At 35.7% G+C, this 72,089-nt stretch overlaps 1 protein-coding gene and 1 long non-coding RNA gene across 2 annotated transcripts; both read left to right on the plus strand.

Moving 5' to 3' along the window:
- Positions 1 to 11,529: 11,529 nt before the first annotated feature.
- LOC145627173 (uncharacterized) lies at positions 11,530 to 34,957 on the plus strand. Its single transcript, XM_081679569.1, has 17 exons — positions 11,530 to 11,691; positions 11,776 to 11,839; positions 12,934 to 13,042; positions 14,208 to 14,270; positions 14,577 to 14,680; positions 19,416 to 19,482; positions 19,599 to 19,670; positions 24,240 to 24,401; positions 25,860 to 25,933; positions 26,037 to 26,134; positions 26,427 to 26,534; positions 27,182 to 27,279; positions 27,774 to 27,911; positions 28,080 to 28,127; positions 28,819 to 28,933; positions 30,138 to 30,235; positions 34,673 to 34,957. Exons 1-17 carry the CDS (start codon positions 11,622 to 11,624, stop codon positions 34,757 to 34,759), a joined length of 1,575 nt encoding a protein of 524 aa, XP_081535695.1. The 5' UTR covers positions 11,530 to 11,621; the 3' UTR covers positions 34,760 to 34,957.
- Positions 34,958 to 40,170: 5,213 nt separating this feature from the next.
- On the plus strand, positions 40,171 to 40,614 carry LOC145627174 (uncharacterized). Its single transcript, XR_014111339.1, has 3 exons — positions 40,171 to 40,227; positions 40,298 to 40,377; positions 40,469 to 40,614. It is a non-coding gene; the product is annotated as an uncharacterized LOC145627174 (long non-coding RNA).
- Positions 40,615 to 72,089: the final 31,475 nt, after the last annotated feature.

A 72,089-nucleotide genomic window follows, 5' to 3' on the forward strand; every position in this document is an offset into this window, starting at 1 on the left:
TAGGCCCTCAAACTCAACAAGAACACGCCGTAAGTTGATGAAAATGCACAAAGTGACCGCACAACACAAGGTGCTTTCCTCATACTTCACATCAGTTCTCTAATTTCAAAGGGAGACAAACTCATTTATCAAAGACGTACACAAACAACACAATTCCAAAAACAGGTAGCAAACTCCCAACCCCTACAATCTAAAATAAGTATTTCTTCAATAAATTATAGGAATGATCACAAAAGTAACCCAAAAAAAACATCAATCAATACATATAATGATAAAATAAGAGCAAATATATCATAAACCGCTCTGATAAATAGAGAAACACATACGAATTTGTAAAATGGTGAAAGTCGAGGAATTCTGCAAAATAAGAGACAGAACAAAATTAATTACTTTAGTAATACTCAGAAGCAATATATAATGATCTATTTAAGTAATAATAAACAAAAAGAACAATATTTCTGCACCTGAGGGACTGTCTTCCTTTGCTTTCAGTCCTGCAGCAATAACATTCTCGACAGGTAGAGGGGCAAAGGATGACCAATATTCGAGTTTAGCTTCTGTGATGTCTGGATAGATACCTTAGAAATGTATAGAGCCATATATCAACTTTCATTATTTGCATTATAAGGGAAAAAAAATTAAAAACAATAATTAGATGTCAGCAGGGTCTTGCTAAATTATTCAATTACCACATCGTACACATAAACTCCAATATTAAGCAAGCCAACACCTCTTAAGAACCACCTCTTCTTATTCCAACGTTATGAACCATGTAAATACAATTGGAAACAATTATAATAAGAAATGAAAGAAGAGTAGAGCTCAAACTAACCATCTCTTCCCACGTCAACATTAATCTATGAACCGTAGACCGAAAAGATCTTAATTCGGACTCGAACTCCTGCAGCTAATCAAGTGCACAAATTGCCTCATCCCTAGCAGACTATTCAAAATAAAGTGTCATTTTATCTATTAAGAAGCATGAAAAGAAAATCTAGCATCTGAAAGATCGGTAGCCAGAGAAGTAAAATTGGACACCTCTGCCTCTATCCTAAGTGACAACTATCATAGTTAACTAATTGAAAAATAATTGATCACCCACCCTCTAATACGGATGATAAATAGGAGCTTTGGCTCTGGCTCGACGTAGAATCCACCCTTCAATTTAGTCTCCCTTGTGAGACAGATCAATTCCCTCTTCCGATTAACAATAAACAAGTTTAACCAGAAACTTAATTAAATAACCATACACCAAGAATAGACGCCACAAATAACAAACTCAGACCTGGTTTGTGTATTCCTTAGCGTACTGCTCATCCCTCTTAAAGATCAGCTTCCTGATTTCAACTCTTCTTCTTCTTCTGAACATCCTGATCCTCCTTGGCCAAAGCCCATTCTTCCTCCCTCTTCTGCTTTTTCAAAACCGACTCCAGTACTACAACTTAAACATTCAAACTATCATTTTCTTCATCTAACATCTAAGAAAATTGAGTTGGTCCATGGTTTAAGGCACCAAGGTAGGTCAAACATGAAACTTGTTATTTTGTCCCTGCATACTCTTATAAAGTATTAAGGTGATTTTTTTTATACCTAAAACCTTCTTAAGATAATTTTCACTATAAAACATCACGTCTTAATCTAGAAAGCTTTATAGGGTATCATAACCTTTATTCTTTTATTAGATTGTTGAAGTATCAACTCCAAGAGGCCAAGATCAAAGGCCTCGACTAATCTTACAATTTCCATTCCAAGATAAAAGAAAATCAGTTAAAATCCAAACAAATATTGAAGAGAAAGAGGAGAATTTCGGTAGAAAAATGATAGGCATAACAAAAAAAAAAGCACCAATACCAGCAAAGTTCAATCCCCATGCCCCACCCCACTCCGACACTCAGACTGATCTAGTTACCTATGAAAGAAACAAAATACAACCATCATATATGACACACCACTCCATGTACATATGCAATTACCTCAGCATTTGAACCATAACCCCTCATAACAAGCCAGCCTTCGAATGAGCTTCTTTATCACTTATATTGACCTTTAGAACCTCTATCTGCTTTTTGGCACAAATTAACAAAAGAAGTAAAATGAAAACAAATTTTAAATGTCAAAGAACTCAATATCAATACTAATTTCTCCGTACCTATTTAAAGAACTTGATAAATTTTGTAGTTCAAATGATCAACTATGCAAAAAAGGCACAATAACGATTTTTCACAATTGATACCTGAATTAAAATACATGGAATTAATACAAACTTTTGAGATAAATAATAATTTGGTACAACTCAACTTTATTTTGGGGAGAGGGGGGAGCTAATTGAAAATATTCATTAAAAACAAAAAAACCAAGTTATGTACCATTTCATTTACCACTCAAACAAAAAAATCAATGTGTAAAATTACCACTCAAAACTCTCACCAATTCATTTACCAATTTACTAAAAACACTTCAAATTCCATAAAAAATTTCCTAACTTCAACTGAGCTTGTTTCTCAATCAATCAATCAAATTAAAATTCCATCAATTTCACAAAACACAAACATCAACCAAAACACACAAATCACAACCACATCATAAATTAATCATTACATTCTAGAAATTATATTTTTTTTTTACAAAAAGACACAGATCAACCATGTAATATTACCTGAGTTTCTTCACCTTAAACTCGAATCCACCAAATCTTGCTTAGTCTTCCTCCTTCCGCCTATTTTAGAAAGAAGCCAGAGAAATTGGAGGACGAGGAAAAAAAAAAGGAAAACATAGGAGAAATAAACAAAAAAAACACAGTCAACATTCATATAAAAGGTTAAATGACTTAAATCAAATCGAAGAGATGAAAATTGAACCAATTAGAACAAGAAAGAGAAAGGGGAGAGAGAATTGTACCTGGAGATCAACAATTCAGACAATAACGCTACTAACAACAGAAAAAATCAACCCAAAAAACCACTAAAAAATCGAACAAGGCATTAAAATTCAACCCAGATAAATTCAACCCAAAAAGTGAAAATAAATAGAACAAATAAACCCCACAAAAATCGAAAACCAATCGAACAAATAAACCCAAAAAGTCGAAAACAAATCGATCAAATAAACCGATTAAAAACAAAACGATTCGCACAAATACACCACAAAGATTCAACGTAAAAAATTCAAAAACAACAGGAACATATATGCAAAAATCAACGACAATCAAACATTAAAACCCCAAAAATTTGAAATTAAATCGAGAGAGAGAAAAGAGATCGAACCTGATAAATGTGACGATCGTAAAAACCCACGACAATCAAACAACTGCGGCGCCGAAACCAGAGCAATGGAAATGATGAGAAGAATCGAAGGCCCATCGTCGATCAAGGCGTGGAAGGAAGACATCTTTTCTCTCTCTAAGTTTCTCTATCCTTATTTCCCCTGACCCCTTTATAAAAGTGTTAAATTCTAGAAATTTACTCATCAAGATTAAATTTTGATGAACACCCATTTCAATTGGGTGTGAGATTTGATGGCGCAAAAACAGAGATGGTTTTACAAAGAGATACAATTAGGATAATGAGTTGAAAAAAGGGCTTAGATTATTATTTAAAACTATATTAGAAGAAGATCACATTAATAATCTTAGTTCTAATGATAGAAATGATGATGATTATTGTGATTCCAATTCAAGTAATTCATATTCTTCCTTTGTTGTTGAGCTACAAATTGCATTTGGTGGTTGAATTGGTGTAATGGAGTTGCGTAGGGTGTGGGTGTTGTGCAGGGCGTAGTGGTGTGATGGTCAATGGTCGTGGATGGGAGCCGATGGCACGATGGGCGATGGTCGTGGTTGGGAGCTGAGGGTGGTGGTGGAGCGTGAGGTGTGGGTCTTCCTACGATGGGCGGTGGTGTGGCTCGCTGTTGTTCGACGGGGAAGGGGTGGGGCAGTCTTGTTGGGGAAGGAGGGGAAATGATATTAATTTCGTTTTTATTATTTTTGTTTTTTTAATTATTTTAAAAAATACAATGAGTCAGAAGGTGACATATGGCAAGTCACCTTCTAAAACTGGTCACCAAGTTAACAAATCGGTCATGGGACTATTTTGAGCAGATGGGGGAAAAAGTGGGATTATTTCCAGATTATTCGAAGCTGGGATTGTTTTGAGCAGAAGTGATAAAGGTGAGATTAATCTTTTCAATTTTTTCTTCTTATTAGTTTTATATTTTTTTATAATGTTAGATACAAAAAGAGAGTAGAAACACGTACTACCTATTATTCTTTTTTTCACGTTTGTTATAATTTTCTGATTTTGTAAGTTGTACTATATTCACTTGATATACCACGACCAATGTTTGTGAATTATACATAAAAAAATATACTACGTATATAATTAATATATTACTTCCTCTGTTCTTTTATACTTGACCTGTTTCTTTTATCACGCTTGCCAATGCAAAACTTTAACAATCAATAACTTAAATTCTCCATAATTAAAAATTATAAAAGTTATATATTATGATAGCACGTATTGAGACGAATCCAAAAAGATCATAAATGAATATATTTTTTCGTACATATTATTCACAAAAGACGGTCAAAAGAGGGGTGGTGAATAGTGTAAAAGTCAAAGCGGGTCAAGTAATAAAGAACGGAGGAAGTATGAAAAGAAGGGTGCGTCGGTCTTAATATAATAATGTAAATAAAAAGTTAAAAGTAATTATTATTTTTAACACGTAAAATCAACAAAATATTATATTATTGGCCTAATTGGACCATTTGTTATATATGGCTGGTAAATGGGCTATGGAGGCTTTGTAAACCCCGTAAAATTCTAAGTACTAATATTGATCTAATTCCCTTCAAGATTTCATTGTATTATACAGTTTCTATTGTGTCCTAATTTTAATTGTTTTTTACTTCTTTAATTTCATTAACAAAATCACAAATATAAACAAAAATATTACAACTGAATATGAAGAATACTTGATTCAAAAGCTATAATGGTAAATCAATGTTAGACTAAAAAAATAATTAATGATACATGACCATATTTATAATTATAATTAATTACATGGTTATTCGTATAAGAGTAAAATTTTATTATTAATTAGATATTTTTATTAAGGGAAAATTGGCCACAATGACACCACCTATTGACAAGGTGCATAGAATAGCACCACATATTCCTTAAATACTTTATAGCACAACCTATTGTCTTGGGTGCATAAAATAACTTAATTGGCATCGAAGGCCGAAGATTCCACCGTAAAACTAAAAATTGTTTATTATTATTATTATTATTATTATTATTATTATTATTATTTATTTATTTAATTATTTATGTATTTATTTATTTATTTCTCTCTTTATATTAAATATTTTTACAAGGTCTTGTCACTTACTTTCTTCATTTTAATATACCCACCTATGAACCTAGCTCAAAAATGATTTTTTTTTTAAAATGAAAATTAATGGATTAGATGATGAAAGTATGCCAAGTAGGGTGTTTTACGCAATTTTTTTTTCTTTGCTATATGTACTGAATTATATTTTGTTAGTACTTGTATTGAAAAAAAATGTCAAAGCACATCCAACTAACTACATTCCAAATTTCCAATCAATTAAGATTATCTTAACACACACAAGAAACAACACAAGAAGGTTGATGTTAAAAATAAAAAAAAATTAAAAAAAAAAAAAAACAAGAAGGTAATTTTTTTTTATTTTTTATTATTATTATTTTTTTACAGGAACAAGAAGGTAATTTAACTCAATAGTAATCAAACGTTAAAAAAAGGCCCTAAATTTAACAATTTAAATCATCAATAATTATACCAAAATAGTACTCTAATCTAATGTGAAAGACCAATTACCAAAGTTAATATATAGAAGAAACTTACAAAATTTTGCAACAAAGCTGTATAATTGAAAATGTTGGTGAAATTTGTGCTTTTGTGTTCATTAACAATGGTGATTCATGGTTGAAAGAATGTGGAAGGTGGAAAAGTTCAAGTGGAGTATAGTGAAACAAAGACAAAATACCAAAGTCAAGTGGAGTATATTTATTTTATGTACTTCGTATAAAAGAATTAATTTTCAGAAATAAAAAAGCAAATTTTTATTTTTTTCCGGTGGATTCACTAGCCTCCGGTGTCAATAATGTTTTTTTATGCAACCAAGACAATAGGTTGTGTTGTAGAGTATTTAAGGAATAGGTGGTGCTATTCTACGGCTCTACGCACCTTATCAATAAGTGATGTCATTGTAGCCAATTTTCCCTTATATTAATTATAAATAATATGTGGTGTGTTGCTATAAGTAATTCTATTGTCAATAAAAAGATAATTGTTTTATCCTAAACAAATCTATCTAATTTAATCTAATATGACATCTAATAATCTAATCACAGTGTATCTATTGAATGCCTACGTGGCGCGATGATGTGTCCAATTTATATAGTGTTTTACCCCCATCCCTTGGTCATAATTAGTAGTGTTTTTGGCTCTTTAGAGCCACTTTTATTACTAATTGGTGTTTTCTAGTGTTTTTGTAGTTTTGCTTGAGTTTTGTAGGAAATTGCACATTTGGAGCGTTTACCGGGTTTTTCATGAAGCACCTACGAACATTAAGAGGACACGACCATCTTTGAAGCCTAGGACCGGTTAGAGCCGGTGATTAAGGGCTCGGTATGTGATACTGAGGCATTTGGACCAAGTATTCAAGACCCGAAGAGGAAATACGAATTTAGCCGAAGAATCAAGCCCAATCGAAGTCCAAGCCTCGAGGAAGAGACCGGGCCCGATCGGGCAAGCTTGCGCCCGATCGGGCAGGCGCGCAGAAGAGGGCACCAGCAAAAGGCGCGCCTGATCGGGTGAGCATTAGCTCGATCGGGCGCGGCTGCCCAGGAAGACTTTGAAGAAAAAGGCAGGCTCTTCGCCCGATCGGGCACGTGTTTTTGGAGGCATCTGATTGCCGAGATTTTAGTTTCCAATTAGGATTTGTTTTAGGGATGTTTAAGTACAATTTTTGTACGTAATTTAGATTACCTTCTCTTTTAGACTTTCTCTCTCTACTTAGAATATTTTCTCTCTCTTAAATTCTCTCAACTTTGTTCTTAATTTCATTCCTTAATCCAGATTACTTTTGGTAACAATTTCTTCTCTTTTAATTTCAGTTATTTTCTTTAATTCTTTCATCATGTCTTATTTTATTGTTTTGATTAGTTTAGATTTAATTATGTGTGAGTAGTTTAATTTCTAGGGGTTATGGGGATCTAATAAATAATATGAAGGGGTAATTTGTGATTGTTGATTATCAATGCTTGATTATTTTCCTATTGATTGATTTAATGCTATGCAATTGGGTTTGGCCAGATTTAATTGTATGAGTTTAGCAATATTGATTCGAGAGATGGGAATTGATGTTTAGGCTTAGTTTCAATAGGCGGACTAATTTATAAATGGTTAAGTCGAGATTCGAGAGATGAGATTTAATACTGGTAAATTAACTCTGTGATTGTAATACGTAGCGAAAGCCCTTTATAATCTGATTAATTGATGCATTGATGGTTGCTTATTATGATTTACCCTGGAATATTGTTTATCGGTGAACCTATGCCCTAGGTTTTTTTTTCATTGATTTACCTCCTATTTTATTCCCTTCCTACTCTTACCTTTTAGTAGTTTAATTACCTTTTTACAATAATTTGGATACTTGATAATTTAGATTGCTCTTAATTAATTAGGAATAAATTGACTTGTTTCCTTATGGTTCGACCCTTCATCCCTATCTACATAGTTAGTGGGTTTAGGTTTTATTTTTGATTAGCTGAATACGACTTGAGCCTGTCACGCGACACTTAGCGAAAACTAGAATGCCAAGTGTCGTTGTCTCGTGGTTTGGCTACGAGACCGGCTTTATATATTAGTGATATATGATATATAAAATATTAGAAGTATATCGATAATAAAACATTATACACCATTTTTTTCTTACAAAAATCTATCTAATATTTGCTTACTTAGCATTATACGTGTCATAATAATACCTATTTGTTGCTTATGAGACTTGACAGACGAAAAACTAGAGTGACCTTATATAGAGCTGTCAAAAACTGACCCGACCCGAGAACCCGACCTGAATCGGCAATGATCTGAACCTAATATGTACCCGAACAATGAGGTGAAACTAGTGACCTGTAATCCGATCTGAATCGACCTAACCGACAACCGATTTGATCTAATACTTTATGGCTTAAACCCGAACATGCACCTGATGTGATAGTAACCGTCAACCGATTAAATCTGACCCGACTACAATCTGAACCCGAATTAGTACCCGACCCAATTAGAACTTGAAAATGATTTCAACCCAACACAACCTGTTATTGACCCGAGTCATGAAAGGTTTAATAAAATTTTACACACCTTTCGTTGAGCTGGTATAGTTCTGTAAACCCTCAATCCTTAACAAAATATTGGTACAATTTGTTCAGCTTATTATATACCTTTTGTTCTCTATTACTTCGCATATAGGCTTAATAAAATCTTGATAATGTTTGATCAAATTATAAAAGACTTTATTATATAGGTTCAGCTTCACCACATCGATATTTATTCGAATTGAACTTGAACCAAAACAAAAAATGATCTAACTTTAAGATTATCCGACCAAATAACTACCTAATCCGAACCCAAACTTACCATCTATTAACTCGCCCAAACCCGACGTAACACAACCCGGACCTGAAATTGAACCCGATCTAAGTTTGACTCGAATCGAACCCGACCTATATCCGAAAAAGCAAACGACCCGGAATAATCTAAACCGAAATTGACCCGACCTGAACTTGAACCTGATGTGAGACTAAATTGACTCGACATAACCTGATCCTAATTCAACCTGAAACCTGATTTGTCCCGACTCGACTTGAATACCCAAATTGACAGCTCTAACCTTATCTATATATGTATACTTAGTGTTTAAAAACTCTTACCAAGAAAGACACATGTCTCAATCTTATTATACTTCTCTATCTTTCTCTCCAACCTAATTGCCATGTCTTTTTACATAATTAATTTTTTATTACACTATTTTTCCTTTAATTCTTTTATTAAACTTATACTTCGTCTTCCATGTACACTTAATCTTCATCTTCCCTCTTTAATTTAACCTTTTCCTTTTTACTCTTTAATTTCAATCTCTCCACCTTCATTATTTTTTTCTTATATTCAATTAAAGATTAAAAAAAAAAAAACGTTATTTAGTCACGTTTTTTTATTACACATTATTACCATAATAACTTACTAGGTTATATCCCGTGTCATGCACGGTGATCGTTATACATTATTAATAGATACATATTATAATCATAAATTAGTCGAGGAATAATAAAAGTATGTGATATGTTAAATTTTAATTGTAGCTTCTAATACACAATTAAAAATAAAAGTAGGCAAAAAAATCCGACCAATATTTTTTGTTGTTGTAAAACAGATCACAAAATATTTTTTAGAATAAAATTGGTTTATAGTTGTCCAATTATCTGTTTTAGAAAAATTATTTGTGAAATCTTTTTATTTTAAATATACTACATTAATATGGAATATGTACAACAAATAATATTATTTTTGAAATTGATTTGTTTCCTTAATTAGGAAAATTACACTTTAATAATCCCAACTATTGGCGATTTACCTAGAATAATCCCAACTAGGGATTATTTTCTAACAGTACCAACTTTGCCTCTTATTTTCTTCTAGTAGACCCAACCGGTGAACTATGGGTCAACAACCTGTTATAACAAGTCATATGCCACGTGTCAACACACGATTGGTCCAAAATAAAAAAAAACAAAAAAAATAGAACATTAAAAACAAAAATAAGTATTAAAAAAATTAGAAAAAAAACAAAAAATAAAAAAAAAATCAGAAATTAAAAATTTGAAATTAAAAAAAAACAAAAATAACCAAAAAAAAAAAAAAACCAGACACTTAGAAAAATTTCAAAAAATTAATAAAAAATAAAAAAATTAATAAAAAAAATCAGAAAATTAGAAAAAAAAAATCAAAAAATTTAAAGAAACAAAACAAAACCCAAAACCCACCAGCCACCCTCCCACCACCCCGTAACCCTAGCCAGCCACCCTCCCTCCCCTTTCCCCGTCGGCGGCTAACCCCCTAAACATCCCAAAATGGTCGGCCGGCCGACACCCACCCAGCTCGGAAACTATCCGGTCGACCCAAAATCACCCCCGAAATCACCCCCTCACTATTTCCCGACCCCCATAACCACCATCTCCTCTTCCCCGACCCTCAAAACAACCCCACCTCCTTTCCCCCACCGTCAAAATTGACCATTTTCGGCGGTAGGGGAAAGGAGGAGGGGCTGTTTTGATGGCCGGGGAAGTTGGAGGGGGTGGTTTTGGGGGTCGGGGAATAGCGAGGGGTAGTTTCGAAGGGTGATTTTGGGCCGACCGAGTGTTATTCGAGATAGATGGGTGTCGGCCGGCCATTTTGGCATGTTTTGGGGGTTGGCCGCTGGCGGGGAAATGGGAGGGAGGGTGGCTGGCTAGGGTTACGAGGTGGTGGGAAGGTGGCTGGGAGGGTTTTGGGATTTTTCTTTATTTTCATTAATTTTTTTTTCTAATTTTCTGATTTTTTAAAAAATGAATTTTCTAATTGCATTTTTATTTTCTGATTTTTTTTTGTTTTTTAAAATTTTTTTTCCCAATTTTCTATATTTTTTTTTTCCATTTTCTAATTTTTTTATTAATTTTTTTTTTCAATTTTCTAATTTTATTTTTTATTTTCAGATTTTTAAATTTTCTGATTTAATTTTCTAATTTTTTAAATTCTAAAATAATCACGTGTTGACACGTGGCATTTATAGAAAAAATTAAAAAAAAATTACCTTTTCAATAGGTTATCGGTCATTGGGACCGCTGGAAGAAAATAAGAGGCAGAGTTGGTACTGTTAGAAAATAATCTTTTGTTGGGATTATTCAAGGTAAATCGCCAATAGTTGAGATTATTAAAGTGTATTTTTCCCCTTAATTAATAGATTTTTTTTATATAAAAAAATAATAATAATTAAGGACACACAAGGAGATGACACATGTCATTGCTGGTGTGTTTTTTAGTATATATTATTGATTGATTATTGATGATTATTGATTGATATTTCCTTATTCATTTTTCAATGCAATTTTCTATTAACACACATGTGCATTACATAGGCCAGAAGGCTAGTTAACTTTAACTTAAACCGAACCGATTAAGGGCATGTTCTCATTGACTGAACTCAGCTGAATTGAACTGAACTGAGCTGAGCTGAGCTGAGCTGAACTGAACTGAATATTTTATAAGAGAAGGACATTAGGGGCTGAACTGAACTGAGCTAAACTGAAGTGAGCTGAACTAAACTGAACTGAACTGAATTTGAACGTATGAGAACGGGCCCTAACTCTCAAACCATATAAAGAATGCCAAAGCCATCTACCTATATAACACGTGTCAAGTCACTCCTAACTAAGTGTCACCCCAACCTTAACGTTTTCTTCCACCGCAATCCAACGTATTTTTTCTAACACTTTGTTTCGAACCCCAGTTTTTGCTCTCCTCTAGCTTGTGCAACAATGAAGGAACTTTCAGCAGCAGAAACAAACCAACTTCTTGAAGCAGCTACTGATTTCGCCTTTTATCCTGGTAATTCTGCTTTCTATAATTTTGCTTCTAAATTATTTTGTTTATTATTTGCGTCTAATTACAAATTTCGAAATTTGAATGCAGGTATACTTAATGAAGCTTCTGTGAAAGAATTTCTTGATCGTTTTCCTCTTCCATTCATCATTAAGTAAGAATTAATAACTAAATTCCTTGTTCCTTTTCTTAATTTATCGATTTTTGGGTGAATTTTTTTTATTTAAATTCTTAATTTTTTGGTTAATATACATTTGTTTGGTTTATAATTTATAATTAGTGATATGAAATTTGCTTATTTAAGATAAATTTAATGAAATTTCTTGGTAATCAAGCAATTATGCCTTAAAAATTAAAAATCAGAAGAGGGTAAAATTATGTATTGGCTCTTTGGATTTTTTTAGTTTAAGTTCTACAGCCATTACAGGTTATAATTTGGAATAATAAATTTGTTTAGGTTTTACAATGTAATGAAATATACCATTGTTAGGTTTGTTTTGAAAATGTACTTTACTTTTTTTATGTAAGTTGTCATTTTTTGGTTTTGCTAAATGCTAATAAATTAAGAGAATGATGGTGTAAATATTGATGCTCGTATCAAAAGATCATTTAAGCTTAACTTTGTATGGAGTTATGGAGGGATAACTCTTATTTGATGTTGGCCGGTAACAGCTTGAATTTCGTTGTATCGGATTTTTGAAGTTTTCCTTTTTTTTTTTTCTTTTGGATTTGTGAGAAGAATAGCGTGTTAAGCTGATTGTTGAAAGTTTCTTTGACGAATCTATTCACTAATCACTACAATATTTGGTATGAATTTGGAGCTTAAGGTGAGGGACTGAGGGGGTATAGGAAATAAAATTGAATTAGTTATACATAAATTCTTACAACCATCGATAGCATGTAGGTGATTTGGAATAAAGGGTGGAACTTGTGATTAAGATTAGGATATGCTGTAGGGTATATGAGTGTGTATGTATGTATGTGTGTGTTTCTGTATATGTTGAATATTGTGGGGACTTTCCCTGTATAAGTAGTTTTAGCAAATCTGACCTAAGTTGTCCAAATTGAATTGTTTATAACCGTTCATCTTTTACTTGTCAAAATGGTGGTGATGAAAGACACTTGATCCGTTAGATGAACCGGAGTCTATTTTATGTTTCTATATAATTGTCTTATTTATCTATTCTTCTGATAGGGGCAATAGCTTTTCCATGTAGGCTCATTAATATTATTTCCGTCTCAATGCAGTGCCTTGCAGACTAAAGCGGAGGTGCCTGGATTGGAAAATGCCTTGGTTAATTGTCTAGAAAGAATATTTAGAACAAAATATGGTTCATCTCTCATCCCGCAATATATGGTACGTGTGCATAAAAAATCATCATGTGCATGCAACAGGACTTCCCAACTTTGTAGGGAATTTTTTACAATTACATGTTAAATATAGAAATTTAGACTTGATTCTTGTTGCCAGCCGTTGAGAGGATCAGCTCAGGCTTCAGGCCTCGCTAGCAGGAATAGCCACTCCTTGTATAAAACAAAAATGGACAAACAAGATATTTAGGTAATGCAGAGAAAGATGCAACAGGAATTTGGGTACTTGGCACTTCAAAAAATAAATCGAAGCCTTGGAAAAGTGGCATTGTGCATCTTCTTCCATTTTTCAGACTTTGGTTTCATTCTAATTGTTTTTAATTCACTTGGATATTCCTCCTAGGGAGAGATTAAGTTCTTTTAACTAAGCATAGGCTTGAGTAATTCAAGTTTATCTGTTGTGGCAGCTGGCAAGTATTAGTGCAATTTTTTTTGGAATTTGTTTTTTTTCGGGGAGCTTTCTTCTTACCAAACCTTGGTGGGACCAGCCCATTTTTTTTTAAACTCAGGCCTGTTAACATCACTAGGACTATCCAGTTGGGCTGAAGGCTTAAAGGGGGGAGGGGGGCTCCCTACCCGTCTTTACAAAAATCCGCTTATATCTTTGATGAAATTATGGTAAATTGAGGTGATACCGGTATAGATACAAATCCTCCTTGGAAAATTACTATGTGAACTAGGCATTCAAAGAAAAACTCATGGCTTTTCTAGAAACAAAGTTCTCCCTTAATTTTGTTACCTGTTACTCCCTCTATCCCCAATTGTTTGCCCCAAACCATAAATTCACTTTATTAAGGCTTTGGGCAAAAAATGATGCACATAGGCTGACACAAATATCAATGAGGAGAGAGATAGACAGAGTGCAAGTGGGAAAACATGCCAAAAGTAGTATGGGGCAATCTTTTGGGGACACCTTAAAAAGGAAAGTGGACTAGTGGAGCAAACAATTAGGGACAGAGTTAGTACTTGTTTGGAACTACAAAATTAGTGTGAATTATCCATGAGTCTGTTCTTCAACATTGATCTTAGAACTTGACATGTAATAAGCTCAAGCTGTTTTTGTTATCCTTGATTCATTGCTTGGTAATTTTTGTACTTAATATCTCTTTAGGCATCCTTATTTACACTTAATATGACTCCTTTTACTGCAGTCTTTCTTGCAAGTCGGTCTACAAGCAGATTCTGAAGCAGTTAGATGTTTGACTTGCAAAATAGTATGTAAACCTCCACTTCCCCTCCCCCCCCCCCCCCCCCCCCCCCCCTTCTTCAATTCTAAAGCAGACTCTTTTTTTTTTTTTGCTGTTTGGCTGCTGTCTGTTAGTATATGTGGAAAACAAAAATTTGGAACTAGCTGTGTTTGCAGGATGAAATTTTGAAAAAATTGGAATAACTTGGACACTAATTTATAATCTTTTATTATAATCTTTATCTCTGTGGTGGTGTCTAAATTTTCTTAGGATTGTTTTTATTTCAAGTATACTTTTTCTATCAATGAATGTTGCTCCTCGATTTTCATGCAGGTCTCTTTTCTTTTTGAGGATTTAAATGACAAATCTGTCCACCCATCTCAGTTGATAATTACATACAATATATATCCCCTGCTACTTCTTTGCCTTGTTAATGGGTAAGCTATCTATATATGGTTATAGCAATTGTTATTGCCACCTGTATTTCTGTGTTGGAAATTTACTCATTTATGCTGAGATGCGTGGAAAATATACTTATAGATTAGATGAGATGTAGCCAAAATGGTATGGATGATAGCTCTAGCTATATGTGCAAAGTTAGCATGCGCAGAAAAGGCTTGGTTATTTCCAAAGTTAGGAATCCATAGACTTGTGAGGTGTGACTGAGTAATTCTAACTCGTTTAATTTGAAAGAAAACAGTTTAATCTTGGAGTTAAAAGGGGCAACCTAGAAACCTATGCTCACTGGGAAAGTGTAATTTTCTGAATTGCTAGTCCACTTGGCATAGTTGTTCCCATCTTATCTTATCGTGTTTTGTCATAGAGATTAGTGTTTCTTTAATGTTATTATGGTACCTTCTTCATTTACGCTGAGCTTAGTAGTAGTTTAAGTAAACTGGAGATTGCTAATCCTTGTTTTGAAAATATTTTGTGCATCTTCATATAGTTGATAGTGGGTAACCAAGTAGCTATTTTTCTGATATGACTCCCTCATGCCTATGAATCGGAAATCATCTCCAGCTTTAAGCAGGGAATTTAAGGACATTAAGGGAATTATTTGGTATTATTTGTTGTCACTTAACTTTTGTTGAGCTATGTGGCTATGCCTTTTTTTGGTTACCTTGGTATCATTGCACTAGTGGCTATAACTTAAATCCCTAGACATGGAAGACTAGCTTTGCGTTATTGTTTACAATAATACGGTTATATATTCTCCTAAAAATATAAAGTATTATTAAGGGTGCATTTTCCTTACCTTAAAAAAAGGTTTTGGGTCTAATAAGTTTTGAGAAGTTCTTATCAAGTCATTTAAATTCCATTTAGTTTAATTCAGTCCAGTAAGTTTAAATTAGGTCTTACAACTTTACATCAAGTTCCTATATATTAATATGGAATATTATTATATTCATACTACCTTTGTTTTTTTTTAGTTGACACATTCTGTTTACGGATTTTTTTTTTTTTAGTTGACATGTTTCTATTTTAGGCATATTTTCTATTGTGAATGGTCGATTTTACCCTTATTCTTAGTCTCTCTCCTCCCTCATATTAGACTAATCTCTCTCCTCTCTCACACCTGACCCATAAACAGATCACCCACATCGCACCTCATTCCTCACCACCACCACCACTACTCGATCGCCTCTTTCTCTCACCTCCTTCCACCGCATCATACCATGACCATCACCGCTGGATATAACCTCCTCTTTTGCCTCAACACTATAGAACCCTTGTCAACACCACCATCACCACTAGTCGGTAGGACTAGTAATTTCATCCCCGCATGACAAAGTGTAGATATAGGGTTGTTTATTTATTTATTTATTTTTATTATTTTTTTTGTTAAAAAAAAATAATTACTGAAACATTGATTGCAACATCAATTTTTTCATCCTTTGTCGTAGTCTACTTTTTCGATTTGAGATCTTAAGGTAGTAGCAGTGACGAATTAATGGTTGGGACTTGAGGTTGTAAATGCTATTGGATCTTATTTGATTTTGTGGGCTTTATGTGATGAAGATGGTGACGAATGTAAGGGTGGTGCCGAAAAAGTACATCAAGGTGGTGGTGGAGGAGTAGAATTCATTGATATAGGTGGGACGGGCTGATGGTGGCTCACAAGGCTGGTCAGTAGATGGAGGAAGGAAAGAGGAGGTTAAGTAGGGGTATAATTGTCTTTCACATGTTTATCTCACTTTTCTAAAAATGTGTGTCTAAATTAAATGTGTCATCCAATCAATTCTAATACTATTTTTATTTTTTTTTATCTCTAATAGTTATGTCTCCCAAGTACCATATGATATTTGTAGCTACTGGTACCACTAGTGCATACTCTTTTTTAATTTTCAGTACTATTTAATTATTCAAGTAACATAAGAAAATCCTTTTTGTTTGACCTTTTTTTTAGTGTACACATTTGACTGTCAGTATATTCCAATTCTGTATTATTAAAATTACAAACAGTTTCTATTTTGAAACTACACAGTGAGACAAACTAAACAAGATCGCACATTAATATGTTTTTGCTTATATTTTTTAGGAAAATTTGTCAGAAACAACCTTTTAAAGTGTCCATTTTATTTAAAACAACCTTTAAAATTTTTTTTTGCAATTTCAGACCACATTATAAATTTTTTTTATCAAAGACAACCAAATGCTACTTTCCGGCGTTTGACTCTATTTTTCCCGATGTTGACCACTAGTGTGCAACGCACATGAACTCGTATATTGCTTAATACACCAATTTTCCCTCCAATTCACTCGTACTAAAAGAGGGATAAAAGAGAAGCAGAGGTTTTAAATAGGAGTTAATTGGAGGAAAAAGGGGTGTATTAAGTAATGTAGGAGGTCACGTGACTCGCACACTCGTGGTCAACATCGGCAAAAATTGAGTCAACGCCGGAAAGTAACATTTGGTTGTCTTTGATAAAAAAAATTTATATTGTGGTCTTAAATTGCAAAAAAAAATTTAAAAGGTTGTTTTAAATAAAGTGGACACTTTAAAAGGTTGTTTTTGACAAATTTTCCTATTTTTTAATTACAAAAATTTCAAGATTAAGTTTATTCTCTCTTTGAGTTGAAATTTTAATATGAAACAAACAAAAGTTTTTTTTTTTTTCTTTTTTCTTTTTTCTTTTTTCTTTGACCACTTACTGTGGATGTGTTGTTTCAGAAAGCTTTGAAAAAGATGGGTGGGTATAAGAAAAAGTAAGAGAGGGTATGTAGAAATGTGTGTGGGTTTAAGATAAAGTGAAGTAGAGAGTTAAAAAAGATAGGTGGGCATAAGATAAAGTAAGAGATATAGTGTGGAAATGTGTAAATATTGTGGAAGAGTGGTATATTGGTAAAATAATGTGCCAAAAATGGAATATAAGTAAAGAAGTAGAATAAAAATAAAAACAAACATACAATTATAAACAAAGGGTGAGTGGAACAAAAAAGGAATAAAAACCATAAATGGAGGTTTTGACAATTCCACTTTGGGTGCACGAGGATTACAAAATTGTTCCATTTTGGGTGCCTTAAGGTTTACAAGGTTGTTTCATATATCTCACCCTAATATTATTGTCAATATTTTTGTCACACAATGATGTAGCACACACAAATTTTTTGTATGATAAATCTCTTTTAATTAACACTTAAATCAGGGTTTTAGAGCCCTTTCCTCTCCCTCTTTTTTCTTCGAATTTTTTTGCTATTTATGACCATTTTCCTTTAATTTATTATTTTTTTTGTTATTTTAATTTTGTATAAAGCAAATTGTTTCTTTGGTAAAGATTTATGTGAGATCGAAAAAGAAGTTAATCCTTAGAATACAATAATATGAAACAACTGCTATAACAAATTGATTTACCGAAGAAGTCCGTAAAACTAAGTGATATGAAATAGGGGATGGAGAATGCTCTATTTGCATTGATAGTAGCTTTGCAAATTAGAAGTTCTATTTGATTCAATTTATTTTATTTAATTCAATTGTTATGTGTTTGTTAAATTTGAATCTTGCCGTATAGTTTTTATAAAAACAAATATATAAAATTAATAAAACATAGTGACCGTAAATTAAAATTGTTAACTTAATGATCTGGTGAGAAGCATGATTGTGTTGAGATTGTTCTTTTTGTTGTTTGCTGAATGATATGCTTGGTGTAGCTAACCTGTCATTTCGAGGCCTATGCTTCACAATATAGTTGTTGTTAATGGATGCTGCTAAGCCTACTATAATGCTGTAGTAGAGGCTCTTTATTACAGCTTGCTTTTTTTTTTTTTTTGTTCTTTATTCAAAACTATCTCCCATAATGATGGGCAATTTAGGAGGAGTACTTCTTTTGCTTTTCGTTTGTTTTTAGATGGTAAGCATCAATGAATTTTTATTCCTAACTCGTACTTCCTCTGTTTCGGAATAGTTTCATCATTTCCCTAAAACAAAACTATTATAATAGATGCATCATTTCCCTAAAACAAGACTATTTTAATAGTTGAACCCTATCCTTAAAACATATACAAGTACATATCATAGTAATTGCACCATCTCTTTATTTGGTTAACCTTTATTTGGTTAACATGTCTGAATTACCTTATTTATTCCGCCCCAAAACATTAGAGTACACTATCACCCATATGATTACTAAAATTATAATAGTTGCACCATTTCACATGCTTTTTAATTTCCCTCCCTTCTGCCAAAAGTAGGAATGACAACAGGTCGTTGGATTCGGCTCGGATTATGCAAATCTTACTCCGATCTGACTAAAAATCCCACTATCCGACTCCGACTTTCAATTTTATTTTGACCCAATTCAATAGCATCCAAATGTATAATCAATCTATGTCAAAGACGTATAAATCCATAAGATGAATAATAGTACATTAAAAGTTAGTCGGATCATTATTTCTCGGATTCGGCTCGGTTTTTTTTTTTTCTTCAATTGGACTAGGGTTGACCCGAACTTAATTTCCATCCCTAGCTAAAAGGAAATAGTGTTATTATTCCAAAACAGAGGTAATATTTTATAAGAAAAATTAAGGATTAGTCCTCTGTAAGACCTCTATGTTATGATAATCTGAAGTGAGAAAGCTCTCTCAAACCCTACCTTTTTTTAGAAACTAAACTCTTACAGATGTAAAGACATTGCACTGTTTCATTCAACATACTTTCTTTTTTGTGATCTTCAGTGATGAACGTGTGGCAGCTGCTTCGATGGATGCTATCAAGAGTATTGCTTCTTCTTCAGAAGGAATTGTAAGAAATTGACTATAAGTTCATTTTAGCTTATAATATCTATAATGTATGGGTATTGTATTGTGTTTTATCATTTATCATATGGTCTGTTGTATTAACCAAGAAGTACCATACAGGCCACTATATTTCCAGCTGAGAGCAGTGAAGCTACAGACCTTAAGCATCTGGCTACCAAATGTTCTTCGCTGGTAATGAAGCTATTATTTTACTTTTTTTCTCTTTGTTCATTCGACAGAGTGTATATTATAATGTTTTCCTTTAGTAAAACCAAATGCTTTCTACCTTGTGCGGAAAAATGTTCGATGGAGTGTATTTTTCTTCTCCTTTCACTCCCCATAAGTAAATTCATATCCTTTTATCTTGTACTCTTTGTTTATTGTTAGCATATATATATATATTAGACCTGATCAATGGGCAGGCCGGGCCGGGTTCGGGTCGGGCCGAGGCATAAAAAATAGCCCATTTATCGGGCCGGGTCAGGCCTAGCTTCGGGCAAAAAATTTCATGCCCAAACCCGCCCAAAATGGACGGGCCGTGCGGGCTTTTCGGGCCATTTTCAGGCCGGGCCAAAAATGAACTAAAATAGCTTAAAAATGCATTCCCAAGGCCGCCCAAAAAATAAAAAATTCGGGTCGGGCCAGGCCCAACCCGATTTCGGGCCGGAAAATGCTGCCCAAAACCAGGCCGGGTCGGGCCAGCGGGCCGGACTTGTTTTGATCAGCTCATATATATATATATATATATATATACATTGTATCGCATAAATTACTTATCCAACAAGAGACTTTCGATTCTCTTGGGCACATAGTTTTAGGGGAGTGTTTGTGGTGGGGTTTTGTTAAATATAAGTGAACCAAAAAAAAAGTGGGAATTTTCTATTTAATCCAGTTGTGGTGAGACTGTGAGAGAAAGGGGGGGGGGGGGGCTGTAATGCTTTACAGAAGTAGAGAGGAAATGAATGTAAAGAAATAGAGGAAAAGTAACGTATCATTATATTATGTACACCCAAGTCAAGAGAAATGGGAAGTATTTGTGGTAAAATTATTTAAAGAGAAATGAGAAGTTTTGTTGTGGGGTGTAGGGAGTTTTATCAGAAGGCAACTTTGTGGGTGTCTCAGTCTGTCTTACATCTTACTTGCCAGATTGAGTAATTAGCTTCCTTATAATTGGCAGGATCTAACCTTCTCATAGTATAGACAATGGCACCAAGAATGGCTCTATTGATGATCGAAAAAAATTAAATAAAGAATTCAATTTATGGCCTAGACATAAATCAAAGAGCATGCAATCATGCATAGCTAAACTATGCATATTGAGGACACCATGGGTAGAAATATTGGGAATCTCATACTTCTTAGGAACATGCTAAAATATGGTGCTATATTATCGTATTACGTATATTCTAAAAGCTTACTTAGAGTGTATATATGAGAAAGCTGGGTGGTTCCTATCAAGGAGTTCTACTCCAATATCTTGAAAATTTCATTTAAAATCATTAAGGTACACTTATCAAGACGACCTCACTGGTAATTTGGGGTTTGATTGTTATATGCTAAATATAAATTTATATATGAGAAACGAATAAATAAATAGAAGTAGCCAAAAATCAGAGTTAGATGGTTCAACTCTTGAGGATTCTATGCTCTATCTCGTGAAAATTCCGCATTAAATTTAAGGCTTCAAACAAAATCTTGATTCTATCACTTGAAAAAAGATGACCTTGCTAATTATTATTATTACCACTAACTTGATGAGAACTATTATATCCAATTCCAAATACACCATTTGTCCTACTGATTTAAATATAAATCTTATCTAACCCAAATTACATAAAAGAGTCTCCCTGCATTTCTTTGCTGAAAGAGGCATTGATATATTCCTATCTGTGAAGTTTTGAGCTCATATGGATCATAAGTTTAATATGAGAAATGAACCTTTAAGATTCAAGAACAAGAAGGAAATATGTCTCACAGGGTTCTATTTTATATCTCAACCCATGACCAATATGAGTCTAAATTTGTTTTTGTAACTTCTAAAACGTCTTCATAGTGGATTTCTTCCACGATTCATTTCAGAAGATATTCTGATGTACTCTGATGTACAACAAATAATGTAAGAGTCTTTGTATTTTACAGTCGCAAAATTTGCTGCGAAGACACTAATTATGGCTGAGTGCAACAGCAAAACCTAATGCGGGTGCACCAGCAGCCGCAACCTGTGGACAAGGGTGAAAGGAGTGAAATACATGATGATGAAGAAAAATGGTTCGTTGGAATTTAGTGAATCTTTAATACTTTTTTTTTTAAAAAAACTTTTCCATTGTCCCAACTCCTCTGGACCTCCAATCTTTCTCCTTGCTTTTCTCTCCTTCCGTTCGTCATTTCTAACTCCCCGCTTTCCACCGTTGTTCATTAGCCCTATTCTTCATCGTCAAGCAAAAAAATTGCTATTTCACATGTTTTTTCTCAATCTTGTTGATTATGATAATCAACCAAACTTAGGGCCTGTTCACTTCACCTTAAAAAAATAATATTCAATAAAAATAATTTCAATTCAATAAAAATAATTTCAGTTCAGTAAAAATAATTTTAGTTCAGTAAAATTCAGTAATTTTAAAGAAGAAATATAGCTAAAAATTAGTAAAAATATTTCATCTCAACAAAAATAATTACGGTTCAGTAAAATTAATTTCAGTTTAGTAAAAATAATTTAAGTTCAGCAAAAATAATTTCAGGTCTATAAAAATAATTTCAATTCAGCAAAATAAGGTGAAGTGAACGGGGCCTTAATGTAATTTGCAACTCATAAACATTTCCCTGCATAAGATTTGGAATTTCTAAAATAAAAGGTTATCATTCTGTCTCTTTCAGTTCATTTCTTCCCAAAAAAAAAAAGAAAAAGAAAAAAGTTCATCTTCTATTCAGACTCCATGGAAGACAACCACAAACACCACTTCTGAAATAAAAGGTCTATAAAAATAATTTCAATTCAGCAAAAATAAGGTGAAGTGAACAGGGCCTTAATGTAATTTGCAACTCATAAACATTTCCCTGCATAAGATTTGGAATTTCTAAAATAAAAGGTTATCATTCTGTCTCTTTCAGTTCATTTCTTCCCAAAAAAAAAAAGAAAAAGAAAAATGTTCATCTTCTATTCAGACTCCATGGAAGACAACCACAAACACCACTTTCAGCTAACAAAATAAAGCAACCCATGAACCCTTTTAATATTTGAAGATTGAAACACATATGTGACAAGAATCAATATATTGTCTATCTGTTCTCAAAGAATTTTGAGCAGCCGGCAAAGGTATGACAAAAAGTCAACGACCCAACCAAATCTTTACCATTAACGAACTCTGTCAAGTAAACATTTTGCGCATGAAAAGATCAATTTCCTTCAAAACTTTATATTTATCAACTCATTCACTTGACCTATTCTCCATTTTAAACGATTTTTACCAATTTTTTTAGTTACAATTTCAGTAAAAGTTTCTGTAATGTTCTTCATCAATAGGTTTTAATTTATTAGCTAATGGTGTATATTTAAGTTCAATTCAACCTTAAAATCGTTAATGGTGGGATTTGGAAGGCATCAAGTATTTAATATTCCCGTACTCTGGTGGAAACTTGATTCTCCAGTCTCATTTATGTAGATTGTGCTGTTGGGTGCATCCTTATTAGATTGTGTTACTGGTGGCACCTTGGCTATATTTGGTGTTGTTGCGGCCAATTTTGCCTTTCATTTTTGGAATGTTTTTTCCCAAAATGAATTGTTTTTTCATATCTATTGTTGCACCATGAGTCTGATATACTACATAATCATGTATCTATCCATGGGGACTTGTTTACGAGTGAGTGTGTTAACATCCACGATCTTGCCAACTTGTCAAATTAAGCTAATGGCCTAATGCTAATATGCTATATAAGCTTACAAAAAATAACTGAAACTATATTATGACATAAGCTAATGCTCTTGTGTCAGTTTTCATTGAAATATCTCACTGAAATGAACTTGGATATGTGTATTGAAGTGGAGAATGAACTCTATAAATTTTGCGTTGTTTAAGTGAAGGACAGGTGTAAAGAACCTTTAAATTGAATAACATCAGAAGCAGTGACTGAAAGTAGTAGCTGTGTTTTGAATATTTTTGGAGTGTATAGAAGGAGTTTAGTAAAGAGTCAATATTATGAAAAAAGCAAGCTGGATCCCAGCGAGTAAGCTGTTCTATCTACTAGTTCGTGGTGTTCAGTAATTATTAGATTTTAAAAATACATTAAGTTCAAGCAACTTTTTCTTAATGTGCTAATGAAGAGTAAATTTGCTTGAAGTTAATTACAGACTTATTATTCCAGATATCACTAGTATAAACTTTATGCCTACATTTGAAACAAACCTTTATATGTTGGTATTATATGCCAACATAATCTTTCAGCTTTGCAGAATTTGCACTCATTTGCAAATTTATTCCTTCCTTTTCCTGATTTAGTCCAAAACTAAGACATTAGCCTAGGATAAATCTCAAATTGTATATATTTATTTGTTGATAAATTTTATCTGTAAATTCTCTAAGGGAAAATGTATATAAATTTTTATAAATTTTAATCGATGTATCCATGCATCCTAATATTTGAGAATTGACACTTATCTGTTCCCATTTCCATGCCCATTTAATTATTTATTTTTTATGCTACTTAATCAGAGAGCTGTAATATTTTGAATTGTTTCAGTCAATTTATACAACATTCATGTGACAGGGGCGTGTACGAATTCTTTCTTTAATAGTGAAGCTGTTCTCAGTCTCTCGTGCTGTCGCAGAAGTAATTGCTAGCTTGAATTTACTTGGTTTAATAGAGGCAGAAGTGAGGAAAACTGATGACACACTTGCAACACTAAATGCTCTGGAGCTCTTATTTGAGGTGCTTATATGATCTGATTTTACCCCACTCTTTTATATATATATGTTGTTATGCATGATATGCTTGATTTACAGAATGCATGTCACATATGTGCTTATGCAGCCACAACAACTGGTTGAGAAAAATTTCAAACTTATATGTAGTAACTTCTGTTTACACTTGACACCTAAAAGGGTTATGAACCTTTTTTTTTTTCCCTCTACATGCCAACAGGATCAGGATTTTTTGCGTAGAAAAGTTTTATCTTAATTTTAGATTGTAGCCAATTGATACAGGATTCGTATTTTAAGCACATGCTGACCTAGAACATGGCATTATTTTTCTAATGTAGCGACATAACTAATTGATTTCTTAGATTTAACTCTGACATTTAATTGTGTTTGTCTTTAAACCATCCCTTATCAGAGATTCATAGGTTGTTTCTGCTGTTATTATTAGATATTATTAAGTAGAAACCTTAAGTGGGAGGTGCAGCTTTGATTTGGTATTGAATAGAGGCATTTGTTTTACATATTGTATTTATACTTAGGAAGGGGCTATGCGATTGACTTAAATATAAAAACTGTTTATCCTTTCAGATTCTCATATTGCTATTGTGTTTGGCACCTGTCCCTAATATGTGAAATACATCATAGAAAGCATCAATCCTTTGCATTTAAGATGGTTCAACTGTTCAAGTCTGCTTATCTACCCATGAACTTTTCCAATACAATGCTATTTGAGAGTATCCTTTTCTATTTAAAGGTTCTGTAGACTGTAGCTTCCTTGAAAGAAATCTGTCCATGGTCTTTACTCTTCCCTTCCATGGAAGGCAATAACTCTGCATTATTTTTTCAATGGATGGCAGTCAAAGAGAATATCCCAGCTAAATCTGCTCTTTAAGATGGAAGTTTTTACATTGCAAACCATTGGGTCCTTTCTCGTTGGTCCTTGTGTCCTTTCTCTTTGGCTCTCATCTATAGCCTTGTTTTGGTGAGTTGGTTCAGTCTTGTACTGTCAAAGATGTTCTAGTAGCTTGGGAAAAAGAATGAAGAAAGATTTATCTTGTTGAGGTGTGGAAGATTTGCTTGATTTTGAGAATTTTGTATAGCTTGAGAATTTCAAGTCACTGAGAAACACTCGGCGTTCCTTGATTTTGTAGATAAATTGCTTCATGGTAGCTTGAGGTCCTTCCCTCATGTTGTATATGTGTGACGGTATTGTGGCATCTTAAAGATGCAAAAGCACTCCCTTTATCATATTTTTGTATCATTTGTCATATAGTGCTGTAATTAACTTGCTGCTGGTAGTTAAGGTCAAGTAATGAATTTTATATCTTCACTTGAAGCTTCAGATTTTCTTCCCTGTAAATTACTGCTTGGAGCTTCTAATTTTCTTCTCATTTGTTACTAATTTTAAGTTCTTAGCAAAAGGTTCCCTCTTTTATTGATTTGTTCTTTTTGAATTTGATGTTTGAAGATGGCAGAAAGTGAACATGCATCAGAATTCTTACCCAAAACCAGTCTTCTTCAAATTCTTGGCAGTATTATAAGGTAATCAGTGAGAGAGCTTTTTCTTTTTTATATAATTATTTTTAAAGTTGTATTAATTTTATTTTATACTACGTATATATTTTTTGCTTGTGTAACTTTACAGAAATGCTTCTTTGGAGTCAATGTTAAGATCAAGAGCAATGGTGATCAGTGGACGAATGCTTTCCAGAGAAAACATATTTACGTTCATTGATGAAACCAGTGAGGCTTCTTCCTGTTCCTTCATGTGTTTTTATTCAGTTGTGAATTGTGATGCTTATTTAAATGGTGACTACTTTCTATGCATGTGGAGAAGTGCAACATGTTGTATTGTTGTGTACATGTCTAGAAATCTTTCAGGCATATGTTGGTAGGACATAACCCATGTGATTCAAATTCCAGCATCGTGATTCATAACTACCAGAAGTAAAACTGTAAAAGAGGGTGGGAGAGAGATGCAGGCTGGTTTTCTTCAAGCATCTTCTTCTTACTGATTTTGTTTTTGCTTGTTCAGGTGCTCTTGCAATTTTGTCAGATATTATCGGGAGGCTCACTTCACCTGAAACCATAGATGACAATGAATGTGAATCAGCGATTGAAACAGTTGGTCTAATCGGCTCATGTAAGTAGCTTGTCAATTTTATTGTGGCTCGCATACTTGACAATTCAGCAGTTATTTGGAATTAACTGTGCTTTGGTTTCAAAAGAATGATAAGACATTCAGATAAATATTTCTGTTGCGCGTGATTGACTTGTAGGCTTATATGAAACAGACTAATCAAGTAATCATTGCCTGGCCTATTTAGATTTTCCTTTCCATGCTGACTTGTAATTTGTATTTGATGAACAGTTCTGAAAATTGTTAATCAAAATAAATAAGATTGTTGAGCTGAGCTTGGGTTTTTGTACGTATTGAGATTAGGCCATTGTAGAGCGTATCAGTGACAAACCAACTGGTATAAATAGCCACATCCATTATGTGGAATTGCGGGATCTGTGTTGAACCTAATAGTCTCTGCAATCAATATTAATCTCTGAAATTATTGCATTGAAATATATTATCTGGATTAGCAAACTGTTAAAAAAATGTTATGATTGATTATTGTTCATTCTGTGGTGACAATCCGAGCTTGAAGGATCCCCATTACTAAACCCTTCACACACACACATACACACACATATTCTGTTCATATGACACAACTGGAAGGTTTGATATGGCCCCTACACCAAATTAAGATATTAACTTTATCTTATGGCTTATGTTTTCAGCTAAATCAGGAGCGGAGTTTTTACTCTTAAGATCTCTTGAAGCTGCAAGATTTCTTGGTGAAGCTGCTTTTGACAGGCATAAAGGTGGTAAGCAGCTGGTGAGCACTTCCAAAAAGTTTGTGTTGTTACTAGAAGTTTTTTTTCTTCATTATGGATAGTTCATCAGAGATTAAATTGAAGTGGAATCTGTTTCCCTTGTTTTATGCTTAAATCTACATTTGTGCGGCAAGTAAAGTTTTGTTAGAGAGATTTAGGAAAGTGGGCTTAGGAAAATGGAAAAGCATAAGAGATGTTCATTTTTTGGTCAATGAGTTCCAGTAAAAAATGTGTAAACTTTATTTACTTACTGTAGTTTCATGACTCTTGTCATTAATATAGGGGGTGCTTGCTTGACTTGTCAAAGTATCACTCCTCAGCATACGTCAAGATATAAACTAAAAATATTCCACTACTTGCTTAATGGCTGGACCATTGTTCATCATTGAATTAATTTCTTCTTGGATGCTCTCAGCTTTGAGACTCTTATTGTTGAGTGATATGTCGGTTCTTTTTGTAAGAGTTATTGGTTATAGTTTTATATTGTCCAACACAGGCTGCACTTCATGCTTTTGGGGACATTGTTGGTGCTAGCAGATCTGAAGACAGAATATTGCTAAAAGGGGAAGCTGAAGAGATCCTTCGTCGCTTGATTTATGAAATCGCGTCCAAGACTTCAAAATTGACACCATCAGTAAGTTATTTCTTGAGCTTTTCTATATAAAAGAATATTCTGCTAGGTGCGTCCATGCTGGTAATTGAAACAAAGTTGTATGGGAAAAATTTTCGATTCTGCACTAAATATTCTATGCTCATATTCAGTTGTGTCCTTGTCTAATTGAAGGGTTTTTTTTCCTTGCAGGGGCTGTTCTTGTCAGTTCTCCAGCAAGATTCAGAAATGCGTTTGGCAGTAAGTGGAAAAATCTTCTTTTAGGTTCTTTACAATTATATTCCTTCTGAACCTACACATGCAATACCTCAGCTACACTTGTATTTTAGTTAACATTAAATTCTGATTTACTATATTTATCCTGTTTTGTTTAGTCATTGAAGATGGTTTACCGTTTGCATTTTAGAATTAAAGCTGGAACTGAATCCACTTGTTGAGAACCAGGAAAAAAAATTGTGAATAACCAGGCCTGTTAAAGGGGATTCATTTGCACTTTTACTCGTAGAAAATATGTACTATTTGATCTGACGAATGAATGACTTTTAAATTTAAAGCGATACCAAAAGGCCACATCTTCCTGATGTACAATAGTTGAAGTTACTTTTTTTCTTACTTAGTTACAACGGGAAATAAATACTACGTAATATACTATTTTATTGGAAATCAGTTCGTTCATTCTCTTTTTCTTAGCACACTTTTATTTAAAAAGACAAAGACCTTATAAGTAGTGCTGAAGGAAGGCTGGGTATTAAAATGGGAAAGGGGGAATTCAAGTTTACAAGGGAATCACTTTGGTTGGAGACCATTCTGATTGCTATAATTACTTTCATTTCATGGTTTATCTGCTCAACTTCTGCATATCAAGGCAATATGCTCCTATTTTGCTTTGATTTTGTTTGCCCTTGATTTGATTGTTTTGCCTTCTTTTCAGGGTTATAGGTTGATATCCAGTTTGGTGGGTCGTCAATGGTGCTTGATGGAAATCTGCTCAAGGCAAGAGATCATAAGTATTGTTACTGATGCTTACATGGAAACCACTAAAATAGGTTTGTTCAGCTCATAGTATATTCAGCCTTTTCTTCTTTTTTTTTTTTTTCTTTTCTCTCTCTTTATTAAACGTTTTCATCTTTTTTGCTCCTAAAAGATCTGCAATAAGATAAGCATCAGGTCTTATTCGATCTGGCTCTAATTGTAGTTTGATTAGGTCTCAAATCTCTGGTTATCCTGAAAGAGCTCTCATATAATACCCCCCTTGTCATCCTAGCTCTTAATTCAGGCTGTTATCATGGTTTTCCTTATCTTTATGGTTGGACGATTATTTTTCACAATTTCCTCGGTTGTGCCTACATTGACATGATGGTGCTCAACAATACACATTAGTAGAACCTGTGATTTTAAAGGAATACTTCACTTAACAAGGTGGTTAGCCTCCAAGTAGCTAATGTATATTCTTTAGAGCAGCCCCTAATTACTGAGATCATTTGATGGGAAGTTGTATGTATAAGAAAATCTCTAAAGCCCAGTTTGGCTAATTCCCGGTATCTGGGGTTGAGGTTGGGTATCAAGTTTATGGGATGCCCATACCAGATTCCAGTTGTTTGGTTGATATGAAAAGTCATACATGCTCCACTGCAGTCATATCTGATTCAAGGGGTGATGAACCTGCTGCTGCTGCTGCTAGTGGTAAGTGTATTTATGGTGGTTAGAGGAGGTGATGAGAGTTGTGGCCTGTGCATGTGAATTGTAAATATTGGCTCTATAGGTAAGGCTTTGCTTAAACCGACCTTCCCCAGGTTTGAGGTATGTAGTTTGAATTCTGAGTGGGAGCATGACAGAATTAAGGAGGATTGGGGTATTCATTTAGGATGTTATATATTGATTACTAACCCATACCTGATTTCAGAATTGAGTAAATCACATGCCCCCTATGTTCCATTAAGCCAGAAATTATATGCATCCAAGCTCTTTGTATTGTGGAGTGATCAGTGCATTGTGCCTTTGCCTTGCCTGGTTGGTTTTCAAGCAGTGCATTGTGCCTTTGCCTTGCCTTGCCTTGCCTGATTGGTTGTCAAGAAATGTTCTTAAGAAGCATCTACACTAACCACAAAGCATTTGTGATTCATTGTTGCTTAGCAGCCATGGGATTGTCGTCATTCAGCTCACCATCAATACTATCACCTTCTTTATCATCATTACTATTACCGTCATCATCTAGACATCATATTTTTCTCTTTTTTTTTTTTTTTGCAGGCATGGAGGCTAAATATAACTGCTGCTTCGCAATTCAGAAGGCTCTTGCTAATACAAACCCTAAGAGTGATTCTGCACTTGCTGCGATATCTAGGAAGGTATTATATTTGACACCTTATTAATTTGTATGCATGTACTGAGATTCCACCCTCCACTTTAAGGTGTCCATGTCTTCCCCATCGAACTTTCCTCTGTGTCTCAAGGATCTTTTATCTTCCCACTTGCATAACCACCCTCATCAATAAATAGTTTCAATTATATTGTATCATCATGTACAGAGTAATATGCAATTAGATGAAACTATTTCTTTTCCAAATTTTTGTTTCCTATTACTATTGGGCTATTAGGACAACCTAACGGGGCTAACATCTACCTTCTTTCCTAATTCCTTTCCTTTTTACCTATTGAGCTAAATGGCCCTTTACAGATACTGTATTAAAATCATGATGGATGTCAACCAATACCGTTGTCCATTTGCATGTTTCATGGTTGACAAATCAGCTCTAGAAAAATGCAGTTACTGTCTCCGTAGCTCTTATATTTGCCAATCTATGAAGTAGGCTTAATGCTACCAACACCAAACTAATACTTTGTACATGGATGTTCTCTTAGAACAGAGTTCTAGGGTGGCTGTGCTATTTAGTTATGAAAATTCTAATGTAGTATTATGACTTTTGACTATCATAATTTATTAAAATGGACGGCAAAGATTATTTGTTTTTTGATTTATTTTTATTTTTAATTTTAATTAAAATTAATTTTCTAATTTTTTATGTATTTTTTTTATTTCCATTCGAAAATATTAAAGAATAATTTTTGAAAGATAAAAATATATATTTAAAATAATTAAAAAAAATTATTTTTAATTAAAATTACGAATTAAAAATAAATAATAAAAACAATCTCAACCGTCCATTTTAAAAATTGTGTTAGTCAAAAGTTATAAGACTACCTTAGAATAATCAATTTAGTTAAGGATAAAGTTGCATGAAAATCTTACAGAGCTTTAGGTTGTAATTCTTGTAAATCAATCAATCAATCAATCAAAGCCTTAATCCCAAAAGTGGGGTCGGCTAACATGAACCAAATTTGATTATTCCGTGTAGTCATCAACATAAATCTTTCTCCTCCATCCCTTACGATCCAAAACTTCATCCTCACGTAAATCCATGCACTTCATATCCTTCCTCACTCCTTCCAACCAAGTCATCTTTGGTCTCCCTCTTCCTCGTTTAATCCCTCCATGGTCCCACTCTTCCACTCTTCGCACCGGTGCACCCTCGGGTCTCCGTCTTACATGTCCAAACCAACGCAGACGATTTTCCCTTAATTTATCTACAATGCCCGCCACACCTACTTTCTTGCGAATAACCTCATTTCTGATTCTATCTCTTAAAGTGTTTCCACACATCCACCTTAACATGCGCATTTCCGTAACCTCCATCTTTTTAATATGCTCTTTCTTAGAAGCCCAACATTCTGTACCATAGAGCAACACTGGTCTTATGGCAGTCCTGTAGAATTTTCCCTTCAACTTTAAGGGAATGCTGCGGTCGCATAGCACTCCCGTGGCCGCTCTCCATTTAAGCCACCCTGACTTAATCCTGTGGGTCACGTCTTGATCAATGTCACCATTCTTCTGGATGATCGACCCTAGGTACTTAAAACATTCACTCATGGTCAAATCCTTTCCATCCAAACTCACCACTTCATTGCTTGTCCCCCTCTGAGTGCCAAAACGACATACCAAATATTCAGTCTTACTCCGACTTAGCTTAAACCCTCTAGATTCCAACCTTTGCCTCCATTGCTCCAACTTGACATTAACCCCATCCTTAGTCTCATCCACCAAAACGATATCATCTGCGAACAGCATACACCATGGAACCTCATCTTGAATTGGTCTAGTTAATTTGTCTAGAACCGTTGCAAAAAGAAAAGGGCTTAATGCAGACCCTTGATGCAATCCGATTGTAATAGGGAAATCTTTTGTCAACCCTCCGCATGTCCTCACATTTGTTGACACATCCCGATACATATCCTTAACTAGGTCTACATACCTTCGTGGGATACCTTTCTTCAACATTGCCCACCAAAGTATCTCTCTTGGCACCTTGTCATATGCCTTCTCTAAATCAATAAAGACCATATGAAGATCTTTCTTCTTTACCCTATAAAACTCCATCATTTGTCTTATCAAATGGATTGCCTCCATAGTAGATCTCCCAGGCATAAAACCAAATTGGTTATCTGAAATGCTTGTGCATGCCCTCAACCTTTGTTCAATCACCCTTTCCCACAACTTCATAGTATGGCTCATAAGCTTAATTCCTCGATAGTTAGAACAATCTTGAGCGTCTCCTTTGTTTTTATAAACCGGGACCAAGGTGCTCTTCCTCCAATCTTGTGGGATCCTTGTAGCCGTCCATATCTTGTTGAAAAGGTTTGTTAACCAATCAATACCAATCTTACCCAAACACCTCCACACCTCTATCGGTACCCCATCAGGGCCAACCGCCTTCTTAGGTTTCATCTTCCTCAGTGCAATCTCCACCTCTACTCTCCTAATCCTTCGCACATACTCCATGTTGATTTCTTCATCACTCATAGAGGTATCTCCTATCACAACTCCATTACTTCCATTAAATAATTCATCGAAGTACCCCTTCCACCTGTCCTTGATGCCCTCCTCTTGCACTAGGACCATTTGGTTCTTATCTTTGACACACTTCACCATGCCAATATCCTTCCTTGCCTCTTGTCTTCTCTTTGCCATCTTATAAATGATCCTTTCTCCCTCCTTGGAATCAAGCTTTTCATAAACCTCCTGATATGCCTTTTCTTTTGCTTGGCGAACAGCTGCCTTTGCCTTACTCTTAGCCTCCTTATACGCTGCAAAGGTTTCATCACTCCTACATTTTCCTAAGGCTTGATAGCATTCCCTTTTTTGCTTAATTACTGCTTTCACCTCTTCATTCCACCACGAAGTATCTCTCTGTACCGAAGTTCTTCCCCTTACTTCCCCTAAGACCTCTTTGGCCACTCTTAGGAAACAGTTCTTCATTCGTAACCAGGTCATGTCCGGATCCACCTCTCCATCCCAATCCGCTTCTTCAATTACCTTTTCTGTAAAAACCTTAGCTTTTGCATCCCTTAGGGTCCACCATCTTATCCTTGGTTCTTCTTGTCTAACTTTTTTCTTCGCCTTCTCTTTCAGACGAATAGTCATTACCAATAGCCGGTGTTGGGTGACCACACTCTCCCCTGGGATAACCTTACAGTTTATGCAACTTTGTCTATCTATGCTCCTTGTGAGCAGGAAGTCTATTTGAGTTGCATTTGCTCCATTCCGAAAAGTTATCAAGTGTGAATCCCTCTTCTTAAACCAAGTATTAGCCAAAATTAAATCATATGATTGGGCAAAATCCATAATAGCTTCACCACCGGCGTCCCTCTGCCCATACCCAAAGCCTCCATGGACACTCTCATAGCCATCTCGGCTCGCCCCAACGTGCCCATTTAGATCCCCTCCAATATATAACTTCTCTGAGTGGTGGACACCCTGCACCACCTCGTCTAGGTCCTCCCAAAATTGTCGTTTCTCTTCTGCATCTAAACCCACTTGGGGAGCATAAGCACTGATAACATTCACAATCTCCTTGCCACATAGCAACTTCAGCCTTATCAACCTATCGTTCTTCCGATAGACCTCGATCACCTCTTTTGCCAACCTCTCATCGAGAACCACACCAACTCCGTTCCTAGCTCCACCATTCCTTGTTCTGTGGCTCGTTTCTTGCCCAACATACCATACCTTATACCCCAAAACCAAGCCTCGAGCTCCTTCTCCTGTCCATCTTGTCTCTTGGAGGCACATGATGTTCACGCGTCGTCTTTTCATTACTTCTACCAATTCTGCTGATTTTCCCGTAAGAGACCCCACATTCCAAGAACCAATCCGCAAACTAAATTCTTTTCTCCCACGCTCCCTCCTGATCCCAACTCCAAGTCCTTGATTATTTGACACCACAATTGGGCAATATGGCGCGTCGCTTCTGGGCGACGACCTAGCAACCCTTACATACTTATCACTGCACCCGGGTCTGGGAAGTGCAGCGCGTCGCTCAGTAGGGAACGCCCCAATGGCACGCCCTTGCTCATTTGACACCACACTCGGGCAATGTGGCGCGTCGCTTCTGGGCGACGACCTAGCAACCCTTGCATACTTATCACTACACCCGGGTCTAGGAAGTGCAGCGCGTCGCTGAGTAGGGAACGCCCCCACGAAAATATCTGTTTGGCTCATGTCATGGGATGTGACGAAGTTTTATACTGGCTGTCACTGGCCTACCGTAACCCTCCTCCTTTATCCAGGCTTGGGACTGGCAGCGGGAAACCCACTGGCGGAGTTTGTAATTCTTGTAAATAATAGTAAAATATATACGAAGTTTTTATTTATTTATTTAATGAAAGTGGGTAATGTCTAGAATAGTTACTCATTCTTGTGGACTCTTGTATTGTTTTTTTTTTACCAGCTGCAGGAAGCTGTTAAACGGGGTCCTTTCCTGGCAGAAAAGAATCGTGATGCACAACCAACTGTTACTACTGATCAAAGATTTTAGATTTCTGTCACTACATAGGAGGTGCTTGTTATGACCAACAAAATGAAGTCATAGGAAAGGGTTTGTAATAAAAAGAGAATTAATGTTTGGGAAATTCTCTTTGGTAACACTATAGTTTTTATTTTTTTCAGTGGTAAATTGTAAAATTTTTTATGATTCTTGATAAACTTTAATTAGTTATAATTTTTCAATGGTAAACTTAATGGAAAATTTTAGTTAATCTCAACCATGGTTAACATTTTTTAAAAATAAAAAAAAAATTAAAATTTCTAAAATAACCTCACTTAATACACTTAAAACACTCAAATTCCTAAATTGCCCTCAATCATCAAGATCATCATCTTCATCCGCCCTTCTTTCTTCCTCCTCACCTTTCTCAATCGTACCCAATTGCCACATTTGCTAAAAGCCAGCTACCTTTCCCTGCCCCCACCACATCGGGCCCACGCCCAGCCCTTCACTCATCGACGTCATCGTGCGTCGGCCTCCTTTACCCTTGCCGCATCACTTAATACACTTAAAACACTCAAATTCCTAAATTGCCCTCAATCATCAAGATCATCATCTTCATCCTCCCTTCTTTCTTCCTCCTCGCCTTTCTCAATCGTACCTAGGGATGGCAATTCAATCCGGATCCGACCCTACTCCGCCCCGATCCGAGGCAAAAAATCCGCTCCGAGTCCGAGAAAAAATTAATCCGAGTTCGACTCCGATAAAATAATCCGAATCCGAATCGGAGGAGGGTCGGAGTCGGATCCTACAAAAAATCCGAGAAAAAAATCCGACTCCGGCGGATGTCCGACTCCGACTCCGACTCCGAGATAATCCGACCCGTAATCCGACTCCGACTCCGACTTATATACAATTTTTTTTGGGATTTGTGTAATTGTGTACTCTAACTTATATATATATATATATATATATATATATATATATATATATATATATATATATATATATATATATATATATATATATATATATATATATATATATATATATATATATATATATATATATATATATATATTATTTATTTATTTATTTTGCATTTATATATATATATATATATATGTATATATATATATATGTATATATATATATATATGTATATATATATATGTATATATACATATATATATATTTATTTTGCGTCACATACTCACATTATATGATTCATCAATTATCAATCGATAGTATACTAAAAGTCTAAAAGACACACCAACAATGAGTCAATGACACAATTTAGTTGCGTCAAACAATATAAACACAATTTAGTTGCGTCACATTATATACGAAAAGACACATCAACAATGACACGTGTCATTTTCTGCCTTCCTGGTGTGTCCCTTATATTTTAATTTTTTTATAAAAAAAATCAATATTTAAAACTTTAAGTTTTTACTAATTCACAAAAACATAAACATAAACATATATGTGATATATCTTTAAAGTTATTAATTCAGCTTTATATCTATAAAGTCAATCACTAATTCACAAAAACATAAACATAAACATATATGTGGTTTCTTTAAAGTTATTAATTCAGCTTTATATCTATAAAGTCAATCATGTGCTCAATCAACAGAGACCAATCAATACTCAATAGTTAATTCTTGATCAAAAGTTTTAAACATTTACTAATTCATAGTAACACAAACTATTTATAATTATTAATTGTACTTTATATCTATAAAGTCAATCACTCCATCAATGGAATATAATGTTAATCGATTCATAGTTTAGTCTTGATCAAATGTTTAAACTTTTTTAATAATTCATAGTAAGTCAATACTCAATAGCACACTCAAATACTCAATCGGTCTAAATTCTAAACTTTTTACTAATTCACAGTTACACAATCATAGTTAAAGCTATTAATTCACTATTATATTTATAAAGTCAATCACTCAATCAGCGAAGTATAATGTTAATCGATCTTTATTCCAAACAATTAACTACGCAGTAAATTACAATAACACAAACATTGTTAATCGGTCAAAATTATAAACTTTTTACTAATTCACGGTTACTAATTCTATTTTATATCTATAAAGTCGATCACTCAATCAACGAAGTATAATGTTGATCGATCAATAGTTGATTAGGATAGTTTTCAACAATGTGGACTACCTTGATTCACGAGATCTATTCTTAAACCTTACCTCTAAATCTCTAATGACTATTACTCCATACTTTATTAGACCAAATTTTTTTTTTCTTGAATATTAGACCAATTTGATATATAATGACATAATAATTTAGTTGCACAATTTTAAAATTATGTTCTTGTTACACAATTAATATTTGTAATGTGTAAAATATAAGACATTCTTTTTAATGTAAAAGTTAGATTTAAATGAACAAATTATTTAAAATTATGTTCTTGTTACACAATTAATATTTGTAATGTGTAAAATATAAGACATTCTTTTTTATGTAAAAGTTAGATTTAAATGAACAAATTATGTATTTTTTTCAAATTAAAATATCTAATTCTAATTTTGTAGTCTAAGTGGTCTTTTGTCTAAAAACCCTAGATCACCCCTCAGTCCCTCACCCTTTCTTTCACAGTTTCACGCAGCCAGCCGCCCAGCCCACATTCTCAATTTCTCACGCAGTTCAGCCTTTCACGCAGCCAGCTAATTGTTTAGCACGCAGTTCAGCTCTTCACGGCGGCGCATCTCCACGTCAACCACCTTATCGTCACCGCTCTCAGACCGATGCAGCGCAGCACCGTCAACAAGTCAAGTATATTTTCATTTTTTTTAATTTTTTTTATATTCTGAAATCGAATTATTTGCTCGATTAAATGTGTTGTTTGCTTGATTATTTGCTCGATTATGTGTATTGTTTGCTCGAATATTTTGAAATCGAATAGTTTGCTTGATTTTTTTTTTATTTTTAATTTATTTTGCTCGATTTTTGGTTGTGTATTATGCTCGAATTTTTTTGAATTCTTTTTTTATTCTGCTCGATTTTTGGTTGTGTTATGTGTATTGTGCTCGATGTTTTTGATTTTTTTTTTATTCTGCTTGAATTTTTTTTATTCTGCTCGAATTTTTTTGATTTTTTTTTTATTCTGCTCGATTGTTACTTGTGTATTCTGCTCGAATTTCGAATTTCGGATTGTGTTTATTCTGCTTGATTTTTTTTTACTCTGCTCGAATTTTTGGTTGTGTTACTTGTGTATTCTGCTCGAATTTCAAATTTTGGATTGTGTTTATTCTGCTTGAATTTTTTTGGAAAATTCTGCTCGAATTTTGGTTGTGTTACTTGTGTATTCTGCTCTCATTTTTGGTTGTGTGTTAAATTATTGATTTTTATCCCCAATTTAATTTTGCATTTAGGTATGGAAGAAGTTTCATCTACTCCTACTAATGGATATGATGATGATGAGGGGTTTGTTGATCCATCTACAAAACAACCTACTAATGTGACTACAAAACAATCAACAAAGGTTAATGATGAAGAAATGACTCAAGATGATGACGAAATTATAGGTGTTAAGGGAAGGAAGCTAACTTCAATTGTTTGGAAACACTTTGACCAAATTAAGGTGAATGGAGAAGACAAGGCAAAGTGTAAAGGTTGTAAGAAACTTTTTGTTGGTGGAGGAAAGAGTGGTACTACACATTTAAGGGATCACATAAAGAGATGTATGAAAATAAAAAATACTATGGATGTGAAACAACAAATTTTACTAGCTATGTCAAGTAAAAGTGGATCTTCTTCCTTAGGGATTGGAAAATTTAAGTTTAATGCTCAAGTGTCAAGGTCCGAGTTGGTGAATATGATTATATTACATGAGTACCCACTTGCCATTGTTGAGCATGTTGGGTTTAGAAGATTTGTAAGTAGTTTGAACCCGGATTTCAAGGTAATCTCTAGGAATACCGTTAAAGCGGATATTCTACGAGATTACAAGGAAGAAAGATCAAAGTTAATGAGGTTGTTTGCGGAGAATGATTCTAGGATTGCTATTACCACCGATATGTGGAGTAGTAGCAATCAAAGGAAAGGGTATATGGCGGTGACGGCACATTACATTGATGATGATTGGGTTTTGCGTGAACTTATCATTAGGTAATTTAATAGTTTTATATTTTTGTTTGAACTTACATTTAATTGAATATATAATTGATATGTATGTAACTTGATTGTGTTTGATAGGTTTTTGTATGTGCCATGCCCACACAACAAGGAATCAATTAGCAAGGCATTGGTAGAATGTTTGAAGAGTTTCAATATAGATGAAAAGGTATCCACCATTACACTTGACAATTGTACAACTAATGATGCCGTAGTAGATGTTTTGCGTGAAAAACTTAACTCTAGCAAGCTTATTATGGGTGGTTCTTATTTGCATATGCGTTGTTGTGCACATATATTGAACTTGATTGTGGGTGATGGGTTGGAAATGATTAGTGGTGCAATTGAGAAAGTTCGTAGTGTTGTTGCCTTTTGTGTTTCAACACCAAAAAGGTATGAGAAGTTTGAGGATGCTTGTAATTATTGTAGAATTCCTATCACTAAGAAATTGACTTTAGATTGTAAGACAAGATGGAATTCATGTTATGATATGTTGCAAATAGCCCTTTTGTATAAAGATGCATTTACTAGGTTGGATTCAAAGGTGAGCAAAAGTGGAAGGAATAAATTTAAACTACCTAGTAAAGAAGATTGGAAAATGGCTAGTGAGATATGTGAAAGGTTAGCACTATTTAAAAGGGCAACGGAGGCTTTTTCGGGAAGAAAATATCCAACGGCCAATTTGTACTTTGAAAAAGTGTGTGAAATTTTACTTGCTTTGAGAAAATGGGTTTGTTGTGGGAATAAGGTGATTGAATCTATGGCTTCAAAAATGATTGTTAAGTTTGATAAATATTGGAATGTGATTAATGTAATGTTGTCGGTTGCTTCGGTTTTGGATCCTAGAAGAAAATTGGATATTGTGACTTTTTATTATAGACTTGTGTATGGTGATTGTTTTGAGATGGAATGTGATAGGGTGAAAAGATTGCTGGTTGATTTAGTTCATGATTATGAGATGGATGCAAGTTATGATGACACTCCTTTTAGTGTAACTTCCTCCATTGTCAATGTGAATGGTAAGAGGCCCATGGATGAATTTGATGAAGTTGAGGGGTTGTGGGCAAGACATGTTTCGCAACAACCTCCTAAGAGGACTAAAAAATGTGAGGTGGAAACTTACTTGTTAGAGGAGAGGCTTGTAGTTGATGAGAGTAAGTTTAGTCTTTTGGCTTGGTGGAATGCGGAGTCACATAGGTTTCCCACCCTTGCTAAGATTGCTAGAGATATTCTTGCGATACCCATTTCCACCGTTGCTTCCGAGAGTTCATTTAGCACAAGTGGGAGGATCATTGGACCCCATCGTAGTAGACTACTACCGGAAACCGTTGAAGCTTTGATGTGTCTTCAAAGTTGGAGGCGTTCACTATTGAAAGGTATTTCATTTATTAAAGTATTTTTTGGTCAATTTATAATACTAATGTATCTTTTTTATATGATTTTTAGATACTACAAAGATTGAGCTAGAATTAGCTTTAATTTATGAAGATGAAGATGTGGAAGTTGATGAGGAATAATGAACAAAGGTGAATTTTATATGTTTTTGATTGGTTAATTAATTAAAAATAATATATTATGTAATTATGTTACTAATTCATTTTTTTTTATCTTGGTTAGTTTCACAGTGAACTTGATGTTAAAGAATTGAAGTCTTCAAGAGTTGCATGGAGCCATGGAGGAATGAACTTGGTTGTTTTGTATAATTGTATTGCACTTGTAATTTATTATGAATTTTTATGATATTATTGTTCTAATGTAGACAATTTCACAAGTACTGTGTAAATGTGTAATATTTTCTTTGTTGTACTTTGAATTTTTATTAATACTGTTTTTTAGTGGAATTTGGAAATTGTTGATTTAGTATTTTTTTAAAAAAAAACCTAAAAAATCAAAAAATAAAAGAAACTCGGATTCGGGTCGGATCGGAGTCGGAGTCGGATGTCGAATTTTTAAGTCGGATCGGATTCGGAGTCTCGGAGTCGGATGTCGGAGTCGGAGTCGGATGTCGGATTTAGCCTCCGACTCACTGTCGGATCGGAGTCGGATTTAGCATAGTCCGCTCCGAATCCGACCCGTTGCCATCCCTAATCGTACCCAATTGCCACCTTCGCTAAAAGCCATCCACCTTTCCCTGCCCCCACCAGACCAGGCCCATGCCAAGCCCTTCCCTCACCGTGCGTCGGCCTCCTTTACCCTTGTCGCATCTCTCCTTCCCCTTGAACCACCACCGTACCCCCTCCCCAAACAATCCCTCAAATCCTTGATCAATCTCTCCTCCTCAAATGAAATCCACTTAATTTAGTTTGAAATCTCCCCAATTTGGGCCTCTAAAAGCCTAATTTCTTTTACAATTTTGAATGATTTGGTGTTTAATTTCTACAATTTCTCCTTCAAATAGTAATAATGGAAAATATGGCGTTAAGTTCTAACCCCTAATTGGAGGAGATGAAGGGAAATTGAGGGACAATGAGAGTGGAGGATTCGCCGTCGAGCAAGAAGAAGAAAATAGACGGTTGAAGTGGGAGTTAGTTGTTGCTATGGCGCGCGGTGTTCTCCGACTTCGTCATTGGAGTTCCTATACGAGGTTTTTGGAAGTGGGGTCGTGGTTCGGAGGAAGGGGGAGTGGAGTGGGCACTTCAGGGAGGCCGGCGCGGTAGGGGAGTGGGAGGCCGACAAGGGAAGGGGTTGTGTTGGGGTGGGGGAGTGATGGAAGGTTAGAAGGAGAAGGGGGTGAGTTTTAAAATTTTTTTAAAAAATATCATTTAAATGTTAAAAAGATTAATAAAAAAAAACATAATTATAGTTAAGAATTAACTAATGGCTTGTTTGGCATCATTTTTGGTTTTCAGTTTTCTGTTTTTTTGAAAACCAAAAACCAAAAACAGGAAACAAGAAAAAGGTGTTTCCACTTTTCAGTTGTCAGTTTTCAAAATTATCATGATTTTAATAAGTTTATATAATTTTTGTTTCATTATGTGACATATATAATACACTTTTAAAAAACAAAAAACCAAAAAACAGAAAACCATAACGATGTCAAACGAACAGTAAATTGTTTGTTAAATTTATCATTGACAAATTATACTTAATTTAAGTTTACTTAAGATGCTAAGTTTTTTTTTTTTTACAATTTACTACTGAGAAAAATAAAAACTATAGTGTTACTCAAGAGAATTTCCCTTATTGTTTTCAAAACTTGTGAAATTTTGCCAAAATCTTTTTAAAGAATATTTGTATGATATAATTAAAAAAAAAAAATTAGTAAAATATGATTTGTATAATTGATAGTAGTTGGGTCGCTGCGTGTGCTCTAAAAATTAAAGGGAAATTATCTTTGGTAAACTCGTAATTAATTTTTTAGTGGTAAAAAAAGACTTATTATCATTTGTGAATCCTAATTATCTTTACTAATTCATTGGTAATATTAATGATGATTTTATGTAATTGCTAACCATGGTTATCATTTTTTATAAATAAAAAATTAAAATTTCTAAAATATCCTCACTTATACACTCAAACCCAGCCTATCATCATCTTCATCATCCTCTCTTTCTTCCTCCTTACCTTTCTCACTTTCAAGCTCCAACAAAATCACCACCTCTCCCCCACCTCCACCCACGCTAGCGCTCAGCCCTCTCTCGCCGATGCGTCGACCTCCCCATCCCTTTCGTGTATATCCTTCCCTTTGAACCACCATCCCCTCCCCAAACAATCCCTCAAATCCTCAATCTCTCCTCCCTAAACGATGTGTTTTGGCTCAAAATCTCCCCAATTTCTGCAATTCCTCCTTCAAATTGTTGTAATTTACTTTGTGTTGTACTTGGGGTTGAATTTGGGGTAAATTACTAAATTATTGTCCTATAAATTAATCAGACAATCAAATCTAAAAAATTGAATAAGATTCTTGCGATTGTATTTGGGGACATTAGGTTGATAATCAATTGAAATACGAGATCCAACTACCGCGTCGCAAATGCTTCGGAGCTCTGGATTTTTTTTCCCTAATGAGATTTCTGCTACAAACACACATGGCGAGGGAGGGGGAGGGGTTAGGACAGCCAGTGAGGGAGGGGGAGAGGTTGAGATGGTCGCCGATGGAGGGGGAGGGGCTACGATGGACGACGAGGGAGGATAGGTTTTTGATTTGGTGGTTTTCAGGGAGGGTAGGTCATTTCGGGTGGGTTTAGGGCGATTCAGGTGAGCGGTGAAGTTAGGTCGGTTGTTGGTGGTGGTGTCGACCGTTGGACGGTGGTGCTGGCGATGGCGATGGCGGCTAGGCGGCGGCTATGGTAGGTGGCAATACTTTTTGAGTTGAAGTCTTTTGGGGGGAAAGCTAGAAATATGGATAAGGGCTAAATTAGTTATTAAGTCTTTAATTATCTAGTGTTAAGCTTATAATTTCATTAAGTTTTCCATTGAATAATTATAACTAAGAAAATTTGATAATTACCACTATCTATAGTAGGCAAAATTGGAATTACCACCTCAAGTTTTTTTTTTTAAAAAAAATTACCACTTAGTTTTTTCCAAAACTTTTTAAACTCCCACCTGCTTGACGAATGACGTCATCATGGGGCTCAATTTCGTGTTTTCTTTCTTTTTCCCTCACTTTCCCTCTATCCTCCCTCGAATTAGCCTGTTTCCCTTGCCCAAATTGCATGATTTAATTGTGTTTTCGTCCCAATTACTTGTTTAAATGTCCAATTTACATTTCATAAACCCTAAATTTTCAATTTTAGCAAAACCCCCAAATTGATTACCCCCAAACCCTAATTACACTATTCAATTCAATTCGAAATAAGTAAGATTGCAGAAATGTAAACCTAATTTGAGTAATTGAAATCGAATTTCAAAGAAGAATTCGAAAAAAGGGTGAAGGGGGGCAAGGATACAAAGGAATTCGAGGGAGAAGAGAGGGAAAACGCGAAATTAGGCCCCATAATGACGTCATTCGTCAAAAAGGTGGGAGTTTAAAAAGTTTTGGAAAAAACTAGGTGGTAATTTTTCTTAAAAAAAAAAATAAAATAAAAAAAAACTCAAGGTGGTAATTTCAATTTTGCCTACTATAGATGGTGGTAATTATCAAATTTTCCTTATAGTGCTAAAAAAAAACCTTGAGGTGGTAATTTCAATTGGGCCCTTTTTTTCGACTTATAAGTTATAACTAATTTAATTTTACCAAGGATAATAAGATTTTTTTTTTTTTTTTTTTTTTTTTTTTTTTTTTTTTTTTGTCAATTTACCACTGAGAAAATTAAAAACTATAGTGTTACCAAAGAAAATTTCCCAAAATTAAAGTAATGTGATTTAAAAATGTAAGATGCATTAAAAAAATAATTCAAAAATATGAGACGCATTCTACCTTTTGCTTTTGAGTGAGGCTGGCAAAAATTCGTGTTGTGTACAAGTTTGGTCTCGAGTCAATTTCGTGTTGTTAACTAAATCTAATCAAAAGATATGTAAAATTTTTAATTATTTCATAATTTGGCCATTTTATCTAAATGAGTAATGCTTAGTTGACTTTGAGTCGTGTTGACTTCGTGTTTTCACTCAGTAATTTCGTGTACATGTCATGTTTGAAGTCAATACAAAGGGTTTATTCTCTTCAGCTTAATTTCAATTCAATTCACTTCAGTTCATCTTCAATCAGTTCAATTCAATCTAGTTTAGTTTAGTTCTTAATTTCCTTCTCTCATAAACAATTCATTTCAGCTCAATCCAATTCATCTCGGTTCATTAAATTAGAACAGGCCTGAAGTTTGTACTATTTTTGACAATTTCTTACAATATACATCCTCTTTTTTTTTACATGACCTAATAGTTTTAGGCACACATATCAAGGAAGGGTGATAAATACACAGGACAAGTTTACCCTTGCCCACTACCTTTGTCAACTACCCCTTACCATGTTCCCATTACCGAAATCACCCCCACAACCACCTACATCGTCGGGTTTGCTACCACAACCACGACCTAGACCTCCGAAAAATAGCCACCGTCATCCAAGTCACTGCCAAATGTCAAAGTAGACAAGACCCACCCTTCAACAAATCAATAACCACCACTGTCCATACCCACACTACCAACTACCGTCACATACTTGAGCAAATTTTTAAGAATTGAGAGCTTGTAGGTTGAATTTGGGTTTCCGATCTAGAATAACCACCCAAATTCGACCATGGCTTCGATTTTGATAAACTTGTGGACTTCTAGAGAGTCGAGGTTTGTGCGGTGAAGATAAGAGAGGGTGACTTGTGAGAGGAGGAGGGTCACCGGTGACGCCGCGAAGGCGGAGGTGTTGAGAGGGTGACAATTATCAGATGAAATATATATATATATATATATATATATATATATATATATATATAATTTATATCTTCCCGGTTTTTTATTTATTTATTTATTTATTTATTAAGTATTATACTTAGAGTACCCACAACCATTAACTATTTGGGTGGTTATTAAGAGAGAGAAAATGAAAATATTAATAAAATATTGAGGAGAGAGAAATTATTGGGGTATCAATTGAATAACGAGATTATTCAAATAACCGGTTATGTATATGGTCATGCAATTTTTTTTTTTGCTTTTTGGTTGACATGGATGACTAAGATTTTGACACGTAATACAAATATCAATGGTTGAGATTTGCTCTGAATTTATAACCATTGTAATTTTTGTAACGGCCATAATTTTTAAAATACAATTCTAAAAAAAAAAAAAAAATACACCAACGGCTCTATTTTATTTTTCTCTATAAAATGAGCCCAATATTGAAGTATTTTGAAACAACTTTTTTTTAAGTGAAAATTACTCTTCTTATTAGCAAATTGTGTTAAGATGAACATTCCAAAATCTAACAGAAAAAAAAAATCCACAAAATCTCATAACTCATCACAGCCCCAAAAAAAAAATCCACCAAATGCATTATTTAATAATAATAGAATTTAAGTAATAAATTGTGTGGTGGGGTTGGGTAAAAGTAGGAGAGAGAAAATGTATAACCAAAATATTATGGTTAACTATTGGCATACATTGGTTATTAAATGGTTATAAGAGTGGTTATAAGTGAGGTGGAAGATGGATAAAATAATAAAATAATCAATAACCAAGATGGGGTTGGGCAACCATTGTGTATGCTCTTAATACTTAATAAATAAATAAAAAAACCGGGAAGATTATTGGCACCGGTTAACCAGTGCCAAAAATCAATTATGCCACCGGTTAACCGGTGCCAATATATGGTTTTCCCAGCGGTTTTGAACTGATGGCATTTGTTGGATGAATTGGCATCCCTCAAATACACAACGTTTCAAAACCGGTGGCTTAGGGGGTTTTGAACCGATGCCAATTTGACTTTTTCTACTAGTGGTTCCAAGTGATGCCGTGAAGGTGGAGGTGTTGAGAGGGTGACTTGTGCGGGGAGGAGGTTGAGGGTAAAAAAAACAGGGGCTCCATGGATAAGGGTGGTGGTGGTATAATAAACAAAAAATAAGGGTGGTTATGACGGTGGTTTTCGTGGATAGCTTGAAGGAGGAAAGGTGGTATCATAAACTATGGGTTTTGGTGAGTGACTGAGGTGAGAGATGAGGGAAGGTTGTGGTGGGGTTAATGATGTTGAAAAGGTTTGCATAAAAAATGGTGTTGTAAAAGTGAGGGTAAATAAGTAAAAGTGTAGTGATAAAGTTGCCAAGTAAGGAAACAGGTCAAGTAAAAAGAAACTTCCCTAAAAAGAATACAGGTCAAGTAATAAAGAACGGAGGAAGTATGAAACTAGATGAAAGCCCGTGCAATGCACAATTTTTTCATATATTAATCTCAAAAGAAGATATTTTTATTAATTAAAGCATATAATTATTTTTTTAATTACTATTGTCTATTAAAAAAAAAATCACATTGTAAAAATGAATGACTTATCATATCCTTTATAAAGCTAACCTATCACGATATTTGTCTCATGAATCATTTGACTATGTCAGTCGTTAGTTGCATATCTAAACCAAGAATTTCATGATGTTCAACATCTGAAATACACTTTTGTGCTTGTAAATATTATTGACACTTTGAATTCTCATAAAACTATTGTATGTTTATTTGAAAAATAATGCTAAATTTAATTCGAAAGGAATTAATTAATGAGTCGCTCGAGTAATTAATATTTAGACGTCGAAAATTCGAGCTTGGAGGGTCGAAACTGAACGTCGTAAGTCGAGTCGAATTAATTAAAGACGATACGGTAAAATCACTTAATTAATCAACAATTTACTAAAATACCCCTAGCATCGGAATGCCCTGAGAAAACCGAGTGCTAGGGGAAAAATGTGCTTAGAGCACATATCTAGCATGCACCAAGCCACGCACATAGCAGCAGTAGCCCGTATGTGCGTGCATGGCTTGCTGCGCTTGTGTGCGGGGCAAGTGTGCTAGTGCTTTGCTGCTAGCACGCCAAGCACAACGCAACTAGCTAGCAGCGTATGTAGCTTGCTGGGCTGCGTGTGCTAGCATTAGCACAGCAACAGGCCTCGGCCAACAGCCCGCACTTGTGTTCGTGGCTTGCTGGGTCGAGGCAGCAGCACACACCCAAGTAGCCACGGCAAGGGCCCAGTCGAGGCACAAGGCCAAGGCCACCAGCTGGGCGTGCCTTGGTGCCTAAGGGTGGGTGCCACGTGGTAGCGGCTGATTGGGGTGTTTGGGTGCATGTGGCCGGTTATGGGGAGAGCTTGGGGATCAAGTTTGATCCCCTCTTTTCCTTGTGGTCCTTACCTAACCCCTCATCTAAGTGTGACACTTGTTGATTAATTAGTTGTTGGTTGTTTAATTTTATTTCTGATATAAAAATAAAAGAGAAAATATTGATTTTACCACTCTCCCACATTGATGGGAGAGAGCATTTCACTCATGAGTTTCCCTATAAATACCCAACTTGAGGTATAGGAAAACTCACTTGAGTAATAGAAAAGGCATCTCCATTGAGAAAATCTTTAAACTCATAATTACTCGAGTAGTTTCGTAGGACTTGGCTAACCTCCAAGTAATAGACCTAGTCGAGGTCGTGTTGCGGGTGGATACCGTAGGAGGTTTTTGCCCGTTACGAGACTTAAGCTTTCTCAAGTAAGAGCTTGGTTGACAAGCAAAGCACGCTTCAAAGGTAATTTTCTCTTTCCTTAATTATTGTTAATTAATTATGTATTTTGATTATATTAATTGTGAGTGTGATCTTGGCTCAGGTTTATTTTCCGTTATGAGTCGGACTCATCAAAACCCAACAACCCTCAACATAAGCCACCACACCAGACGTCTCTCCTACACCACCCATAGACACAGGTGCCCTTAACTTAAAAACCAACTTTCATCCCATCATCATTATCACTATAAATTTCAATAACACCCACACAGTCATTATCAACCCTAACCCTCTTTGTCCTGTTCTTTTTTTTTTTTTTTTTCCAATGTTCTTAAATGCTAAAGAAGTAGATAACTTCCTCTTCGACATGGAGCAATACTTCTGAGTAGGGGTGTTCAAATCCGGGTACCCGAAAATGCGGGTACCCAGATCATCAGGTAGTTGAACAACCGGCCCATGTCCCGACCCGATAAACTCGGGTACCCGGGTTTCGGGAACCCGAAATTCTCGGGTCGGGTCATAGGGTACCCGATTTCTTAAAGTTTTTATTAAGCAAAATAAGAACAAATTACTCTATCTCTGAAAATTAAGATTGTAATTATCATAAAAACTGTGAAATAAAATAAATTCAAAAATTTAGGAACCAACAATACAAACTTGTTTTACACATTAATTTTCTAACAAACCCACAATTATAATGATATATATAATTATTATAATTGTTTTACGTATATCTTTATTCTATATTCTAGCAAACTTGTTTTACGTATATCTTTATTCTACATTCTAGCAAACTCCCATTTTGTAGCTTCTGCACAACTCCTTATTTATGTGGGAGCTATAAATATATTAATCATATTTTCTGTAATGTTCATGAATGGCCCAGAATATGACAAAAAGTTTCATCTGTGGACTGTTGGGGACGGGGTTACTTCATTGGTTTGTATAAGTATTTTTGTTTCATTAATTATTACTATTATAAATACGTCCTGGTATGGTATTATTTGGACTACAAAATCAAACCAGATTCTAGAACAAGATTTGATAAATGCTAGTCAACAAATTGGAATTCATTTATCAACCGATTTTTTCTTCCATTTGAACTCATTTCCATAATTCTTTTAGTTGCTTTAATAGGTGCAATTGTCGTGGCTCGTCAATAATAATATTTCTTTTTTAAAACGAGTAATCCAAATAAAAAGTCTATTTTTTGCATTTTCATTCATGAATTGCTTTCGAAACTTTTAGTTTAAATTTTTTTTTATTAGCCTAGTTTTTGTTCTTAATTCTAACTTAACTTGCTATCTTCTAGTCAATCAAATTAGTTTAATTGTTGTTCATATTGAAATGAATCATGATTCATAAGGGGTTGGTCAATGATACTCGAGCATGTACTTGTTTTGAGTGTTTTTTTATTTTCTATCGGGATTTATGGATTAGTCACGAGCCGCAATTTGGTTCGAGCTCTTATGTGTCTTGAACTTATATTGAATGCAGTTAATCTAAATTTTGTAACATTTTCTGATTTTTTTGATAATCGCCAATTAAAAGGAAGCATTTTCTCAATTTTTGTTATAGCCATTGCAGCCGCTGAAGCAGCTATTGGACCGGCTATTGTTTCTTCAATTTATGGTAATAGAAAATCAACTCGTATCAATCAATCAAATTTATTAAATAAATAAAATAGTATTTCTTTTTTATTTTATTTTATTAGGATTTTCACAAATTATATTTTAGAAATTAAAATTTGAATATTCAGCAATTCAAATTATATTACTAGATCTTGCACCTTAAGATATACTTTCATAAAGTGTAATAAATCAAAGTATTTTGGATCTCTTTTCCATTTCCTATCCAGAAATAGGTTTATTCCAAAAATTCTGGGAAATTATTGATTCGTCTAGTATTTGAATATGTATTTCATTTATTTTACTAGAACTAGATCGAAAATTAATCAAGTGAAAAAAAATTCTAGACCCAATGTCACATTCAGTTAAAATTTATGATACATGTATAGGGTGTACTCAATGTGTCCGAGCTTGTCCCACGGATGTATTAGAAATGATACCTTGGGATGGATGTAAAGCGAAACAAATAGCTTCCGCTCCAAGAACAGAAGATTGTGTCGGTTGTAAGAGATGTGAATCTGCTTGTCCAACGGATTTTTTAAGCGTTCGAGTTTATCTATGGCATGAAACCACTCGCAGTATGGGTCTAGGTTATTGATATAGTTCAGAAAATTCCATTTGAATCCATTTATTCTATTTGGATTTTTTTTACCGACAAAAATCCGTACCAAAAACGAAATTTTTTTCTTTTGGGGTACGGGTTTTTTGTCCAAGTATATCTTGTCTTTACCACGAATTATTTTCCCTGGTTAACAACAATTGTAATTTTGCCCATATTTGCAGGTTCTTTAATTTTCGTATTTCCTCAGAGAGGGAATAAGATTATAAGGTGGTATACTATATGCATTTCGGTTTTAGAGCTCCTTCTAATAACTTATGCATTTTGTTATCATTTCCAACCGGATGTTCCATTAATCCAACTGGTCGAAGATTATAAATGGATCAACTTTTTTTATTTCCATTGGCGATTAGGAATCGATGGACTTTCGATAGGACCTGTTTTACTAACAGGATTCATTACGACTTTAGCTACTCTAGCCGCTTGGCCAGTTACTCGAGATTCTCGATTATTCCATTTCTTGATGTTAGCAATGTACAGTGGTCAAATAGGATTATTTTCGTCCCGAGATCTTTTACTTTTTTTCATAATGTGGGAATTAGAATTAATTCTTGTTTATCTACTTTTATCCATGTGGGGGGGAAAGAAACGTCTTTACTCCGCTACTAAATTTATTTTGTATACTGCAGGGGGTTCTATTTTTCTATTAATGGGAGTTCTGGGTGTTGGTTTATATGGTTCCAATAAACCAACATTAAATTTCGAAATATTAGTTAATCAATCGTATCCTATGTCATTAGAAATTATATTCTATATTGGATTTTTTTATTGCGTTTGCTGTCAAATTACCGATTATACCTTTACATACATGGTTACCCGATACCCACGGAGAAGCACATTATAGTACTTGTATGCTGCTAGCCGGAATCTTATTAAAAATGGGAGCGTATGGGTTGGTTCGGATCAATATGGAATTATTACCTCACGCTCATTCTATATTTTCTCCTTCGTTGATGATAATAGGCACAATACAAATAATCTATGCAGCTTCAACATCTCCTGGGCAACGTAATTTAAAAAAACGAATAGCCTATTCTTCCGTATCTCACACGGGTTTCATAATTATAGGAATTAGTTCTATAACTGATACCGGCCTTAATGGGGCCATTTTACAAATAATTTCGCATGGATTTATCGGTGCTGCGCTTTTTTTCTTAGCGGGAACTAGTTACGATCGAATACGCCTTGTTTTTCTCGATGAAATGGGTGGAATAGCGATTCCAATGCCAAAAATATTCACACTCTTCAGTAGCTTTTCAATGGCATCTCTTGCATTACCTGGCATGAGTGGTTTCATTGCGGAATTAATAGTATTTTTTGGACTAATTACCAGCCAAAAATATCTTTTAATACCAAAAATACTAATGACTTTTGGAATGGCAATTGGAATCATATTAACTCCTATTTATTCATTATCTATGTCACGTCAAATGTTCTATGGATATAATTATTTAACATTTCCAACTCTTTTTTTTTTTTTTAATTCTGGGCCGCGAGAGTTGTTTGTTTCGACTGCTATCTTTTTACCAGTAATAGGTATTGGTATTTACCCGGATTTCGTTCTCTCACTATCAGTTGAAAAAGTAGAAGCTATTTTATCCAATTATTTTTATAGATAGATTTCCTTTCATTTAATGAAATGCAAAAAGCAGTCTTCTTTACATAAGACGAAGCAAGACAAAATTGGAATTCGAATCAGGCATTTTTGATGTTTGTGAGAACCATTTAAATCATGATTTAAATGGTTCTCACCAGTTTCTAAGAGACTTGCTTATGACTTGTACTATAATCTGTATTCATAAGATCCTTTCTTCCATTTAATTAAGCGTTAATGTAAATGAGCCATAACTATGTAGCCCTATTCCTAATAGATTAACCCCAAAATAGCATATCCAAATTATAAGAAAGCCTATAAAAGCCACAATTGCAGAATTTGCACCTCGAAAATTTTTATTTGTCCGAATATGTAAATAAATTGCAAATATGGTCCAAGTAATAAATGCCCAAGTTTCCTTTGGGTCCCAATTCCAATACGATCCCCATGCCTCATTGGCCCATACTGCTCCGGAAAGAATACCTATGGTTAAAAAGATAAATCCTAGACTAATAACACGATAACTCCAACGATCCAGTTGTTCAATCAATTGGGACCTGTAATAATTTCGAACCGAGGAGGGCGAAACATTTTGTACAATATTGCATTTTTCATTTATGTATTGAACCTCACTGAATAAAAATGACTCATTTAATAAAAGGTTTTGTTTATTAAAAACCCTTATAATATCTTTTTGAAATAGAATGATTAGAAGTGTTACAGATAATAATGATCCGAATAAAAGAGCTGCATAACCCAATACCATCATACTTACATGCATCATCAACCACTGGGATTGGAGAGCGGGTACTAATATTCCGGATTGATGCATTTCAGTTAAGAGACCCGATGTAGCGAATCCTTGGGTAAAAATAGCACTTGGTGCGGTTATTGTACTTAAAGAGTTTTTCTCTTTTTTTTAAAAAAAGGGGAATCATATAAATAAGGTAGAAACTCCAAGAAAGGAATATTAATGATTCATATAGATCACTTAATGGCAAATGCTTCCAATAAACCCAACGAGTAACTAATTGTATGGGAAGATATGTGAAACGGGCTGACATCTTTTGTAATATGGGCCTTAATCTAGTTCAGCTGGTAAAGAGGCTGATATGTTCCACAAGGCATACATATCGGCCTGTCAGTACTTGACACATGGCAACAGAAACTTGACACTTGTCTCAAGAAGCTTTGCATGGTTGAGAGCCACCTGTCAAGGAAGATCATTATAAATAGTAGGTAAGACCTCATTAATGAGGGCATTAATTACTCTCTCCCTCTACTTTCTCTCTCATACTTATCTTCCTTTCTTCTTAAACACTTTCTGACTTTACCATCGGAGTGGTTATCCCCGGATCATCCCGGGGTTAGCTAACTTCTCTTCATTGTGTAGGTTCTCAGCTTGCCGATATGAGTATCAGGATCTCGGGCTCGAACTCTTGGGAGATTAGATCCAGACAGAAACAATTTGGCGCTAGAAGGAGGGGATCATTGATCACTTCTATCGCCTAAGAACCTCACACATAGGATAGTATCAATTATGGTCGGAAATAGTGAAACACCAGTGACAAGAAAAGTAGTAAACCAGCCGATAGAACAACCTCAGATAGAGATAGAAGATGAAACTCATACTTTGGGGGATAACCAGTTTCATATGCCGTTAACACCCCCTAGGGGTGGAGGAGAGGCAGAGGATCCTATGGCAGAATTCACGCCGGATGAGCTGGAATTGGCAGCAAGGGTGATGAATGCTATGAGTAAGAAAAGGAAGGAGGCTGAGACGGCACAGGCTGAAAGGGGGACCGCTCGGGCCGAAAGGGAAACACCGCACATTAATCAGGAAGAACAACATGACCGATTAACAAACTCACCCAGGAGACCCCGAAGTGAGTCGCCGATAAGAACGCACACTATGTCACGGCGAGTTGAACAATCCTCAAGTCGCACTGTTAGTACAAGGACCCAACAGCAGAGAAGTTTGCAGGTAGATGGGCAGGCAATGCGAACTGTAGTTCAGTTAAGGGCATCTCCGTTTGCGCAACATATTCTAAACCAGTCGATGGAGAAGGTAAAAATGCCGACTTGTAGGTATGACGGAAGGGGGGGCCCGGGCAGGTTCAAAACATCCTATGAGGGCTACATGATGTTGTATACCAATTCAGATGCGGTATGGTGTAAGGTCTTTCCGACTACCTTGATTGGGGTTGTGGCCGATTGGTTTAATAACCTTGGAGTTGGAACAGTGGATAGTTTTGAGAGACTGACCGAGATGTTTGTGGGTCAGTATGTCAGCAATAATGTGTGGCAGAGAACCTCTGGAGAATTGATGGCAATAGAACAGAGGCCAAATGAGTCTTTGAGAGATTTCATTAGACGATTTAATAATGAGGCAAATACAATCCCAAAATTGCAACAAGAAATAGTTGTAATGGCTTTGATGAATGGCTTGGTTGATTCTGACTTCAAGCGTTACCTCACAAGAAAAAATTTGGCGACATTGGCAGCAGCGTTTAACAAAGCCCATGACTACATTAAAAGTGAAGAGTTGATGAAGACAAGTAGCAGAAATGTGGTTGTCGGAAGAGGGCAAAGTCAGCACGAAGGAACATCATCGGGAAGTGGAAGGCCGAGAGCCTCTGCCCCAGGAAGAGGGGGGGGGAATCGGCAGGATTCAAGGGCGTCAAGGCCACCAATGAGATACAGTTCTTATACTCCTTTGAATACACCGAGAGCAGCTTATTCGGTGAATCAGAATAGAGAAGGGTGGTCAAGGCCGATTCCAATGAAGGCAAGGCCAAGGGATGTGAAGAAATATTGCATGTTTCATAGAGATGTGGGTCATTACACAGAGAAATGTACGCAGCTGAAAGATAACATTGAAGAGTTGATAAGGAAGGGACATTTGTCGCAATACCGGCTGAATACAGGCAGGAATCAGCAATCGGCTCAGCCGATTGAGAGACAACAAATAGAGGCAAGGCCAGAAAGGGTGCAAGGAGGAGTAGTCCGACAAGGAGATGTAGGGATGCCGCCGTTATCTACTAGAAGAGGAGTAGATGTGATAACAGGGGGGCCAATACATGGAGGAACAGTTAGTGGAGCAAAGAAGCATTTGGCTGAGCACCGTCATCTGGTGTGCGCCTTAGATGTGGACAATCGTCCTCGGCCAGCTACAATACCTGAAATAGTGTTCACAGAAGAAGATGCAAGGGGTGTAGTGTTCCCTCATGGTGATCCATTAGTCTTGATAACTAAGATAAATGGGGATGACATCAAAAGAGTGCTGGTTGATGGTGGTAGTTCAGCAAATGTGTTATTTGTTCAAGCTTTTAATGAGATGAATATAGGGAGACAATATCTGAAGCCGGTGTCATACCCGGTCATTGGGTTTAATGGGTCTACAGTAAGACCAGAAGGAAGAATAGTGCTACCAGTTAGGCTGGGAGATGGGCCACAAGCAAGGGATGTGATGGCAGAATTTCTGGTGGTAGATGTTAAATCAGCCTACAATGCAATTATCGGCAGACCGATAATACACGATATGCAGGCCGTTGTGTCAACTTATCATCTGGCGATAGCTTATGTATCGAATTTGGGAGCTGTAGAAAAGGTGTACGGAGGTCAGGTGATGTCAAAGTCTTGCTATGTGACTGCTTTGAAAAATCCAGTTGGCAGTGGTCCGATGCCATGCAACCCGGTAAGGGTGAGCCAACAGTTCAAGACTTAACAATGAGGAATTTTGATACGAGGCCGGAGGAGACCCCAAGGCCGTTACCAGGAGGAGAGACTGTTCAGGTTGAGCTGCAACCAGGTGATCCGAGTAGAACAGTAAGGGTTGGGGCCGATATGGATGTAGATACAAGATGCCACCTGATAAGCTTGTAGCGTGAGAATGCAGATGTTTTCGCATTTTCGGCAAGTGAAATGCTGGGAATACATCCGGAAGTGATGGAGCATAAGTTGAATGTGGATAGAAAATTCAGGCCGATAAGGCAAAAGAAGCGCAACTTCTCAACATAAAAGATAGAGGCAATTCAGGCCGAGGTAAACAAGCTCTTAGCGGCAGGGTTCATTGAGCCTTGCACGTATCCGGAATGGATGGCGAATGTAGTGATGGTGAGAAAGCCAACAGGGAAGTGGCGGATGTGTGTAGATTTTACAGATTTGAATAAGGCCTGCCCCAAGGATTGCTACCCATTGCCTCGGATAGATAGGCTAGTAAACTCAACCTCTGGTCATGCTATGCTAAGTTTCTTAGATGCGTTCTCGGGTTATCATCAGGTCAGCCTGCACAAGGCCGACAGGGCCAAAACAGCTTTTATAACAGATGCTGGTGTATATTGTTACAAGGCAATGCCGTTTGGGCTGAAGAATGCAGGAGCGACGTATCAGAAGTTGGTGGATAAGATATTTGAGAAACAGAAGGGCCGAAATGTTGAGGTGTATGTGGATGATACGATAGTGAAAAGTAAGAAGAAAGAAGATCATGTAGCAGATTTGATGGAAACATTTGAGACGTTGTGAAAATATCAGATGAAGCTGAACCCAGAGAAGTGTGTGTTTGGGGTTAGATCGGGAAAGTTTTTGGGCTTTATGGTTAGTGAACGAGGAATAGATGCAAATCCAGATAAGGTGAATGCGGTACTTCAGATGAAACAGCCGAAAACCATTCGTGATATACAGAGGTTGACTGACAGAATGGCGGGGTTAACTAGATTCATCAGTAAATCGGATGATAAAGCACTTCCATTCTTCATGGTGTTACGGAAGAATAAGACATTTGAGTGGGGAAAAGAACAGGGTGATGCACTGGAAGTGGTAAGAAATCATCTTAGATCTCTTCCAACAGTATCCAGGCCTGGGAAGGGAGAATTGCTGCAGTTATACATCTCGGCATCACCAAAAACAGTGGCAGCCGTTCTACTGGTGGAGAGGAAGAAGCAACAGATGCCGATATACTTTGTTAGCCATGTGTTGAATGCGGCTGAACGTAGATATCCAGTAATAGAAAAAATGGCACTAGCGGTGGTGATAGCAGCCAGGAAGTTAAGGCCTTATTTTGATGCTCATCCGATAGATGTATTAACAAATCATCCGTTGGAAAAATCGTTGCATACAATGGATACATCAGGCAGATTGCTAGCGTGGGCAGTAGAGTTATCGGAGTATGAAATAAGTTACAGACCTAGAACGTCAATCAAGGCCCAGGCATTGTCGGATTTTATTGTTGAGACGACATACACAGATGAAGAAGAGGAGTTGGGAACATGGCAGGTATCAGTTGATGGTTCGGCCACAGCAACGGGGGCAGGAGCCGGAATTGTGATAACAGCGCCAGATGGGAAGATATTTGAATATGCCATGAAGTTTAAATTCAAAGCTACAAACAATGAGGCCGAATATGAAGCTGCAATAGCTGGGATTCAGTTGTCAATAGCAGTAGAGGCAAAACGGTTAGTTTTAACAACTGATTCTTAGTTAGTATCAAGCCAGTATAGTGGGGAATATGAGACACGAGAGCCAGCTATGGTGAGATACCTGGAGAAGATGAGGCAGTTAGCGGCGCAGTTGCAATATTTTGAAATTAAGTTGGTACCGAGAGTGAAAAATGCTCAGGAAGACGCCTTGGCAAGATTGGCAAGTTCGAGCTTTAATGACCTAGAAAGAACAGTCATGGTGGAAGTCTTAAAGCAAAAGAGCATAGACGAAGTGACAGAAGAGGTGTTGTGTATTGATAACGGCACTCAGTGGTATGATAAAATATTGGCATACCTTCTTCGTGGGGCACTGCCGATAGATAAGGGGGAATAAAAAAAGCTGCGAAAGGACAATGTTTGGTTTGTCATGCACCAGGGTCAGTTGTACAAAAGGGGGTTTTCATTGCCATTACAGAGATGCATAACGGACTTTGAATCTGCAAGGTTGATCGAAGAATTACATGAGGGCAGTTGTGGTAATCATCCTGGTGCAAGAGCTCTGTCCAGGGAAGCGATGAGAAGGGGGTATTACTGGCCGGCAATGAATGCAGATGCTGTAGCTTATGTTAAAAAGTGTGAAAAGTGCCAAAAATTCGCCCCGGTTATCAACCTGCCTCCAAATGATCTAACGTCGATATTAAATCCGATCCCTTTTGCACAGTGGGGGATGGATATAGTTGGACTGTTTCCGTCAGCCACGGGTGGAAGGAAATTTTTGTTGGTGGGGATAGATTACTTTACGAAATGGATTGAGGCAGAACCGATAGCAAAGATAACGACATCGGAGGTGAAGAAGTTCATATGGAAAAATATTTTCACGAGATTTGGGCTGCCAATGGCAATGGTTTTTTATCATGGAACCCAGTTTGACTGTAAGCCAGTCAAAGATCTTTTGACGATGTACAAAGTGAAGTTTTCTTATGCAGCAGTATGCCATCCGCAGTCTAACGGCCAGGCAGAGGCAGCAAATAAGCAAATCATAATGGCAATTAAAAAGAAGATTGAGGATGCAAAGGGTTTATGGGCAGATTTAATACCGGAAATACTGTGGGCAAACAGGACCACGATAAGAGAAGCAACAGGTGAATCGCCCTACACTTTGGTATTTGAAACAGAGGCAGTGATACCGGCAGAAGTAGGATTGCCGACATTTAGAATTCAACACTATTGTGAAGATCAGAATGATTTGCTGTTGCGTCAACAGTTGGATTTTTTGCCAGAAGTAAGAGAGAAAGCGGCAGTTAAATCGGCCGCATACAAGGAAAGAATGTCAAGGGCATATAATAAGAGAGTATCTTATCGGTCGTTGAGCAAAGGTGATCTGATTCTACGGAGAACAGCGGCAACAGGAAAGGGAAACGAAGATGGAAAGCTGACAGCAAGTTGGGAAGGACCTTATCGGATTAGAGATGTAGTCATCCAGGGATCATTTTATCTTGAGACTATGGATGGAGCACCACTAAAAAATGTATGGAACTCAGCGGTGCTAAAGAAGTACTATGTATAGAAATGTATAAACCTTTTCAATGATATGAAGCTGATATCAATAGAAGATGTCAGTGATGAATGAAAAAATATTCAGATGACATGTGTTGAAAATAGGCATCCTCCATTTAACAGTACATCGTTAAATGGGACGGACAGCTCAAAACCGCTTCCGTGAAGTTAATGAGCGTACAACCTGATCAGTTGTATACATTAACTTACGAGGTTGCTGGTTCAAAATATAATACCGGCAAAATCAATTCGGGTGTACGCCAATATGAAGCGTAACTCAGAAAGTGATCGCCGAGAGGGTACCTAACTGGCTGAAAAATCATAGCAGTAGGTGACCGATGTTGTACTCTGAACCAGCAACGCGTATCATTTCCTAGTGTACATAATTCCTATAGGAAATATGTACACTAGGGGGAGTAAAGAGTTAGATATCGTATACTAATAGTCTTTAAATGGTAGTTGCTAATACTACTATAACGCTGATATTACTATGTTGGATGTTGTTGGAAGTTGTTAAATGGTTTTTATATGCACAAGGGGGCAGGGGCAAGATAGTAAGAAATGGGATAGGATAAAAGCACGGTACGAATGCGGCAGTCAACGACCGCTAAGGATACGTGCTTACTAAAGAAGAAATTGATATAAGTAGAATTTTGCAAAAACAACCTTTTTGTTGAAATTCAAACATCTGCTTTTTAACAAAGATAGTAAGACGTGAATAATTAACATAGCATAATAGTTAAAGGTGAAAATGAGTGTTCATAATAATTAAAGATGACAATCGACAGGCATCACCACAAAAAGGGTATATGCCGATAAAACAGCATTGTCAAAAACAGTTCTGAATAAAAGTAGAAATTTACATATGTTAGGCTATAGCTGATAAGGCCCAATTATGCTAGAACCACAGGAAGATGTCGGTGATGACTGCCCGCCCCTTCAAGCTTGTGTATCTTTGGGAGTTGGGGAGTTTAGTATGCTAGGATCCTTGATGTCATCGTCACCGCTGGGCTCCAGATTGAAAAGGTCTTCGTCCGAAAACTGTTGCTCTTCAAAACCTGAAGGGATCTTGAAAGCTTCCTCGTTAAAAGCCTTTTCAACTTTAGCCCAATCTTCTTTCTTCCAACCGGCGGAATGGACAATACACCTTTGCGCTGCAGTCCATCCACCGTCAAAACGATCTTGAAGCCGACTGCAGAATTCCCGGGAAGCCAGGTAACGACTAACTGCTCTCTGTCGGACTGCAGGTTTATCGGCCTCCAACCCTCGAACTTTGTTTTCAAGGTTGCTAATGCAAACCTTAGCATCATTGAGATCCTTCTCAAGGGTAGGGAGGCGTTCGATGGCCTGATTTTTCTCAGCAATTTCAGTCTTAAGCTGTTGAATCTCTAGCTCAAGACTTTCGACGTTATTAGCTTTGGTCCTAAGAGCAATCATCTCAAGGTCATCTTTTGCCTTAATTTCCTTCAGCTTCTTTAAGGCCTTGTCAGCATTATCTAAGGCCGTTTTCAGTGCATTCTGACTGGTAGAGGATTGATGATGTTTCTCTTGGTAATATCGATACATCTCTACGAGCTCAGTACCAGACATAACAGCCTAAATAAGGGCAAGATAGGTGCAAGTTAGGATTGTATTAATAAACGTGTAATAAGAAATAAAATTATACAAAGTGTACAAATGAAAATGATGAGTATATATAAACAAAAATAACAAACGCAATGATTACCGTACATACCTTCATCATATTATGCATATGTAGAGCGGCAAGAGGACCGATAGCACCAGCAGGCCTATCCATTGGAAGGGTAAGGTTACTCAACAGCCAATATCCAAGAGTCCCACCCTGCATTGGGTCATATGTGATCATTGACTCATTCCGGCATGCGTCAATAGTGGGCTGCCATCGATCTTCAGAATGACCAGCAGGGGCAGTAAACCCTTTAAGAACCTCTTCAGGAAATCTCCCGTTAGGGCGTTCAATCCATTGCATGTCTCGATAAACGAGACCCGGAACGCTGGTATCGGAACCACCAGCGGCAGTAGGAATAGATTGAGTTATCAGTTGACCGGAAGTGGGGGGCTGAGCAGGAGGAGTTTCGGGTGTGTTGGTAAGATCCTCAATCTCCACCCCATCCGTCACCCTTTTGACGGAGGGTACAGTACTTTGAACCTCCGTTTTGTCCTGAATCTTTGGGGAAGGGGGCAATTCCTTGTCCTCGGCCTGGTTTGTCTTGGCAGTAGCACCATCTGATCGCCTGGAGCTGTTAACTCTAACACCGCCACCACGCCGATTTGCAAGAGAGGATAATTTTCTTCTCTTTGCGCTGTCATCAGCCATCTTTTCAGCCCTTCTTTTAGCACTGACGGTAGGAGCGCGGCTACAATAAGTAGCAAGGGTGTCGTAAGAGGGTTTGGAAGCTTTTGGGCAGCGTCAGATAACTCTGTTTCCGTCAGCAGACAACCCAAACTGTTTGTTATCCAACTTGTCGATACCTAAAATGTTGATAAATAAAAATGTTAAACTAGATAAAAGAAGAATATGACGGTAATTCCGAAATAAAAAGAGAGTGAAAGTGCGAAGGTATTAGATATAAATAAATTAATACCATGGAGGTCAGTCCAGCGGAGACCGACGCGTGATAGAGGTGCGTTGCCGAGAATATAACTCACATTCGGCACCCACACCTTGGGGGTTAGACGGACTTTACCGTCACCGTTATCAGATTCCAAAATATCAAAATGGTTAACCGCCCTGCGTTCATGTTTACCGAGTTCTCTCTCGGGAATAGAATCAAACCGTGGGTGAGGTTGGAAAAATGTTCTCCTGAGTGGAAAATCATCAGGAACGGACATGAAGAAAAACTTGCCTTGCCAGCCTTTACAGCTTGATAACTTAGGGTGGACAGTGTATTTACGAGGTTGGGTATACAAGGACCACCACCCTTCCGATTGACCATCTCTTTTTAAGGTGATCAATCGTCTAAATGCATTAAGGGTCAATAGATAGTTTCTATACAACATGACCCACACCGTTGCAATAACGGCACGGATAGTGGGAGGAGTTAACTGCACTAAACAAACGTTCCAAGCCTTTAAGATTTTAGCAATAAAAGGATGGAGAGGAAGGCGAAGTCCAAAATCAAAATGCTTTGCGTAAACGGCAACGCAGCCTGCCGGACAGTCTAGGACTGAAGATCCAGATGGAGGGATAGCCAATTCATACTCATCTGGAAGGTTGTAAAAAAAATTTTCTTTACGGCAATAATCTTTTCCAAGTGCCGTCTTCCTAAAGGTTTCATTTACCTTTGCCTTAGCAACTTTGCCGTCATCAGCCAGGACGAGAGGTTGTCGGAATTCCGCGTCATCTGTCTCGGAATTGTACCCTTCGTCCAGACTCTCCTCCTGGATAACCTCAGCGGTTAAGTCAACAACATTGTCCCTACTTTTGGTGTTGTCACTATCGGCCTCAGTCTCATCATCACCTTCAACAGAGTTAACGGCGGATTCATGCACAGGTGATGATTGATCCGCTCGTGGGCTTGAAGGAACTTCCTTATCACCCGATTCAGAAGAGCTTACAACTTGAGTCTGACCGGGTTTTCTACTGGATTCAGCTTCCTCAGCAGCAGTAACATCAGGCTGGTAACTGGTACGCTTTACTCTCGGCATAGTGCTTACACCTATATTGCCAACGTTAGAGCCGTACTGGGCAAAATGTTGATCCTCAGCAAAGCTGCTTAAATGATAACGAACACTAACAGGCTCAACGTCCAGAATTTCGGTATCGGCAGGGATATTAGGGTTGTTTGGATTTATGTACTGTTCACAAAAAGCAATAACCTTATGGCGAATGTAAGCACGCCTTTGATCCTCAGAGGTTAGGGGTTCGAAAGGGTAGTCAATGTTGTCGGATAAAGATGATGAATTACCCTGATCCCTACCGACATCTTTGCCTAAAGACTGTCTAATTAAACGACGCCTAGCATTGATAAGGTTAGGCAAATCTTCCTCTTTGCAATTTTCAGACATTTTTTATAACCTAAGATTAATAATAGCCCAAAAATCGCGCAAGAAAAAATAACATGCAAAATAAAAATTAGAGTTTGAGAATACCTTTGGTGAATAGTGAATGCGGGAGAGACGAAAAAAGCGACAAACGACGAAAAGGATGTTCTGTGTTACTGGAACAAAGAAGCAGAATACTAAAAGACGCTGAAAATTCGTTAACAAGTGACTGATAAAAACCGAAGGATGATCGCTCAGTAAGAATATTTAGGGAAGAAGAAAGGGTAAACCTAAAAAAAAAAAGGGGGGAGAGTGCATTTTTTATTCAAAAAGGGGGAAGTTGAGGAGACGGTTGAAGTGAAAGGCGGTTCAGAGATCCAACGGAGGAAATGAAAGTAACAGTTCAAAAAGCAACGGCAGGATAAAGAACACGTGTCTCATAACCCACATTTTCCCGCCCAATAAAATGTAACCCCTCAACTTCCACTTAATAGATTCCGGCGATATTTTATAAAACTGAACCACTCAACAAGTTAGCATAAAGTCTCTCCCCGATAATTATTAAAGTAGACCTTGTCTGCTATAAGCATACAAGGTCACTTGGGGGGGAAAACGGAGTTTCTTCCGCTCCCAATATTTGTTAAAGTAGACCTTGTCTGCTATAAGCATACAAGGTCACTTGGGGGGGAAAACGGAGTTTTTTCCGCTCCCAATATTTGTTAAAGTAGACCTTGTCTGCTATAAGCATACAAGGTCACTTGGGGGGGAAAACGGAGTTTTTTCCGCTCCCAATATTTGTTAAAGTAGACCTTGTCTGCTATAAGCATACAAGGTCACTTGGGGGGGAAAACAGAGTTTTTTATTCTATACATACAAGAATAACATAATAAAATTCTCAGTTAAAATTTTGGAAATAACATCCTAGATATTCCAGTTCATAATCTCTTTAAAGTGCTCGACAAAGTGCAAGAAATGAAAGCCTGAACATATCATAATTTAAATTACTAAAAGTGAGAACGTCGTCTAAATAAACGAACGTCTTCACTTGGGGGGCTAGTTGTATGGGAAGATATGTGAAATGGGCTGATATCTTTTGTAATATGGGCCTTAATCTAGTTCAGCTGGTAAAGAGGCTGATATGTTCCTGATAAGTGACTTTGATGTCACTTTTAGGGTGTTTATTGAGTCGTATTCCGGCTTATTTTTCAATAATTTCACCTTTTTTATCCTTTATTTCTATTATTTTATTATTCTCGTCTTTTATCTTTATTTTGTGTAATTTTGCCCTTTTTATTAGTTTTTAGTTTATTTTTGTAGTTTTAGTTAATAATTTCCCTCTTCTCTCGTTTTATTTATTTTCTTTTAGTTTCTAGTTTGTTTTATTTCATTTTATTTTATTTTATTTCATTTCATTTTATTATTTCTTTAGTTTTAGCATTTTATTTTATTTTATTTTACTTTACTTTATTTATCTTATTTTATTTTACTTTATTTTTCTTATTTTATTTTATTTTATCTTCCGATTTCCCCTCGTGTTGTTTTTGGTTGTAGGCGTTCCGGGTTTCAAAGTCAAGTTTGTGTTCGGGGTCCAAGGTTCGAGCACAATTCACAATGCACAAGCACCACTGCTGCCAGCCTTAACCTTCACCCCACAAACACCTTATCCTCCACCTCACAACAGCAACAACACGCAACTTCCCCAACTCCCTCACCATCAACAAACATCAACAACAACCAGCAGCAATGCTGCCTAGCCAACTCCAACCTCACACAACCAAACCACCTCCAATTCTCCTCCATCTCACACCCATCAGCCCCGCAATTCCCCTGCTTCACCTCGCAACACCACCCAACACCAGCAGCAACCCGCAACAATTGCAGCTCCTCCCCGCATCACCAATCCGCAACCAATCGAACCAAATTCACAGCAAGGAGCAACCCAGACCTCCGCGGCCGCGCACCCCTGTCAGAAAGCGCACGAAATCGAGTCCAAAATCGAGTTGAGGCAGAAGCTTTGTGCGACTTGCTGTGCGACCTCTTCGCGGGCGCGTAGATCGGGGTTCAATTTGAATCACATCACGAGCTTTGCACGTGGTTTTAATGAAATCCAACGACCTTGTTTTAATGATGCTTGATGAAGATGATGATGATGAACGGTGAAGATGAGGGGATGCGTGGTGATGGTGATGAAGGTGATGCGAATCAGAGCAGCCAAAATCGAGCAAGGAGAAGATCGTGGGTCTGGGGGGAATTTGGGGAATGATGGGTTTTAATTTCTTTTATTTTATTTTTATTCCCTTTTTCTTTTTCCCTTTTTCTTTCTTTTGTTTTATTTTATTTTCTTTATTTTGTTTTCTTTTATTTATTTTATTTTATTTAGCTTTGTATAAATACCCATTTTTGGGGTAATTAGAAGGTATGGATTTTCCTATTCTTTCTTAGTTAGTTTAGGAGAGCTTCTCTCTCTTAGGGTTAGATTAGATAATTTTTAGAGAGATAAAGTAGATTATTGCTCAATTTTCTTCCAAGTAATCAATTTTGGTCAAGTTTAATTTCCAATCAAGCAATTCCTTCAAGTTTTCATCTTTCATTAATCCTCTCTCTAGTAATCTCTAATCCTTTCCTTTAGCTTTATTTATTTGCTTTATTGTTGCTTATTTTTGTTATCCTTTTAGTTTATCTATTTATTATTGTTTTCATTGTTCTTAATCATGTTTTGTTTTGTGTTTCTTGAATTTATTTTTGGTTTTGCTATTATGTTTAATCTCTCTTCTCTAGGCTAATTTCTTAGCTAGGGGAAGGGGGTGGAAAATATGGGTTGAATGTTGGATTAATGATGATGGTTGGATTGAATACATGCCTTAAATTGATGAAAGATATTATTTTTGATGGCTTGAGATTATTGTTACACTTTATTTGATTTCCCTCTAGTTTAAATGCATGAAAGTGATTTGAACTAGATTAAGATCACCTCTATTTTAATGATTGCATGAGAATGAGTTGTTAAAATTGAGTTTTATGAATTGTGTTTCTTTATTCTCTTGATTTGCTTGTGTCTAATAGGATGCATGAGAATGATCCTAACTAGCATGGACTTCTTTCATTGATTTGCCTAGACTATTGCATGAGAATGAATTGTTTAGGTAGGACCTTGTGTTCTTTGGCATATGTTTCATGATAATCACCGTTATTCTCCTCTTTCTAGTCATGTTTGACACCCCCGAATCCCTAGCGTAATTTTCTATTGATTTTATTCATCTTTATCTTTGCTTATTCGTAGTTTTAGTGCTTTTTATCCAATATATCAACAAAAACATTTCCCCTCTTGACTCTTGCATTAGTGATATTGATGTTGGACGAGTGAGCTTCCTTAGTAGTTCGACCCTTTACTTGCCACTAACTAGTTTAGTGTAAGTTTAGGCATTATAAATTGTTAATTTGATTAGGGTTAGTAGAACCAATGACCTATTGAACCTCGATCAGTTCCACAAGGCATACATATCGGCCTGTCAGTACTTGACACATAGCAACAGAAACTTGACACTTGGCTCAAGAAGCTTTGCATGGTTGAGAGCCACCTGTCAAGGAAGATCATTATAAATAGTAGGTAAGACCTCATTAATGAGGGCATTAATTACTCTCTCTCTCTCTCTCTCTCTCTCTCTCTCTCTCTCTCTCTCTCTACTTTCTCTCTCATACTTATCTTCCTTTCTTCTTAAACACTTTCTGACTTTACCATCGGAGTGGTTATCCCCGGATCATCCCGGGGTTAGCTAACTTCTCTTCATTGTGTAGGTTCTCAGCTTGCCGATATGAGTATCAGGATCTCGGGCTCGAACTCTCGGGAGATCAGATCCAGACAGAAACACTAATAATCCTGTTATAGACAAAAAAGTAACTATCATGCCTTTTTCTAATGAATTATATAGTCCTACTATTTCATTGACGAATAAAGTTATCAAATGGAGTATAATTACTGCGGAAACCATCGAAAAGGAAATATGAGTAAAAATCTGCTCTAAAGTCGATAATATCATATAGAATATATATAAAAAAAATCCTTCAATTACAAATTATGAAACGGAAATGAAAAAAAAATTATTTCATTTTCATTATTTATTTTAGGTTATAGGACTTTTGAAATTTTGTGAGAATTTGTAAGATGGCATGCCGCCACTCGGACTCGAACCGAGATGCTCTCGCACTGCTTCCTAAGAGCAGCGTGTCTACCGATTTCACCATAGCGGCTTGTTTGAAATCATAATAACCCGTTTTTAGTCAATCGTCGAGATTAATTCAATCCAACATTTTTTTCGAACCAGTTTGGTTTGCAAATTATTTTTTATTCACGAATTGAAATGGTTCATATTCATAGTAATAAGTATATATTACTTAAGGTTTTTTGTTATTTTTCGTGAATTTTTTTAGCGGATTTCAAAAATAACAAATGCATAGACCCTTTCAATACATAAAAAATCGAATATTTTAGCTCTCAATTTCAACACGAGATCGAGGGACTTTCTTTTCTGTGAATGGATAGTTTTTTATCCAAAAAAAGCAATTAATCGGTAAAATTTTTGTTCTTAAGTATTGAACCGAATATTTCATATAAATAAGTTTTGATCCCTATGGAAACGTAGTAAAAAAAATTTGCGTCTAAAAAAACGAAAGGATTTTTTGATTGATTTAAACCGGACTATAATAAAGCAATTTCGAGAAATAATGCTTCTGTAAGTTAAAGTTTAACCGTTGTTGTTTTTGATTTGCCCTTTTTTATAAAATCTACTAATTCTATAAGTCGAGAAAACTTTTCATTTTTTTTTGACAAAAAAAATAGGTTGATGGGGAAAAAATCCCCATCTTTTATCTTTTAAGTAATAAACTAAAATAAAAAAGGAAGTTGATGAAATCTTCGATATATAATATATAGATTATATATCGAGAATTTTTCAACAAAAAACATAAAGTACTATGTTAGTGTTGTCATAAGATTTCTTATTCTCCATATCATAAGAAAAAGTTACAAAATTTTCTAGTTCAAACAAAAGTAATTTATAAATACAAACCTCCCTAAATCCTTTATTTTCGATTTTTTGATTCTAAACGAAAAATGGAATTATTTCGAATTTGTTATACCATTTTTTTAGTCAGGTCGATTTCGCTTATTCCAAGGTTTGATTACTTATTTTTCGTACAAAAAAACTTTTCGAATTCCCGGTAAAAAAAGATTTTGCTAACGAAAAGGCTCTTAATGCCGCCCAATACCCCCCTTTTTTCCAAATATTTTTACGAATACGCTTTTTGTAAATCGAAGTACGTTTTTTTGGAGCTGCCATTTAAAATTGAAAAAATTCATTATTCAGTGTTATAGTTGGATGTGAAAGACATCTATTGTTCAAATGAATCCGTATTTTCTATTTATTATCTATGTATTTAGATTCTAGGTGATATTTTTTTCTATAAAAAAAAATTGAAAAGGATAACTATAAATAGAAACTAGAAATAAATTTTCTATATTTCGATAGAAATAATCGAAAATATTCGATTAGGAGAAACTAAAAATTCTCCTGCCTAGAATGTCCATAAAAAAATTCGTATGAAATCGAGTAAGATTAATTAAAATTTCATAATGAATACTAATTTCGAGTTATATCCCTGTTTATTTTTTATGTGTTGGATTCAATTTCGATGTACGTGATAAATCACATTCAAAATTTGATGCACCCCTAATCTTAATTGAAAAAATTTTATTTATTTCTTTGCAAAGTGAAATGATCCCAATAAATGAATTTGTTTAAAAGATCTATAATTTGAGGCATTTTTTTTATTCTATGTTATAGAAACTAAAAAGTAAAGTAACAGATATTCTAAAAAAGAATATGGAAAAAAGAAATAATTACTAAAATAGACTTTTTTCTACAGTTTTGGTTGGAATGAAAGACAATTAAACCATTTTGCAAAAAATGAGGTAATAATTCGAAATAAACTACATAATCAATTTATTATGTTAATTAATAATAAATTGATTTTTTTCATTATTGACTTTAGTAGATATTTAGTCGATTTTCTGATTCATAGTCTTTTTTAGTCGAATTTGGATGTTTTAAGTTTTAAATATATATTTGAAATAACTGAAATGGAAATAAAAGGGAAATTTCTTTTAGTTTCCTACTTCATAGGCTTCAAAAAGTTATGTTTATTGACTGACTTCTTTCAAAAGAGACAAGAGCCAGTGAATGGTAAACAAAATAATTTAAATTAATTAAATAGAAAAATTTTCTATTCTAGTATATTATGGAACATATATACCAATATTCATGGATTATACCTTTCCTTCCACTTCTAGTTCCTTTGTTAATAGGATCTGGACTTTTCTTTTTTCCGATGGCAACAAAAAATCTTCGACGTATATGGGCTTTTTCGAGTATTTTGTTATTAAGTATATTTATGCTTTTTTCCATGAAGCTGGGTATTCAACAAATAAATAATAATTCTATTTATCAATATTTATGGTCTTGGACAATTAATAATGATTTTTCTTTAGAATTTGGCTACTTAATAGATCCACTTACTTTTATTATGTCAATGTTAATAACTACTGTTGCAATTCTGGTTCTTTTTTATAGTGATAATTATATGTCTCATGATCAAGGATATTTGAGATTTTTTGCGTATATGAGTTTTTTCAATACTTCTATGCTGGGATTAGTTACTAGTTCAAATTTAATACAAATTTATATTTTTTGGGAATTAGTTGGAATGTGCTCGTATCTATTAATAGGTTTTTGGTTCACACGCCCTATTGCCGCAAATGCTTGTCAAAAAGCATTTGTGGCTAACCGTGTAGGATATTTTGGCTTATTATTAGGAATGTTAGGTTTTTATTGGATAACAGGCAGTTTCGAGTTTCGAGATTTGTTTGAAATATTCAAAAATTTAATTAATAATAATGAGGTGAATTCCTTATTTTGTATTTTATGTGCTTTCTTGTTATTTGCCGGTGCAGTTGCTAAATCGGCCCAATTTCCCCTTCATGTATGGTTACCTGATGCTATGGAGGGGCCTACTCCTATTTCAGCTCTCATCCATGCTGCTACCATGGTCGCCGCGGGAATTTTTTTAGTTGCTCGACTGCTGCCTCTTTTCCTAATTCTACCTTCCATAATGTATGGAAGTTCTTTTATAGGTATAATAACAGTACTACTAGGGGGAACCTTAGCTCTTGCTCAAAAATACATTAAGATAAGTTTAGCTTATTCTACAATGTCTCAGTTGGGTAATATGATGTTAGCTCTAGGTATGGGTTCTTATCGAGCTGCTTTATTTCATTTGATTACTCATGCTTATTCAAAAGCATTATTGTTTTTAGGATCTGGATCTTTTATTCATTCAATGGTAACTGTTGTTGGATATTCTCCGAATAAAAGTCAGAATATGGTTCTTATGGGGGGTTTAACAAAACATGTACCAATTACAAAAACCTCTTTTTTAATAGGTACATTTTCTCTTTGTGGTATTCCGCCTCTTGCTTGTTTTTGGTCCAAAGACAAAATTCTTAATGATAGTTGGATGTATTCACCAATTTTTGCAATAATAGCTTATTTCACAGCTAGATTAACCGCTTTTTATGTGTTTAGAATCTATTTACTTACGTTTGAAGGACATTTAACCGCTTTTTAAAAAAATTACAGTGCAAAAAAAACCAGTTCTTTTTATTCAATATCTTTATGGGGTCAAGAAGGATTGAAAAGCATTAATCAAAAATTTCTTTTATTAACCTTCTTAACAATGAATAAGAAGGAAAGGGTTTCTTTTTTTCGAAAAAACCATACCAAAATAAAATGAATGGAAATTTAAGAAAAATGCGTCGATCTTTTATTACTATTATTGATTTTGACAATAAGAATATTTCGACCTATCCTCATGAATCCGATAATACTATGTTATTTCCTCTGATTTTTTTGAGTCTGTTTACTTTCTTCATTGGAATCATAGGAATTCCATTCAATCAAGAAGGAATTGCTTTGGATATATTAACTAAATGGTTAACCTCATCTATGAATCTCTTAGATTCAAATTCCAAAAATTCTGTTGACTGGTATGAATTTTTGATAAATGCAACTTTTTCCGTTAGTATAGCTTTTTTTGGAATATTTATAGCCTTTTTGTTTTATAAACCCGCTTATTCATCATTAAAAAATTTTGACTTAATTAATTTATTTGATAAAAGAGGGCAAAAAAGAAGTTTGGGGGACAAAATGATAAATATCATATATAATTGGCCCGCTAACCGTGGTTATATCGATGCTTTTTACGCAAAATTTTTAGGGAAATTCTCTTTGGTAGACCTCTAATAATAAACATTCTCAGTGGTCAAATGCAAAAAAAGTTATTATCCTTGGTGAACCATGTTTTAAAAAGTATTATCAATGGTAACATTAAGAAAGGTAATTAGGCATTTCTTAACTATGGTTAACCATTCTAAGTAAAAAAAAGTTGTGATGCCTAAAATACCCCCATTTTAAAATTAATTAAAAAAATAAAAAATAAAAACACCACCCTGCCACCACCTTCCCCACCATTCGCCACCATTCCCCCTCCCCCTCCCCATCCTTCACCCCCACCGACGTCGGCACCGGCGCCCAGCTCTACCTTTGCTGGTGCGTCGGCTTCCCCTGGTGACGCCCCGCCTCCCCCGCCCCTACCTCCTCTCTTTCTCCCCCTTTTTCGACCCTTCTTGTTTACCCCACCCAATGCCCACCGCCGATCACTCTAACCACCACAAAACTGGCGCTCTTCCCCGACGACCCCCCCTCCCTTGTTCGCCGGCCAAAAACCCTTAAAAACCCCAAAACACCAGAAAATACCCAAACCCGTTTAGGGTTTCGAAACCAAACCCAAGAAATGGGTTTCGATTTTCTGGTGGTTTTGGGTAGATTTCAAGGGTTTGTGGTTGTTTTGTCGGGGATGGGGTTCGTCGGGGAGGGGTGTTGGTTTTCGTGGTGGTATTGGGTGCGATAAGGGCCCACGAACGGTGGTGGGGGAACTGGGAAAGAGAGGAGGTGGGGCAGGTGGTGATTGATGGGGGAAATGGGAAAGGGAGGAGGAACGGGTCCGAGGTGGGGCGTCGCCGGCCGGAGGTGGTAGAGGTCAGGCGTCGCCGACCGGAGGTGGGAAGGCAAGCCGGCTGGGGGTTAGCCGCCGGGAGTGGTGCTGGTGCCTAGGTGAGGGGTTTGGGTTTTTTTTTTCCCTTTAAAAAAATCTAAGAAGGGGTTAACCATAGGGTCAAATTAG

The sequence above is a fragment of the Chenopodium album genome, chromosome 4 (assembly GCF_948465745.1).
Source record: "Chenopodium album chromosome 4, dcCheAlbu1.1, whole genome shotgun sequence".
Classification (NCBI taxonomy): domain Eukaryota; kingdom Viridiplantae; phylum Streptophyta; class Magnoliopsida; order Caryophyllales; family Amaranthaceae; genus Chenopodium; species Chenopodium album.

Excerpts from the sequence above, each read along its gene's own strand:
- LOC145627173 (XM_081679569.1), top strand. The coding sequence starts at position 11,622 with ATGAAGGAACTTTCAGCAGCAGAAACAAACCAACTTCTTGAAGCAGCT. Across the intron at positions 11,692-11,775 it reads TGATTTCGCCTTTTATCCTG|GTATACTTAATGAAGCTTCT; the intron begins GTAATTCTGCTT and ends ATTTGAATGCAG. Across the intron at positions 30,236-34,672 it reads TTGCTGCGATATCTAGGAAG|CTGCAGGAAGCTGTTAAACG; the intron begins GTATTATATTTG and ends TTTTTTTACCAG.